The sequence below is a fragment of the Dicentrarchus labrax genome, unplaced genomic scaffold (assembly GCF_905237075.1).
Source record: "Dicentrarchus labrax unplaced genomic scaffold, dlabrax2021, whole genome shotgun sequence".
Classification (NCBI taxonomy): domain Eukaryota; kingdom Metazoa; phylum Chordata; class Actinopteri; family Moronidae; genus Dicentrarchus; species Dicentrarchus labrax.
The window spans coordinates 32379682-32451770 of NW_026136711.1; the positions used below are offsets into that span (position 1 = coordinate 32379682).

Genomic DNA, 72089 nt, shown 5'->3' on the forward strand with positions numbered 1-72089 from the left:
CACTCCACCTGTCAGTGGTCTGTATGTTTGTACCTTCTTGTTAATCTCCGTGTTATTCAGTGTAACTTACAACAAACGAATAAAACAGGAGGAAAGGACGTCTCAATTCTCTAAAAACACATTTCCTCGTTCCTTCTTCTGATTTCCTTGCGTCTCTCCGTGCATCCCTGGTTGGGGGGAGGGGGGGGGACTAAGATGCAAGGACAAGATGCAAGTGAGGGAAACCTGGATGCAATTAAGCGACGTGAGACGCACCCATGAACTGAGCTTCTGTCTTCGTGGTGTTGGACGCCATGTTGTGGCCGGTCTTTCCCACACTGGATCCTGCAGGATGTGATTATGGAGAGAGAAAAGAGTAAAGGATGGAGAAAGTAGACAGAAACGTTAACCCTCTTACAGTAGTAGTATTACTGCATTATCTACATTTTCTCGGCCGTCACCCACTTCTGTGTGAGTTAATGATTAGTGACTGTACACTCTTATCTGTGTTTGATAACAGCAGCAAAGAACAGCTTGCATTAGATCACTTTGGCACACATACACACACATTTCTAGTATCTACTGGGAACATATCAACAAGAGATGCACATTAATAACAGGATACTACAACTACTGGCTTGTATAAATAACCAACACTGTCATCAGTCAAATGCTAGCTGCTGTGTTGAGTTTGTAGCAGGGATCTCTTCCACCACGGAGCCATACTGTAGCTGAGGGTGGAATGGGTAACACCACTGCTCTGCTCTGCCTCCTCAGCCTGCACAAACACCCAGTATGTAGCACTGGGCTGAACTGGGAGAAGAGGCGCGCACACACACACACACACACACACACAACAATGAACACACACATATATTTTTCCTAGAGAAAAAAAGAAACACAAAGAGGAATGAGACACACACAAAAAGAGTGAATGAGTTTGAGCTTAGTTCAAAGTAAAATATGTAAATACACACATAAAAGAAGAGCTGCAGTGATTGATTAGCTGATCGATTATGCAACTATTTTGATAATAAATCAAAGTTCAAGTCCATATTCAAGATTAAAGGTCAAGCATTTGATGGTTCCAGCTTGTGGACGTCCTGTTTTTCCTTGCCTTACATTATATTAGATTTAATATCTTTTCACACTGACGACATGATGAGATGATCACGAAAGGACAGTTTTATAATGTTTTAAGCACCTAACAATGAATTGATTAGTCAGGAAAGGGAATGGCAGATGAATCAGTAATTAAAAATAATAGTTAAAGCCCATTCTAAATTAATTTAATCTGTATTCTCTGTAGAGACAACATTATAAAACATTCAAATCAGGTTTTAAATCCTTTTTTTTAAATCAAAGATTGTAGACCAGGGCAGCACTACAGTTCTTCATTAGAATGCTGTTTTGTTACACATTTTACCTTCATTAAAACATTATAGCTCTTATGATTTGCATATAGCACTTGACCATACTGTGGTTTCCATAAGCTTTAGAATAACCGCGCAGCCCTATAATGGCAGCCTATGTGACAACAGCTCTTACATGTCTGCACGAATAAACAGAAATCTGAAAAAAAAAAAATGAAATAAAATAAAATTGGAGGTTAATGTTTTAAAGTAAAACTGCAAAACACTGAAGAAAAAAAAAAAAAAAGAAGAAGCCTACATCCGCAGGACGCGTGGCACAATCACAGTGGGAGTACAGTAAGATCCAGGCCCGGGTTTGAACCTGCTCCCCTACAGAGACAGATCTCCTCTCATACAGGAACATATAACGCAGTACAAACACACTTTACATAGTTTGCCTTATAAACCGTGTGGAGGTCACATTTTAGCGGCTAACACTTATTGGAACCTGACCTCTGAAGGCTGCACTGTAACGCGAGAGTCCGGCTGACGTCTCACACTGTAAACCTGACAGTTGTTGATTTACAGTCGCTGGGAATAACGCAGCAGACTCAGGAGATGCTGTTTTACGCGCAGACGGGCTGAAAATGAGTCTCAAGTGGCAGAAAATAAAAACATTTTCAGTAAAATATCACTTACAACTGAACAGCTGGACCGCCAGTGCCGCTACATGGAGACGTGGAGGATGGAAAGGTCTGGAAAGAAAGGAAGAGGAAGGTGGTACTGCTGCTTAGCCTCACGTAACGGGTTGCCAGGTTTGCAGTTTGTCTCCTATCGCGCATGTGCAGTGTGCAATGGTGAAACATGCATTCAGGTATTTAAGTTATTCAAGTGAGGGTGCTTGAATACATAAATAATAATAAATAAATAAAATCATGTTTGAAGGTCCGGTGTGTAACATTGAGGAGGATCTAATAGCAGACATGGAATATGATATGCATTGGTTTATACACGGTGTATAATCGCCTTAAAATAAGAATTGTTAGAACCTCAGACCTAAACAATCACCTATTCCTGCCCTCTTGCACTGATTTGACTTTTCGGACTTGGTTTGACAAAGGGATAACTACATTTAAGGACCTTTACAACCTTTTACGTCCTTTTCTGAGCTCTCAAAGAAATGTTACTTCCCACCTATTTCGTTATTTTCAGAGTAGGCATTTTGTTCAAAATCAGAACCCCAAATTCCCTACTCGACCCCCGGAAACTCTGGTTGATTCGTTATTGGCTCTTGTTCCGGAACAAAAGCAGTTCATTTCTAGCGTTTACAGCCTTATCAGTTCAACTACTGACAACTTGGAACCACTCTACCTGATGATTATTGGAAACAAGTCTTGCCGTTTGTTCATTCCTCTTCAATCTGTGCGAGACACAGCCTCTTACAGTGTAAAGTGGTACACAAAGTTCATTACACTAATTTGAGGCTGTCTCGGATTTACCCCAATGTAACCGACTCCTGTGATAGGTGCAGACATTCCCCAGCCGACCATTCCCATATGTTCTGGTTCTGTCCCAGGTGTGCCACATTCTGGTCAGAAATCTTCAAAACTCACAGCATATAACCCTACTATCTCTCCTGAACCTCTCTTGGCTTTGTTTGGTGCCCCTTTGCAGCCTTTTGCCTCTAAAGTCATACAGACTGTTCTCTCCATCTCATAGCAGTTGGGTGAAAGAGGTGTTACTGTCCACTAGACTTGAAAAGGTCAGATTTTCCCTCAATGGCTCCTTAAATTCATTTGAAATAACTTGGAGACCTCTCTTAAATTATATTGAATCTTTGGCAGTGACGACTGACATTTTTATTTCATTTACTTATTTATTTCAGTATTTTCTTTATTTATTTATGTATCTGTTTTGTTTTATGTATATTATACTGTTCACGTCAATATTGGATTTACCTTGAGAGCTGTTGTCTCTCGGTGGGGTGGGATTGTGGGAGGGATAAAAAGGGAAAAAAATGAAAGAATGGAAGTTACATAGAACTGTCATGCTGTTGCCTGTGAATTGTTCCCAATAAAGAAAGTTAATAAATAAAAAAAAAGAAGACTTAGAGCTGTTTTTATCTACAGAGGTAGCGGGTCCTCTTCTACAGAGCCTGCATGTTGAACTGTCTTGCTTCACCAGAACAGACGAACCAAACACAATACGGACTTTTGCTGTTTTTTTTTTGGAAGTTTCACCAGAGGAGAGTGAGGATGAGCGGTGAGGAAGAGGATGACGTTGATGTGAACCTGATATAGAACCAAAGGAAACAGGTAGAGGTATTAGATGGTTCATCTAAGTTGATGATGAGTAAATGAAATGTAAGACACTGAATGAGAGTTGTTAAATGAAATTAAATAAGAAATATATTTCTTTTTGATCGCGGTAATGACGGCCCTGTGTCTTATTACAGCTGTATTACGATGATATTATTAGCATACATTCCAAATAACAATTGAACTAATATTAATTGATCTATTTAAACACTAAGTTATACATTTTACAGATCATACCCCTCTTCTTATTTTTTTATTTTATTTTGTAATATTTCCTTCATTCAGACTTTTTAAAGTAATTAAAAAAACATGACATTTGTTTTTTATCATGTTTAAATAATAATGAATGCAATAGAGGGTTGATAGACTGCAGCAAATACGACAAAGAAAGGAGGGAATTAGAAAATCTACTTTGAAAGAAATTATGGAAAGTACATAATCATGTAATTAATCATTTAAAATAACAGGAATAATAGAGTTTAGTCATTTTGTGTGTTGTTTTTTGGTTTTCCCTGCCAACCTACTGCTCCACACTCCAGACCAGCAGGCACACGCTGGTTTGACAACCCCCATTAAAACCCGACGAAGAGGAAGAGGAAGAAGAAGAAGAAGAAGAAGAAGTTTCCCATCTGAAAACGCGTGTTTCCGTCGGACCTGGCAACCCCACTGCCGGTCAGACTCCACCGCGCAGACTCCAAACTCATGGCGGACGAAGTTGAGCAGGTTGGTGCATCTGCGTTAAATTCTATTGTTATTCTCCAACGCAGCGTGTATATAACTAACCCGAGAGAAGGACTTTAAACCGGTTTATTTAATTACTTGTGTTCGGGGGGGGTTTTTGTGTTTATTGTTTGTGTTTACTCAGTAAACAGCGCGGAGAGGCCTGTCAAACAAGCTAACTAAATTAGCCTGGTGAGCGTGTAATGCTAGTGTAGTGAATGAGAGATTAAATGTGTTGAAACATAAGACAACACGACGCCATCAGTGCTCCTTTGTCTCTGGTTTGTTGTGTCGGTGTTTACAGCTGATGTTCTGGCTGCAGTTTAAGCGGTAACACATCCAGATGTTCAATAAAAGATGCAGTAAAGATAGTATGGAGATCTATGGTGAAGGAAACAGCAGCACCTCATTGATTTACCTCCACTGTGCACACATATTCAGTCTCATGTAGTTATTATAATATGCTCTAAAGCGGTATAGTGTTTTAATAGCAGAGTTTCTTATGTGTAACAGGTCGTTCTCCAACATTAGTAACATTTTCATTATCTGTTCATCTGCTGTTTAATTGTTAAACCAGTCTCATCATTAGTATCATCACAATTTCCCAAATGGACAATTTATTATAAGAAATGATGAAGAAAAGCAGCAAATGTTTAATTTATTGCTTTAAAAGGAAAAAATGTGTGAAATAACTCATTAATTATCAAAATCCTTCCTAATCGTTGCAGCTTTCTAAAACCCTTTCTGACATTTACTGCAGGCTCGCCCACACAGTCTGAGTTGGGTTCGTATAAATCTGATGGATACTGAAGAGAAACCGGAACACAAACACACATTTGGTCCTCTCGTCTCTTTATGTCCCCCCCCCCGTCGCAGACCTGCTGCAGCTTCTCTGACTCCCAGCTGTGGTTGTTGCTGCTGGCTGAATTCACTCTTTGATTACGTAAAAACGCGTTGCTCTTAAATTATGCATCAAACATTTCATCAGCTGTAGGCTGCTGTTTGTGCCTCTCAGTTATTAGAACCATATTGGAGTCACAGAGCAAAGCATCTGTTCTCCTGAAAGCGAGAAAGAATCCAATCACTGTTCCAACAACTGGATTAAAGAAAATATCTTCCCATGCCCCAACTCTATTTTCTATTTATATATACATATATCCTTCCTTGATCAGATTGTACGCTGTGAACCAAAATGATCTGCTGTGTTTGTCTGGAAGGGTACTTTGCATTATTTTCTGTTTTCATGCACAATGATGCATTTTTCTTTTTCTTCCAGAACAAACATGAGATTTCCTGCTACTTGGTTTAGGAAATGCAGACACACGTTGTTAAAACAGATAAAAACAGACGGAGTTGTTTTCATTTTTCCAAAAAAGCATCTGTTAGCGTAACTAAATGAGCTGCAAACATTTAAATTCTGATAAATGTGGCTGGCTTGTGAAAGATTTGATCATTTTCCCGTAGATCTTTAGCGAACGTGTGCTCGGCTGAACTAACCTTACAGACCTTACTCTATGTGTGTCGCAGCAACCAACTACCAACACGGTTGAGGAGCCACTCGATCTGATCAGACTCAGTCTAGATGAGAGGATCTACGTCAAGATGAGGAACGACCGGGAGCTCCGCGGCCGCCTGCATGTAAGCTACACACCCAGTAGAAGTGTGTGTGTGTGTGTGTGTGTGTGTGTGTGTGTGTTTTTAGATTTTAGAGCAGCAGGCCAGAAATGTAGCGCAGTCCTCATGGTGTCCACGGAAGCCCTTTTTAAATATGCAGTCTGGTCATCATTTATTCATACTCTTAGTTGTTTGTTGGTCCTAGGCGTACGATCAGCACCTGAACATGATCCTGGGTGACGTGGAGGAGACGGTGACGACGGTGGAGATTGACGAGGAGACGTATGAAGAACTCTACAAGGTGCGACACAGATTTCTCTCCGTTACAGCCTCGTTTTTTTTCTTACCGAAGCACCGTTGTTGTGGTGGTCTTGGCTCATAAACAAGTCTGGACAAAGAATAATGCTGCTTTACTGTAGTATTTAATTTTAACAGCATCATTCTGCTTCCAAAGTGATACTATAAATGCATATTTTCATACAGTCAAGAACACAGTGTGTCAGAAGTGACGTCCTTCAGCTGCATTATTTAACGCATTATAACATATAACAACAATATAATATATTTACAGTAGCCAGTAACAGGTTTAGATTAGATTTGCTGTCGTGTTGGACAAACAGAAAAGACGATGGTGACAGCCTCACTGTCTGCAGACAGTTTTTTGTTTATCGGCCTTGTGAGTGCACGCAGATGCAGTTTATCTCTTAATGGCAGATAATTAATAATAAAAAAATCACTAAACGTTATCCTTCTGGGGCATTTGCAGAAGAACATCCACTAAAGGTGCTTGTTTTTGCCCCATAACATATTCTAAGTGTCAACAACATTGTGGAAAGGATCCCTACAGATGGACCTTTTTGTCAAAGAGTAAGATTTGTTGTTTAACCAGAAACCTCCGTTATCGGTCTCCTCACAGCCACCAGACTCTGGGGGGGGGGTAGATCATCGTAAAACCGCTGCCTCTTTAATGCCCAACCTCCCTCCTGCTTCTCTTCTGATACATTCACATCTAGCTCGCTGAATTAAGAGTTTATTTTGTTTCGTTTTCCGTTGCGATGTTACGATGATCTGCGAGGTAAAGTCACTGTACCTGTGAGTCTGTGGCTTTGAGGAGAGAGATGGTGGCTGTTTGTCTGGTTAAACAAAAAGGATCTTACTCTTTCACAAAAATCCATCTCCACAGGGTCCTTTCCATAACGTTGTCGGACACTCAGAATCAACGATCTAAGCCCGTCAGTGGCGAAAACAAGCACTTTAATGGACGCTCATCGACGCTCAATTGCCCAGAAGGATTAGGTCACAGCCCGTTTTTGAGGCTGCCAGCTGCCGCGCTCTCGCTCAATACTGGATCAATTTCAAAAGTCGTTGTCCCCATTAGTCACTTAGACACAAAATCATGGGGAAATAGGTACCAAGTTACACTTTGAGATGCTCAAGCATATATATGTTTTAAAAAATTGTAATGTATGAAGCGGGAGAGAAGTAAAACTATTCTTTTGTCTCAGGAAAGTTGTTGGAAAGTACTTCTCTAGAATACTTTGTGAATATTGCTCATGGTGCATTTAACAGTAAAATGTGCATTTTTGTGTCTTTTTTTTTTTAGTCAACCAAGAGGAACATCCCCATGCTGTTTGTCAGAGGAGACGGCGTTGTCCTCGTAGCTCCGCCTCTCAGGGTGGGCTAACCCCGACCACTTCCTGAAGTGAAGTAGGGATTGTCACTGCTGGGAAGTTTCTAATTTTGAGGGGGGAGGGTGGTGCTGTCAGGACAGGCTGAAACCGGGGTTGTGTTCGAACATCTTCAGCCTCCTGGAGTCAGACTCTTTTGTCAACACTGTTCTCTTATGACTCGAAGGTCAGATACTACACACATTCTCAACTTCTTTTTGGGCTGCAAAGATGTAAAACATGTTTTTGAGGACTTTTTTTTCCTCTTAGTTTTGGACTAAGAGAGTCTATTATTTTGTTTTTTATTTGGGTGAATTGTTATTAATTTGATTTGGGGATTGTGGGTGATTTCAGGCCACCATTTGTGTTTCTATTTCTCAGGATATATAATTTGAGTTCATACATTTCCACCACTTTAGTTATTAATCCAGAAAAATGTACTATTTTTAATCTCCTCCAGGGGATTTAGTTACCTCTTTTTCCCAGTCTCTGCCATTAGCAGACCAAATTAGAAATGTCTCATCATGCTTTTAAGAAGCTGAACTGCCTCAGATGTGCGTATATGCCTCATTTGTCGTGTTTAAAAAAGTATTACCAGACAACAAACTTGAGTTGAGGGATTTTATGTGGTTTCTGATTTTGAAATGTCTCAAGTGAAAATTTTTTATGTTGGTTCCAAGCAAACGTCTTGCAGTTACTCCCAACCCATGATCTGTGAATGTTTGGGAAGTTGTTTGAGTTTCTGTTGGACGGTTTTATTTGAATTTCTTTTTATATATATTTTTGTAGTGTTTGTGGCATTTGGAAGTACATCAGAATGTCAGATGTGTGAACATTTGTTTTTCATTTGGTTTTGGTAACTTGAATAAAAAACGTAATTTGAAAAGAAAGAATGTCTTTCAAGTCTTGTGTGAAAGTAGTAGATGTTCTCCATCACTTAAGAAAACACAAGCGTCAGGATTTTCTGACTATCTTCATCATGTGACCATAAACTAAATATCTTTGGGTTCGGGACTATTGGTCAGAGTAGACGAGACATCTGAAGACCTTTTGGCGGTTGTGCAAATACGTTTTATGGACAACATGGTTAATCGATTAGTCCAGAAAATAATATGCAGTTTAATTGATTATGAAAAGAATCAGTTGCAGCCCTAATAACCTTTTCTGATTGTTAGGCTGGTCCTCTGCTAACTGTAAATATATATATATATAGTCTATATAAGGTATCATAATCTGATTTATAAACAGATCCATTTTCTGTAAATGAAAGCAAGTCAAATTTGTTTTATAGTAAAAGTCCTGCAGTCCAAAGTTTATTTAAAGGTCCAGTGTGTAGTTGTAGATCACGACCCCCTCGCCTCACACTCTAAGAGAAGAAATGGTGGCAGTGACGCTCGCCACAGTCCCTATCTAGAGTTTGGTTTGTCCATTCTGGGCTACTGTAGAAATGTGGTTCAACATGGCGGACTCAGTGGAAGAGGACCCACTCCCTCTGTGGATAAAAAGGTCTCATTGTAAGGTAACAAACAGACAATGATTCTTAACTTAAGGTGACTATACACTCCAAAAAATGACTCTAGGTACATTTTTATGTTTGTCCGTTCTGGGCTACTGTAGAAACATGTTGGTTCAACATGGTGGACTCAATGTCAGGCGATCGGTGGCGATTATACAGTAATGAAAGCATACCTATGAATATTATATTCCGTTTCTGATCACACACTTTTACACACCTTTAACTTCAGCTGTCAAATGTACAGCGGAGTCAATTTTCCTCTGAAATATGGTGAAGCACAATTATAAAGCAGATGAAAGGGAGACGGTCAAGTACCTCAAAATTATACTTAAGTGGAGTGGAATAAATTATTATTATATTATTAAATTATTGTATTGTGTTTTGACCACTAGATGGCATTATATAGCTAATAAACCACCAGGACTGAATCTGCATAGGCTGCTGTAAGCCAGATCCCTCACCATAAACCTTTCAGTCACATGTTCTACAAAGAGTATTCAGTTTTCACCTTCATTATTATATTCAATTCATGGAATGTGTGACATGTTCAGTCCAGGATACCGATGACACCAAATAAACAAAGTTTTCCATTCAAAACAATGCAGAATTGTCTGGAATGGAATGGAATGTGACATGACAAATGTTTTTTTCAGGCTTCCTAGAATCCCTTTGTCTCCTGTCATGAACCCTTGGTTAAAAAATATTTTACTATTCAAGATGTTCAAGATGATAACATCATCTTTTGACAGCTGGCAGCAGCGTTGACACAGGATCTTGAAATAAAACCTTTCATTTGCTTTATCATGTGCAGATAAATCACCACTGTGACTGTAAAGGATCAGTTCACCTGCTACAAAGAAACATTTTCTCAGTGGTATCTAGCCCTGATGGTTTTATGTATGTCCAGGTTTTGAAGTATACCTTTCAGATTTCGGTCTCCACTCAAATACAGAGGAAGTGCCATTTGTGGTGTTCACAGTTTTGAAAAGTGACAGTTTAAGAATTCAACATCGACATCTCTTACCACAGTGATTTGCAAATGCATTGAGATTTTTATGTGTCAACACATCTGTTTATGTGAACAGTATATAGATCTGGAAATGTGTGGACAAATCTGAAAATGCATATGTTTTAATAACTGAGAAGTCTAAGTATTTGCACCAGGAGCTCGAAATACAGACAATTCAGGCAGGACTGTCAATTGGCTCTTTTTACAAGTGACTTTTACTGACTGCAATGCGTGCGGCAATTTGTGTCTATGTAGAGATATTTGTCTTTAACAAATCTACAGATTTTTGTACACATTTTCAGATATGTCTATATATTTACAAATCTCATTACACTTGCAGATTACTGCACACATTCACAAATCTCAGTACATATTTCTTCTTTTACACATTTACAAATGTGATTATGCACAGATTGAGATACAGTTACACAGCTCACATTTATAAATAGTTTTGCCATACTCAGTTATCAGTGTTCTGTAACTTCCCATCCTCTGATGTCTAAACAGGAATATAAACCTGTCAGCACATGACTTGGGTGTGTTTCATCCTAGCACAGAGGTGCCTAATGAAAACTTGGGATGCTTAGAAAGAAGTTCTTCCTGTTTTTGATTCCTGTGTTTCCAGAGGCAGCTTTTGTATAAAATAAGCACTAACCTCAAGGAGGATCTTTCTTGGAAATATGAAACGTTTTGTTGATGCCAGCGGTACTTGACTGCACCGCCTGTCTCGCCACATCACCATCATTGCCCATTATCAATGTACAAAGCTACCTCCAAGGGACTATTAGTGTAATGTAACATCAAAAGGACAAGACCTTAATGCACGTTAATGAGGAGCTCAGCATCTTCTTGCCTCTAAATGTTTGTAAATGAGGCCTGTTGTAAATGTTATTCAATCATAGTAATAACAATAAAAAACAACTTTATGTAATACAGCTGCAGTTCTTCTTATTAGCTTTGCTGGAGCTTTCAACCATATCACACTGTCTGATTAATCCCAGGTTCCATTTACTAGCTTTTCCAGAGTTCAATCATGCCACATTCATTAAAGACTATTTATTTTAATTAAATATGAAATATTGAAAATAAAGGAACCTTTTGGGAGTAGAATTATGTCCCCAGAACTCAAAGGCCCAGTCTGTAACTGAGGAGAATCTATTGTCAGAATTGGAATATAATATTCATAGGTGTGTTTTCATTTGTGTATAATCACGTAAAAATAATAGTCATTGTGTTTTCGTTACCTTAGAATGAGCTGTTTTTATCTACGTTGGTCCTCTTCTGGCAGGGTCTGCCATGTTTCTACAGTAGACCAGAATGGACAAACCAAACACTAGCTCTAGATAGGGACTTAGGGATAGGTTTTTCACAAGTTTCACAGCCACTGTAGTTTCTTACAGCCTGTTCTCATTCCCAGGTCGTCAAATACAGACTTGAGTGGTGTTCAGTTAGTTGCAATCTGCAGCTTCACCGCTAGATGCCACTAGATCTGGTAAAACTGGACCATTAATCTAGACTCTGCCTGTGGTGGAAATGTACCAAGTTCCTCCTAAAGTTCCAAGTCCTAGGGAAAAGCTCCTACGATGGAAGCGCAGCTATTTATTTTCACATTTATATCAAAGCTCCACTGTCTTTAAGTCCTCACAGAGCTGCAAGCGTGACTTTAGACTTTTAGTCTTGTAAAAGTGCCAAGAATTGTAAATACATAGCAGCATAGCAGGGTGTGTTTACTGCATTGGGCCTGCAGTGCCTGTTAGTGTTACTGGACAGCACATGTCGCATTGGGGATTATTTTTTCACAGAGGATTTCTTTTCTCAGTCTTTCTGAAAAGCCAAAATATGCCCCCTGGGCTTTTGATCCATGTGATAAGATAAAATGGTTGTTCAATTTGAGCATTTCATGGTTAAGACAGAGATAAAACACTAATCTTACGGTAGCATTCAATAACTACAGCTCACATGATGCTCATGGGATATGTTGTTGAATGCAAACAAAATTGTCCATCAGAGTGGACTGTAAATGTAAAAGAGCTTCGTTCTTTCACTGTCAGATATCACCCGTTTGTGATTTTCGGCACATGCCAGCCGCATTTTGAAGTGCTGACAGACAGCAGTGTCCTCAAACATTATGTCATCCAATTCCTCGAAGCGGTCAACAAATAATACCTTAATGACTTCATACTTGACATGTCTTTACACTTGTGTCAGAGATATTTTTCGACTTCTAATCACTGGAGCTATGGTGTTATGAGGCCACATTGCTCGGCATTCGCATTCAGGCTAACAATGTCTCTGATGTAAGTTATTTAAATCTGCCTCTGTCACTTCTCCTCCAGCACCGAATGTGAACACATCCTCTCGGTCTCCTCATTTGTGGATTAGAGGTAAACTTGTGAGTGACTGGAAGGTTGTTGATCAGAATCCCTAAACATCACTTTCTTTTAACCAAAATTAGCACCTTTAATGTCTTTAATTGTCTTTTTGTTTGTGTTTTTATGCTGAAGTTCCTCTTGTGGGAGAAAAAAAGATCTGATCTGAACTGAAATATAACCAATGAGTGCAGGCTATACACAGGTATATGGAGTATACCCACCTATTATTCAGTCTGCATTGGCTATACCCGTTTCTAAATCCCCTCTGATGATCATCATTTAGTGTTCTGAGAGACATTTTCCGCCCTAGGATGGTGAAGGTATGACACAGTCTGATTTTCAGTGGATGGAGTAAGAAATAAGGAATACTTCACTCAAAATGCATAATTATGCAGTCGTGTCATTATGTGGACCAGTATTTATTGCAAAATTGGCATTTCTTCTGTGGCTAATGCTATTTTCATAATGATTCATACTGCCTGGAGTCTAACAGCAGAAGTTAAGTGACGATGTGCAAATTAACAGCTTCTGTTTGTTGCTTGTTGAATTTGGCCATGTGTTTTGTGAAAGTATGAGTCGTTGAGCATACACCAACTTGTTGTGATTGTTTTTATAGGTTTCTAGGTGGAGTATTTTTAAATGTACCACACTGCTGATGTGACACCTCCTTCATGTTGTTATTAGCCAGCTGTGTGGAGCTGAACAAGAAAGGAGCCAGGACTTTTTTAAATATATTACACAACTGTTTTGTTTGTGTCACTTTTCATGTGAAAGTGCGAGTGCAACACCATGAATGTCCAGGAAACTGAATATGTGCACCTGTATACTCGTATTTAAAGACTATTGTGTCTCCTAACTACTTTTACTACTAACTACTTTTGATTTCTGATGTGGTCCAACAACACGTCGTATGAGCTGGTTCTGACTGACTATATCCCGCCTCTAGCTTGGTCTGCTGTTTGGTGCTCGGCAGGTAGTGTACAGTGGTACAACTTGTTCACCATAACCAGCCAAACAATTAGCTAAAAAGTTCAGAAGAGCCTTAGAGTTGGTGTTAATTCTCAATTTGTCACTATAGCACCTAATCATTTGAGTCACTGTTAATATTAAAGTTACCGGAGATTGATTGCAGCTTCTGCTGACGTGCTGGTTTCACCGTGCTGTTAGACAAGGTGTAAAACTTTCACAGCAAGGTTAAACTTTTTTTTTTAACCCTGGAATTGTTTGTGGACTACCTTTCAGTACGTGACTGTGTACGCACTGTTGATAAGTTCTGAAAATAGGCCCACTATGTAGGTTTGTCACATGGTGAAACATTGTGAACAGGAGCAACTGCAGTAGCACACGTAAGCACACACACTACGCACTAGTGTGCACACGTACACACACTAAATCTGTCATTGAGATAGGCATGTGACCCACATACATAAAAATAAACCAAATCAAGGCTCATGGAACCATGGACCGGTGTGTCCTTGAATGAATAAACCCTCTCTCACACGCGCGCACACACACACACACACACACACACACACACACACACACACACACACACACACACTGTTTCTCCTGTCATGGAGGTGTCAGAAATATCACTGGCCTCCTACTGTCTGCTGCCTATTTCTGTATTTAACACTGAGCAGTGTTACAAAACTAGTGTGTGAGTGTTTAACTTAATACCCGACTGTGATGGGTTTCTGAGGCAGTAGCCAGCTGTGTGCTGATTTTTTGAACTGTACAATTAAAAAATTTGCTAACAATTCCTTTTATATTATATAGATTATGATGATTGTCCATTATGATTAGTATATCAAAACTCTTTGAAAACAACATTGAACTAAATTCCTGGATGTTTCTTTTTGCCGGAAATATGTTAGAACTTTATTGTCAGTTTACACTGAAATTAATTTTGCATCCTTGGAAAGTTGTGTTCAAGAAATTGCCACAGATTTGTAGGTACCATTGGGACTGTAAAGATACATTTATTAATTGGGTGACTGAAACTGAAATTGTAATGTAAGCCTAAACAGTCGCACCTTTCTCCTCTGGTCTTCCTGGAGATGTAACCCGATATCCCTGGATTACGCCCTGACAAGATCAATAAAGCATTTGTTTTCTTACGCCACCGTTGCGAGAGCCTGCTTAAAGCCAACTGCGAGTATGCACAGCATTTAAGCTCCATGTGTTGTTCATGGCAGCTTGCTCTAAAACAAACGGAGGTCAACGGGTGTTAACGAAAGAGTGTAATTATCCAACATGGCTGCACAAACCACCCGGAAGCTGGTTGTTGCTTGTGGCTATTAAAGGTCCAGTGTGTAACCTTGTAAGAATATATTGGCATTGACCTGAATATAGGAATTATTGTGTTTTCATTACTGTACACTGAGCCGTTTTTATCTATACATGTGGTTCTGCCATGTTGAACCACCATGTTTCTACAATGGCTCAGAATGGACGGACCAAACAACGGCTCTAGATAGGACCGCTGTAAATTATTGTCATCGTAGTTTTGCACAAATCTAGCACGTCCAAGTCCAGGAAGCAGACTCTTGACTTTTACACATGCTGCAGCGGTGGTCGTTGTTGTGCCTTCCCGCTCTATCGTCTTCTTCAATATCGACCATACACAAAAAACAAACTGCATATCATACAGCTGAAATTACAAATAGTGTCAAATGTTCTTCTTGCAGATAATTTACAGTTATCTTTATCACTCTCATGACTGATGAAATCAGTGACTAAAATAAAATGCTGGTGTTTTCTGAAGTAAGTAAACATACTCAGATCTCTTACACGCAGTAATTCCTACAGTGCTGGATTTCTATGACACGCTACATGTTTCTGCGATTGAGAATCATGCAATGAATACGAGATACGAGCAGTTTAAGCTAGCGCAGAAAAGAAAACACACTCACTGGAGAATAATCATACTAAACAGAGCAAATCCTGGTCCTCCTTTGACCTTTTGACCTCAGCTGGTGTCCTTTAAACCATATTCCCATAATCCCAAAACAAGCTCTAGATAGTGCCATTCACGTTTTTTGTCAGTGTAGTTTCTCCTTTGCACTTGGAAGGAGAGAGTGAAGGGTTGGAATTGCACTCTGCAACTACACCACTAAACCACTATACCTACACACTGGACCTTGAAACTTGCATAATGTGAGAGTGTTGTTAGCTCAGAATTAGAATTCTGTCTGCTTTGTGTATTTTCTGACCTCCTGGTTACCGTGGGGAGGGAGGGAGCGGAGGTCCTTATCAGATTGTGTTTCTCGCTCATTCCCCTGAGCCTGTCTACATGTTGGACAGTTTATCAGAGTTGAGTTATATATTGTGTGTGTGTGTGTGTGTGTGTGTGTGTGTGTGTGTGTGTATGTATATTGTGTGTGTCTCACATGTTACATAACATCACGTCACGGCTGCTTGGCAGAACACACACGTGATCTCATTGCTAAATCCCTGCTATCCTCTTTCCGTCTGACTGTATACTGTACATTGCACATGTAGCCTTCCTAGTTTGTGGTGTGTCTTTATGTGTGTGTGTGTGTGTGTGATGTATTTGTTATGTGTGCATGCACAAGCACATAGGACAGAAATGCTGTGATGTGGAGGCAGAGTTTATTGCTGTTTAATACGTTCCTACTTTGACCCCAACAGTAGCCGAACTTGTTTTGTAAGTTGCTTATCTAAATGTTAGATGTTTGCTTTTGTTGGTTTGTTTGAACGGGGTCAGGGGAGAAATAAATAAAAAGGGCACCAGCTGCATGCAGTCTGGCACCAGCGGGCATAAAGATGTGATGCATTAATTATGGTTAAAACCCTGGTTAGATTAAAATTGTTTTATTATGTGACTCAGATGAAGTATTTATCTTCATCACATATTCTTGCACACTGGGCCACCATAGAGGGCACTTACTCATGTTATGAACTGCTCTCACTGGGCCACCCTGTATAAATAAAGACTGAAAGAATGAATGGAAAACATAGTGGCACTTTGGAACTGAAGTAATCTATTTCTGCAAGAAAATTTAAATTGTACGTCATCTGCATTGTCTAGTTAGACACCGACACTGGTGCATTTACTGTGGCTGGAGCTTGTGCTGCTATTCAGCAACTGACAATGCCATTGAAGTCTCTTCCAAGCAGAGATAGAGTGCCAACTTTATTCTCGATCAAACACAATTTCAATTGCCTTTCACCACCACGGGGCAACAAAGAAAAGGTAAAGAATTCCTCTTATAGTCTTATAGTTTTAACATAATAAAAGCCTCATCAACACAAACTCTTGGGCATGTGGCATCATACATTCTCTGTGACTAAATTAAATCGAAGCAACTAAATAGTTCTGTATCAACTGGGGGTTCTGATTGGCTGCCTCTTGAAAAAAACAACTACTAATCCTTTCATACTGGCATTCGAGATGGATTAAATTGCATATTCACATCTGAGCGATTACAGGTAAACAACCCACTATAACAGAAAACTTTGTGTTCACCATTTTCCCTGTTTGCATCACCGAGCTACTGAGAACAGTAAACAAATGAGAAAACAGGACTGCATCGTTTCTGCGACAACGTTTCGCCAAACTCCAGTTTAGATCCTAAAAACAAAGCCAGTGTGAAAATTCACACCGTAACCAAGCATTGTCTGGTGTGACAGGGCGATACCAAAGATACATGTTTGTGAAAATTTGTATATAACAATAATAATATTTTCATTATAAATCCCTCTGATAACGATCGGGGAGGTTCAAGAGTGTTGTTGTAACACTAACAGAGATCACAAAATCAGGTTTTGATGGAAGAGATCATCAACTGAATCAATATGCCATAGGGGCACAGTCATGCTTTTGTCTGCATGACTAATTGATACCTTTAAAATGAGTGTGCATGCACAAGCCACAACCACAATGTCTTTGACATTAGTTGCTTTAAAGTGTTTCTTTGTCATGAAAAAAGTTCACAAACCACTGACGTAAATGACAGACTTTTGTATATCAACAGCAGCAGCCTGCTCCTAGTAACCTTTAAATCATATCAGTATCCCCAGAGTAGCTAACATAAGAAGGCACAACATGGGAGTACTGAGTAAAATGTGGCCTTCAGATTAGCTTTAGAAACAACATGCTACCATTATTTCTTCATCTACTATGGTAATCACACCAACACTCCAAACACACTTTGTTATCAGTTTCTTCTTGCCTTTTACTGGCCAGTGAGGTTGGAAACAACCAAGATTTCTGTCTCTGTCTGAGGTCTTATAATCACTCCAGCTGTAAATCAGACAGCAGCATTACAGCAAATTACAGGAACCACTGGGCTGCATATCAACAACTCATTACTGAAACAAACACATGAAACACATGGACACATCATTTGATCTGTAACAATAAAATATCTTACCGGCTTATGATAATTAAAGATGCTTTTCAATTAGGAAGATAACAAAACATATCTACAAATAACATATTGAGGCATACACAGGATTAGATCTGGTTTATCAGTAAACTGAAGACACCAAAAGTGATGGACTCTGATCTGTAGAGGCACTACTACATTCTATACATCTGGTCTTCAAAGAAATACATCCATTAAAGTAAAGATGAAGACAAATGTATTTAAAGAAATCAAATACAAGGTGTTAAACGTGTTTCATGGCGGCTAACTTTGGCCCACGGGCCCACTTCGGACAGCCCTTAGCATGAACTCGGTTGTTAGGCTTTGTGAACATCCACATTGCCAGCTTATTTATTTGGAATTTGACTGCCATTCAACGCCATTGCCATCGTTTTATTATGATAAAAAATATACATGCCCTGTGTCCTTTTTCTCCAACAAGTGACCCATTGTGAGAGTTGAAAATAACAGCCCAGAGGGATCTGTTATACAAGAGAGCAGGACAGATGGCCAGAAAATACCAAGATGCCACAACCGTTTTATGATGCCAACGCAGATCTGCCTGCTGAGCTGAAGAGCAGAGACCCATGCACTCCTGTGCGTGTGTGCGTTTTTATGAATGTGAATTTGAGGTACGACTTTGTCTTAAAATCTGATGAAAATAACACAAAATAAAGTGACGTCTGAGTAATTTGGTAATTTCCTTGCATGCATTTCTTCACTTTTCTCATTCTTGGTCAAGCAATAAAAACACTAAAATTAATCACTGATCAAAAGTGTGTCCAAACTTTGCCAAACCAGTTTGCTTATTGCCAAAACCAAACTGTTACCTAACCTCTTCATGTACAAACACATTAAAAAGGGGTGTGTATTGCCTTTGTCACTTAATTTTCCCATGACGAGGAATGAGGAATATTCCATGAGTAAAAAATTAAATCCTCATGATCACTCTGTAATCTGAGCAGCATTATATGAGACTTATTCAGAACCAAAAAGAGGCTTTTGTAGTGTCTCCAGACATTCATACCTGAGAGCTGCCCAGTGTGACCACAGTCTTCTGCTGCAGCTCCACCGGAGCCACTTCAACTGCTGGAAATAAAAGACATTTGTCTTTCCCTTTCCCCAAACAGATTCCACTTGTGGGCCCCAGGATTTAAACCAACAACCTTTTGGTCTGACTCCAGCTTCTTTAACCTCTTAAGCCACTGCCACTGCCACGGCTCTCTGTTATTGTGCAGTAATGAAAACTTCAGAGGCTAATGAGTCTGAATTCCTCTGAAATTGACTACTGGCGCAGTCAGCAGGATGTAGAGACACAGCAGCCTCATTTTTATACTGTTTACTCCTCAGAGTTTTTAACCAGTCAAATGGAGCTTCTATCTGCTGCTGTTTGTCAAACGTTCTACTATTATCCCTCACAGTGTGAACATATTAAATGATAGCATTTCTTCCCATTCGGATTTAAAACTCCACTCATTTGCTTTTACTTCATATTCATCAAGTTTCACTCATGGGTCTTCACTACACATTCCTTTACATCTCCCCAATCATTTCTGACTTTTGAAAACCCAGTTTTCCTGCAAATGCCATCCATGATATTTTGTGAAGCATTGTAATAATAACATGACAATATCTGTAATCAGGTTGTTTGCAGGTTTTCAATGTGACTGAGAACATGAGTCAGTCCTTCTGTTTTACATGTGCCTGTAGAACGTGACTTCATATGGCCGTGTGAGTGTGTTTATTTTAATGTAATCAGTGAGATGTCCTCCCATTCAGCTGAGGGGCAGCAGTGACTCATGTGGGACAGAGTGTTCTAAAAGTGCCCATGAACTTATTTGTATAAGCAAATGTACTGTGATGTTTAGATGCATGTGTATTTATATGAGAGAACTGTCTGCCTTTCTACCTTTTTCCGATTATTATTTCATTTTAATTCAAACTGCTGCCATTGTCTTCTTGATGGTTGTTTTCAGTCAGAGGAAGCAACCTCGACCTGGTCACAATATGACGCTGTAAGTATCCGTCCAGCATCATTTTTGGACTCATCTGTCATCAAATACAGGTGATGTAGAATAAAGAGCGAGACAGTCCACATATGGAGGTTGTGGGGTGGATGGAGGCTCAAACAAACACAGGCCTTTAACCCAGGAGACTGCTGTTAGTGTCCCATGTGAAAGTAAACACTCTGGATTAATGTTATTTAAATTTATGTCAAGTAAGTTATGTTGTATTTGTGTACTTAAGTTACATCACGTATGTTATGTAACTTACAACCTTAACCTTAAGTAGTTCTTGTGCCTGAACAAACAGTGTAAACCACGCAAGCTTGGATGTTGCATATTTATCGCTGCTAATGTTACCGCAGGTCCAGAAATGGTGCTATTGGAGTGTCGCTGACCAAGCTGCAGTGTTTGACGTGTCGGGAGCGAGAACGTGTTGGTATTCTCTGACACCATTTTATATTCACACTGAGGCCACTTTAGCCATTGCATTGTTATCTTACATTAGGTAAGTTTACAAAGATCATCCTTTGATTTTGAGACATCTTGTTACTTCCTCACAGCAAGAAGGTGCTGGGGATTTTCTATGCGGAGAAGGTTAGGTTGATTGTCGACTCTAAATTTCCTGTAGGTGTGAAAGGTTTTCTGTCTTTATGTTTCAGCCCTTTGATTGACCGGCGACCTGTCCAAGGTGGTGGGTTCCAGCCCACTATGCAATCCTCAAGGGTTACTATGGAGTATGGAGTCTTGTAAAACAAACATTAGCTTGCCTACATTCTGTAATTCTCACCAATGCATTGTGTTTGAGGTTTAACAAATGTGTAAAGTGCACTTCCTTCATCATAAAATGATTTTTATGTTTACCACCAACTGTTTTATGTTTATTTATTTGTTTATTTAGATCCCCATTAGCTACGGTACAACAACAGTAGCTACTCTTTCTGTGATCCACATAATGTATTTACAATACCTGGAATAGTGTGAAACCATTTGCGGGATGTAAACTGCGCTGCCTGCTTGCTTGCGGGCATGCAAAATGCAAACAAAGCGTAAAAACATTGCTCAAAACACGATCTTTCACTAGCGTTAATCAAATAACTTTTGTTGCCTAAACCTTACCAGATCAGAATCAGCATGAAAACTCAATCTCTGGTGTCAGAGTCCTGCACTTTGTATAACCACCAGCCACCCTGACCACCTCCCTATGACTTGCAATGCAAGAATGTACCACTTCTTCACTAGAAACAGCTTTCCCACTAAACATAATCCAGGCAGTTTCCCTTAAACAGAACTGGCAAAACAAATTAGTATTATATGAATCAGATTTCTAGGACACAGGGTTGAACCATAAAGAAATGAATGGTAACCAATGGTTGGACAAATATAATGAAATTCTGAAACTCTACAGCGTGTTTTTCAAAATATAAAAATAGATAAAGAGATAAATAATTGCAAAACTAGTGGCATGTTCTTTTACAGTACTGTTAAACAAGACAAGACTATATAACAAGACCTGAGGATAGACTGATTAGAGCAAATGATTACCTGTGTAGGGACTTTGTCTGTCAGAGCCGATCTGGTCTCTGTTCCTGGGGACTGGCGCTTGGTGTACATTATGGGACTCGTGTCTAGTCAAGCTCACCGTGCTCTAAGTTCTGGCTGGTGGGTGCCGTTTGCTAATCTTTCACAGCTGCTGCTGGTGAAGATACAGCGAGGATGCTTAGATTAGCTGTGGCCCAGTTGTGAGTTTAGAGTTCTTGGCGGCTCCTCAGTGTGAAGAAGAGCCTTCATTTTACTGTGCCCGGAGGTTTATTGGAGCGACTCTTGCTGCACGAGCCTGGGTAAGTTATGTGATTTAAATGGCTCCATTCCTCATTGATCATTGGTCTATTTCAATATCAATTAGTTTTTAAAAGGTTTTTTATTCCAGTAGTTTGAGGCAACAGGGAGTCATTGGGGCTTGTAGTGTGTTCACATCATAATGTACAATAAATATGAGTAGTCAGGTGGGGAAAGCCTTCTAGCAGCAATTACAATTATAAGAGGAATGTCTGATGGCTACAGGGTCTCCCAGTTTGTGGATAGAACTGCAGGAGCGTCAACAAACAGATGCCAAAATGGCTGCAAAGCTGCCAACAAGGAAATTCAACGTAAATAAAATCTGAAATGAATGCAATTTTAATTAAAAAGTAGCTATAAATCCCACACAAACCCACTCGTTTAATCAGGTTAATCTTGTTAACAAACCACTTCAGTTCCTAAGTTTGCTGCAGTAAAAGACTGCAGCTGCACACTGAGTGGTTCAGGTTATTGGAGCTGCAAGTTAATCAGATATCACAATGGTAAAACTGGTTTGTATAGCCCAACATATATGCCTTATCTTTAGTTACATCACACACACCTGGGTCTTCTGTTGGTGTGTGTTTGTGTGGTTTTCAGTCACCTGTGTCTGTAGGGGGGGGGGCAGGCAAAGCGTGAGGCCTTAGAGAAATTAAAATGACAGAAGGTCATTTGGAAGGAGCGGCGAGCACACGCTACAACACGTGAATGCATGAAAACGCTGCCAGACTCTGGTAGGCTGGAGATGCTTTGCAGCCACATCACCTATTTCTTAGCAACCTCATGCTGCGCTATCATGGCGGATCATCAGAGAATGAGTTGTTTACAAAACATGTCAAACAGGGTTTAAGGACGAGAGACGGCTAGAAGAATTGTGGTATAAACACTGAACATCACTTGTTCCTGATGTTGATTGTTTACACATTATTTTATTCAAATGTTTTGGGGTAAAATTTCTTTTTGCATTTGAGATTACATCGTATTTTTCATGCAGGCATTTTTGACTGTTTTAAAATCAACAGCATTTTGAACTCTCGTTGCTTTTTGTGTTTTTTTTTTTTTTTTTCATTTTACATTTTTTAAAGTACCCTGTTTCCAATCTTTGTATCAAGCAAAGCTAAGCTGACTGGGTGCTCCTTCATCTGAGTTTGGTAAGAAAGCAAATAAGTTTATTATGCAAATGTTTAACTTCTCATATGCCTGGCCCTTTTACAACATAAATATGGCGCTGTTAAGCTTGTATTTCAGTCTGAAAACCAAAACTAGTTAGCCTAACTTGCTACTGTTAGCACAGATGCCCACTAGCTGTTACTTTTCATGCATTATTGTTTCAAGAACTGCTGAGTCAAGAGCAGCAACTGCATGCGATGCAGTGAGTTGAGCTGTCCTGTGACCTCAGCCCTCCGTTTGTTACGCCAGGATTCAAATCACGACAAACGTATGGAGTCACAGAGAAGCATAGGCATGCTCAAATCACAGATTGGTGTTACTGTAATTTTTTGATTTTGTCAGTAGGATATACCCCTTACACCAGGTACACAGTAAATATTCCCTTGGATTCTGGACATTCAAACAAGATAAAATAAGATTAGATAAAATAATCCTTTATTATCCCACAACAGGGATTTTCTTTTTTAGTAGTGCAAACAGCAGGGAAATAAAGTACTATAATTTTTTATATATATATATATATATATATATATATATATATATATATATATATTGCAAAGACATAATTAAACATATCAATTGCACAGATTCTCAGTCCCGCTATGTAAACCTGTATGTAGTCTCCAGGGGGAGGTGCTGATTATAGATCCTGACAGCAGCAGGAAGAAAGGACCTGCGGTACCCATAACGTGTAGCAACCTGTCAGTGTGCCCTGCATGGGATGGGACATGTTTTCCATCATGGAAGGATAATTTATTCATTATCCTTCCTTCTCTCACCACCCCCACTCGATCAAGGGGGCATCCAAGGACAAAGCTGGCATTCTTAATCAGCTTGTCCAGCCTCCTCCTGATGGCCGTTGAGATGCTGCTGCCCCAGCAGACCACTCTGTAGAATATTGCTAAGGTCACCACAGAGTCATAAAAGGTCCTCAGTAGGGCCCCCTGTACTTTAAATGACCTGAGTCTCCTCAGCAGACAGAGTGTGCTCTGACCCACAATGATGAGAGCAAAACCGATGAGTTTGATGTCCATATTGAGCAACGGGTTAAAAACAAGGCTAAAAAGCAGCAGAGCAAGACTAGAACACTAAAAAAGTGCTGAAACAGGCTATCATTCACGCAATGCCGGAAATGGGAAAGGAAGCCTGGAAAAGAGTGAGTGATTATGGACACAGCAAGCATCCATGTGAGGTTCATGTTGTGTTAAGTTTTTCTGTCAAAAATGTTGCAGTAATGTGTTTTGCAATTAAAATCTAAAAATACATCCTCTGTGTGTGAGAGTGTCAATTTTGACCTTTACTGTGGGAGCATTTCACTCAAATCTCTTAAGAGCAAAGCGAAAAGTACTGACCCAGAAATGCTAATCCTCTCTGGACAGGGGTTCTAAACCTTTTTTTTTTTGTGCCTTTTTAAAAAAAAAGAGAGAGAGAGAGAGAGAGAGAGAGAGAGAGAGAATATGAAACAGCTTACTGGCTTGTAATGTGGCAGTTACAGTACACACCTGGCACCTGGCGCACCTGATGATTCATCTCTCCTTTTTTTCTCCTGTCGGTTCATATTTCACTCTCCCTGCTATTGCTGTCAAATGAAAACTTTGTATCTCCAAAAAGTCACATCAACCTGGTTTTCACATGACAACAGCAACATGCACTGAAGCAGCAGCACGTGGTGTGGTTAGCATGTCCGAGCTTGTTAATATAAATAGGTCCTGGTTTGTTATGACCACGGCAACAATACTGTACGTGTCTGAAGGAGTTAGTTTCATGCTGTTGGCTTCCCACCGGACCCTTTGTTTGAGACCTAAAGGGTTTTTGTAACAGTCTGTTACAGGACAATGCGTGGGATAATGTCATGTATGCTGTAATTATCAGGGACCAGTGGACAGGAGTTATTTCACCGTGGAAAAATAAAAACATGTTTTCGGGAACTGGTTACTTGTGGTTGGTGCTTGCTGACGCCACCCACATGAGGAGGAGACATTTCAAATTACCAGATGCACAGAGCACAGTGTGTGTGTGTGTGTGTGTGTGTGTGTGTGTGTGTGTGTGTGTGTCAGAGAACAACAATATGCAACCATTTGACAATTAAAATAACAAAAGTAGCATATTATACATCAGAGTTTGGTTTAGTCTTTATATGTTATATGCTTCTGTTGTCTTTGCAACAGTATACTTTGCTGGTGTTTACGGTTGTTTTTGACGTGTGACACTTGAGAATGAGACAGGATATGAACCCCGGTCTCCCTGTTGTCAAATGCTTTGTGCACACATCCACGGAGCACCTCACTTGGTTGTGCGTGGCTCCTGTATTTACAGACCATGCAGTGATTTGACTGATGACAGAACACTTGAGACACAGAGATATTTGCTGACTTACTTCAAACCTAGAGTCATTTGAGCAGATACAAAATCTGCATGTATCCCCCCGTGCCTCCTGACACATTCCTATAAGCTTCAGTCTAACAGCCAGTCATAAATTATTTCACTCAATTATTTGTTTCTTCAAAGCCTTTTGCGGCTGCCTCTGGAAGATGGCAGGATGAAAAACCAATGAAGCTAAATGTTAAAATGTGGCAATCATCAGAATGATATAATCGCCATCTGCTTCTTTTCCACCTGTGGAGGCATCACGGACAGCAGCCTCAGCCTCAGGAGAGAAGACTGACAGGTTTTAATGAGCTGAGGGGGCGGACAGCAGGAATAAACACATACTGTACTTCCTGTCTTGTATATATATGATTTTCTTTTTGTTTTTATTGATTTTATTAGATAGAAGCAGCCAAAGAAAGACTGGAAAGGGTGGAAAGAAAGGGTATGACATGCAGCGAAGGGCAACAGGCTGGAATGGATCCTGGATCCACTATTACACACGCGTGGGCCTAGGCTGAAAGGGTGGCATGCCAGAGTTTGAGCCTGGCCACTGTGGTCAGGACTGAGCCTTGGTACATATGGCGCACGGCCTAACAGGTGAGCTACCAGGGCACCCCTGGATGCAGATCTAATATGCCAATAGATTTAAGAATTAATTTGTCCTTTCTCCTATTGGCCTTTTTAAAAACATTACGTAATGTGTTTTTCTCTGAATTGTGTGTGTTGATTGGTGTCATGATTGCATTTCTGCTGGCGGTTCAACAAATTGCCCATCTGGAATAATAAAGATTACCTTGAACATCAATGGTACTACTAGTTTACAAGTGGGCTTTTACTATGATGCTTTTATTTCTTAGTGAAGGCTGAAGGTTCTCTCCATGGGGAAAAAAGTAGCATTGATCAAACTGTTTAAAATGATACATATTTGCATTCAAAGGCGAAGCATTAAGGAATATGATGTTGTTTAATTGCAGAGGGCTTGTTAAATGAGAAACATTCACATAAACCTCAAATGTAGGCCAGTTATCCAAAATATCTTTTACCAGAGAAGTGTTTGAATTCTACCTGAGGATAAGATTAACAACAAAAGTTCTGCCAAAAGAAATCAGTAAGTGTACACTAAGTGTATCACTACATCAAACAAATCTGTATAACCTCCAAACCTGAGGTTATTATTGAATCATAATCATGGAAAGAAAAACTATGTTTTTCTAAAAGAAAGAAGGGGAAAAAAAGGGGGAGAATAAATTGGTCCTAAACATAATTGTTGCATTCAAATAATTTGCTCATTTTATAGAGTGCTAGCTTTTATCTCTCTCTCCACATGTTCTAGTCTGCAGTCCTTTCGGCTTTGAGGTAAAAATCTAATTTTCCAAAGTTGTTAAAATGAAATTCAGAATATTAAAAATCCAGATGTTTTGTGTTTGTGTAAATGCATCTGAATACTTCCCGGCAGCAAGGAGACCACACAATGTGGGCGCAAAGTGTAACCAAGATAACCCATTAAAGAGAGCGAAGCACGCAAAAATGCTTAATTTTACCAAATAACAAATTCTCTTGCAGACAACAGAGGCTGAAATTTTCATTACTGTTTACTTTGTAAATCTAGCAGTTTATGCACACTACATGCCCTGCAGCTGACAGCAGTCCACATTTGTGCTGCTTGGGATTTAGCAAAAGGATTAGGGACAAAATGCTTCTTAATCGTTTTATTTATAAGCTAGTAATAGTTTATGTGCTAACACCAAATTTGTGTAGAGTTGGAGGTTTGAAGCAGTTCACATATTTGATCAAATAAGAAACTAATTTACCATTTACGGTCTGCCAGCCGTCTCCACAAAGACATAATTCCATGACACTTGCTCTTTTTCTAAATTGACCATAATTGACTCGATTTTGGTCAATTAAGACAAAGGACAGCGGGCAAAAACATGAATGTCATGAGATTTACAGTAAAAGTTGGCCCACCACCGATGTCCAGTTTGCTTAAAAATAATCCAAAAAATAATTAAAGGCAGAAACATCGGCAGAATAAGTTGAGCAGTTCTCTTAATTTTTGGGTTTTGTTTTGTTTTTGAGGCCGATTCCATTTCTCCTCTGCCTTGGTCTCAGTAAATTATGTTTTACTTGGTCAAAAACATATTTATCTTATTTTTTTAAATTTAGTAGTTGAGAATTAGAGCTTCCAGTACTGCTACATGATTGAGGTATATTTTACAGTATGCCTACTTATCTAAAGAATGGCAACTAGTCAAAGGTGTCAGAAAACTAGGTTTATGTAATTATCTTAAAGGGTGAGGACAATGATTAATTGACCAAGTAACCAAGGAGCAGATTATCAAACTATCTTGCTTCCTTTCTTTCTTTTCTTGTGTGCCTTTTGAATAAACTTTTTCCATTTTGCCAGATTGTTCCAGAACAATGTGGACCTTTTACCATGAGATCAATAAACATTTCACCACAGAACCACATTTATGGGTCTTGTCCTGGTCCAGGTGGATAGAGTTAAATGGATTCTTGATGAAATGTTATGTATGTATTATTGTTCCTGAGGGACTCAACCACTCAGCTTCCTGGGCATGGGTATGTTTTCTTCTTAAATTGTCTGATTAACTCTAACCTAAAGTGGTCACAGAAATTTCTGGAGTATTCAGCTGCTGGTTGATGGAACTGTTTTGACTGTGGAGCTCTGTGGCAACTGGCCGCCCAGGGTGTCATTGTGCCGCCATGAGGTCTACGAAAAACAGCCGTTGAGGCTTGGACCACAGTTAACCATGTGGTTCACCACACAGACCCGGAGGAGGAGAGAAGGAGAGAGTAGAGGGGGGGAGTCAGGGAGGGAAATAAGAAGGGACAGAGTGAGTGAAAACTAAGCTCTAAAAATGTTTTTCTTCTCCTTTTTCTTTCCTTTGCTAACTCTTTCTTTTATCCATTACCTCCTCTTTTCCCCCAGGACCTCAAAATCTATATTGGTGCCTTCCCTTTACTGCTGACATAACTTATGATAACATTAATTTATTGGATTCAGGTTAATGTGCACATATTTTTCACTTGTATATGTGAGCTTAAGCGTTATCAGTGATGAAAGATCATAATTAAGGAGGACAGAAAGGGAGTTGGTGAAAGGAAGGAGCACAACAAGAGGCGCTGTCTATATATGCCCGACCGAAACCGAACCGCTGAGGTAGATGTATGGCTACCAGAAACATAGGCAACAGACAGACAGGTGGACGCTTCTCGATGACCCATTTTTCAGAGTGACGCACTGAATTCGTGCAAGCAAAATCAGCTGATCATCCTGGGCAAATACGGGACAAAATTTGCAAACACCTGATTTGGCTGAGGTACACAGCTACGCCTTGTCTTCCAGAGTTTAGAATCAGCATAAATCTCATTTGCGTTCCACTTTTATATTAAACAAATAAACGGCAATGGTTTTGCAAGAAATGTGTTCTTGCACTGCCAGGCAAGAGAAGAACCTCACCTTGCACACAAGAACATTCTCAACATATCTTACTGGCTGCAACATGTAAATGTTATTTATTTTTGTCTTGGAAAATGTCAGGCAGCACGCGTTAGCCAACCACAAACTGCCCTTTAATAAGGGCCCATGTCACTAAAACTCCTTGACAATGACTATATGAAATTGGGTTAAAGTTAGGGACTAGTGTGTAGGATTTAGTGGGCTCTAGCGGTGAAACTGCAGATTGCAACCAGCTGAAACCCCCTGACTCAACCAAGTATGAGGGTGAAACAACAGCTATCTAGAGCTTGTGTTTTCCAATGGGGGCTACTGAAGCCATTGCAGAAAGTGCCTTAAGATCCAGTTATGCCAGGACCTTTTTGAACATGCACGTTCTTACACAAAATGTCCCTTAAAGCAACACCCTGTAAGATTTGCCGCCCCCAGTTTCAGATTGCACAACAACTGTCGTAAATACTATACTTACATTGCTTATGATGAAAAACTAGTGAGTCGACAACTTTGCAAGCCAGCTAATATTAGTCCAACAGCAAGAAAGCCAGCTCGCCATCTGCTTGGCAGATTTCACGAAGCTCTTACCAACGACGAAAAGCCAGTCCCAGATTTACTCTTGTCCAATGGGCCTCTTGCTCAGTCACTCTCTCCTTTTCTTGTCTTAGCTTCCCCTCAACATATTCTTCAGTCTTTTTCGCCTCTGCCATTTGCTACGTCCATAGAAACTGCTGAGCCCGGTTACATTGCCCACTCGCCCGGCTCTGGTTCTGGCATGACATCAACGTCCCTTTCCCTGTCTAAAGACCAGCATTACCATGGTGCTGAGCACCCAGTCCTTGGCTAAGCTAACTAGTTAACAGCAGTTACATTTACATAATAAATATACATAATGTGGATTTAAATGATGAGCCAGTGTAGCAGAGGAAGGTGAACAACCAGTCTAGTGGTCTAAGCATGTGAACTACTGACCTTGTACCTATGTTTGTGTCTAAGTCAACAACAGATTTCTAATTTAAGGCCTTTTCCTTGCACCATACAAAAAAGTTGATAACATGGGAATTGAACCTGGATCATCAGAGCTAAAAGTAAACACATCCACCTGTCTCTGTCTGCAGTTCTTCTCCATCATGAACCTTTTTTACTACTTTAACAGCCGGCTGCTGGGGCACAGTCCAGACTTTGAACACAGAGAGGAGTGTGTCTGTTTTTGTGACACCTCAGTGTTATGTTTACTGTCCATCCATCTCCATTAACTGCCTCTGTGTTCCCCTGCTGGCTGTCGCTTAGGTTCTCCATTAGCTTTAACAAGAAGTTGAGCTGGTGTAAAAGATATAGTGGGGGAATGTAAAAGCAATGAAAATTCCCACCGTGACCCCTTGGGGGCTTTGTATAAAACTAAACGTGGAGAAGCAACATTGAGTTTTTATGTACCAGGTATCTGGAACAAACTGCCAGAGAACGTGAAGTCTGCTCCAACACTTTTAAGAAAGAATTAAACTACAGGACTATTGATCTATATATTGCCAACCATAGTGGGTTTCGTTTCTCCCATTTTATCTGTTTTATTCTATTTTAGCTTATTTTCAACCTTCATTTTAAACTCTATTTGTGTGTTTTTATATAACCATGTTTTTCTTTTCTCAGTGCATTCCATATGTTTTAAAAAAAAACACTTAGAAATCCCCTGGTGTTGAAAGATGCTATGCTAATATACTTTCCCTGAACACCCTGACAGAGCAGAGACATGCTGTGTAGCTATGCTGCAGAAAGTGGTACTGTCTGGTATTTATGCTGGAGATAATGAATGCATGAAAGTGTAGTCTTCAGTTGTTCAGGGTTGTGTTGCCCAAATAATTACCTCAACTCCCATCTGACTTACAATGCCTGCATTTCATGAATAAAATTGATTAGACTTTTTGTGGGATTTCTGTTTCTGTTGCCTTCAGTGTCGTCTTTAACCAACAATATGCAATTTGTGCTGGACATCACAAACTCATTTACACGAGAGTGAGAAGCAAACAACAAATGTGTAACAAAATATTTAAAGAAATGCCGGGAAAGTTAATAAGCCGTGGAATTTTCTGTTATGTAATAGAAGCCATAATGAGCTCTCTGCCGCCTCAGGCATTTGTTTACTTGAAATTCTGGCAGGAGCCATATTTTCATGCAGAATTGATCCAGCTACAGCACGTACAATTAGCACAGACTGATGGTTGGCTTGGGTTTAAAGTCCCAGTCATTCTTTAAAAGCCCAATAAAACTTTGACCACTTGTACTTCTATTTTCTATATATACAATATTAATACATTACACAATACAATACACTGCATTTATATATTTATGTACACATGCAAAGGCTTACTTTTTTTCTCATCTTATTACAAATACATTTTTTGTAATAGCAACAGAGTGACAACAAGCTTTTTTCAAGAGTCAGGGTGCTGCTGTTGTGCACGTTGGCTTACATATTTGCTTTACCTGTTATGTTTTGCTCCAAGTACAGGGAGTGATTAGATTTGTGTACTGCACAATACATGTTGTGACTTGGCAGTTCAACCCTTTTTGCAAAAAACTGTGCTTGCCAGTTATGCAAATACATTTTGGAGATTATGTTTTCTATCAAAATGAGGATGAAAGACTTAATGTTAACTGATGTTTTCCACCAAAATATCCAATCTTGCAATGTAATTACTACAGCATTATTAAACTTTTTTATGGTTATGTTGAGGCACTGGCAGTACTTTTAGTTATTAATGAATACAGAAAGGTGCATCTGTATCTGAAAGTTTCCGCATTGTTATGTTAGGAAATGTAACTGCAGCAGCATTACATTTTTCTGTGCTGTTGAATGTGTTTTAGGAGACAGTTTTATGTGTTCATTTCTCAACAGATTTCTAGGAAAATGTTGGCAGCATGACAGCGGTCTGAGCTCTGAGTGCTTTCACTGCAAGTTTAGATGAGTTGGCTTTAATTGATATATAACAAATTAAAGTTCTGTAAACACCATGAGTTGCAACACATGGTGGATAAAGCCTAGAAGAAAAGAGCAGGTGCTGAGTTTTGCATATTGTCAGATTCAGTTAAGGTTTGAACAACTCTATAAGTCATGGTTAGGAATCTTTTTGTCGATGCCGGATTCCTGCAACCCCCCAAAAACTGGCTACCCAACAGCAGCTTGCATGTGAAAAAGGAATTTGGATGAGTGTGTGGATTTTGGTTTGGAACAGATAGAAAACCAATCAAAATACAGTAAACAGGAAATCAATAGATCAGACATGTTTTTATCTTCAGACAGCAATAAAAGTCCACTGTGAGAAATAAACCTGAAATGTGAGCATTGGGGTTTGGAAGATGCAGATGTTTTTGTACTACTAATATGACCACAAACACCAGGACAAACAAACTGTTGACTAAAAGATGGTTTGGGTTGAGTCCTGCGCTGGCACACAAACAGGGGCGTATCAAATACTGTTCATAACAAGTTGCATTTATCCTTAAGGGGTTTTGTTTATTAGGAGCAGTAATAGGAGTAAAAGTGGGATAATCATATTGTCAGTGTAGCTGTGATTTATTTCCTCAGCAGCAGAGAGCAGATGACAATATGTCAAACTGAATTTTAAGTGGTCTGGAAGTACAGTTGGTTGGTATTTGTCCGGCTTGTCATTTTTCTTATGTTTATATATCAGCACTGTGTTGCAAACAGCAGCAGCTTGATTTAATTTAATTTGATCTGAGGATGCTAATGTGACTTTCGGTCTGGACTGAGTTACGAGGCTGGCTGGTATTTTAGTCTATCTTTAGCAGTCCTGACTGTAAGCAGCTCCGCACGCTTGTGGCAGCTTTGGCTTCCCTCGGGGAGGATTTCTTATTTTCTGTCTTTGGTTCCAGTATAATGGTGCTGACAAAGTGTTTAGGTTGGGGTCTGTAATTGGCTTTATGCACGAGACTGCACTCTAACCACCGTATTTACTGCTTTCTAGGCTGCATAACTGAAATCCTCACTGAACAAACAAGCGAAGGTCAGTTAGTACACACACTGTAAAAATTAAAAAAAATTAAAAAATACAACTCAAAGTTTCGGGGCAGCAATTCAATACATTTTTGTTTGTCCTACTTAAGACTTTTACTTCTGTTGATACTGTGTACCTGTTCTTTAAACTTTAAAATCCTACCTCCTGAACAGGGCCCCACTTACCATGGGTTGACCTTTTGAGCTCACATTAGACTACAGAGTTTTAAGTGAGGTCAAAAACTGTACCAGTGCTCTGCTCCACACATGCTTGCATATGTAAATACATCATTGTACCACAGGTGATCATCATTTATTAACCATAATAGACTAAATAGAAAATGTTTCATTTACTAATTCATAATAATTCAAAAGAAAAACATTCTTTCAAATTGTGAAAACATACCTGACAACATAAAAATGTCTCTAAGATTTAACTTACTCCAACTTAAAATAACTCAGATCTGTACCTTATGCCCACCACTTGGACTTTCTCTAGTTGGCAGCATCAAAGTAACTTTAAATAGTCTACAGCAACAATTAAGATAATACTTGAAAACCTAAATCAGTGGCATGTCTGATGAACTGCCCCACCTAATCATCATTTGCAGTTTTGCTAGCAGCCACATTCAGGCTAGAATCAGTGTTGACAGGTCTGACACTTATGGCTTAAGTGGCTTAATGGCTTATTATAGAGAGCTAGAGAGCAAGTTCTGTACCAGAAATGGTACAGAAATTGACTGGTTCATCTAATTAAGTTAATTAAATAAGATCAATTGGTTCAATTATGTTGAATTATGGGATTTTACTAAAGTAAACATGGATTGAACTTGAAGAAAGAAAGAAAGAACTTGTTGTTTGGCTGTATTTGGCAGTATCAGCACTGCACTTGACAGCACACCTTTATGGTATAGCTAGTAGACTCTTCTTTATTTCTTTCTGTTTTTTTTTTAAAAAGTTATTATTATTTTTTTTTATTACTTTATTTGACAGAGACAGCTGAAGACCGACAGGAAAGGTGGGTAGAGAGAGGGGATGACACGCAGCAAAGGGCTGTAGGTCGGCTTCGAACCCAGGCCGCTGCACTATATGGGTCTCCAGCTCTACCGACTGAGCTAACCAGGCGCCCTGTTCTTTCTTCTGTAACTCATAACCCCCTTTGGTGTGATGATCCTTTTCCCCCTCAACAGTTTGTCTGAGTGAACTCTCTCTCTCTCTGTGGTTGTGTATCCCCCCCCCCCCAAACACACACAGACTGATGTGTGGTCTGATTACAGGTGACCTACATCCCTCCTCTGTGAATCAGGGTGTTGATGTACGGCTCAGTGTTCTTCACTGTCACTCTGCTCTTGTTCGTCCGTCTTTCTCCAGTTCTTCCCTTTTTCTTTCTTTCTCTTGTTTCATAAGCGAAAGGTTACAAACAACTCCTGTTTCTTTGATCATTCAAAATTAATAAAAAAGAAAAACAAAAGAATCAAATCAAAACTCTTTTCTAACCATATCATAGTCTTGAAAATATATTTGAATGTGGGTCCTTACAATTACAACAACAGAACAACATAAACTTAACATTTTGATCATCTACTAATCATTTCAGTAATTTATCAAGCAAAAATGAGTGAAACATTCTCTGATTTACTGCATATTTTTGTCTAATATAATAGTTAACTAAACAACAATTAATCAATTCATTGAAAAAAAAGCCTTTCTTCCTTTTCACGCAGTGATAACACATTTACAAGCTACACTTACATAACATCAAATCCAGGAAACAAACAGGAAAACACAAGCATTATTAAAGAGATAATGTGATTTTAATAACTTCTTGCTTTAAGAATACAGCTTTTTAGCAGTCAAGCACGACAAAGCTTCTCACCGGCACTTGAACAAGCCAGCCTACTGGCCTTTTATTCAAATCAATCCACACCTTCACCTGCAGTCTGCCACTGAGAAAACTGCTGAAATAAAGTTCTCAACGAAAATGAGTTGTTATAGCAAGTGTACTGTGGCTATAAATCAGTTTTCATATGGCACAAAGAAGCACACATATGCACTCACCAGTCTCACACAAATGAGTCTCCTTTCCTCTGACTGTTTTTCTTGTGTGCACACACACGCACACACACACACACACACACACACGACAGCCAGTAAAACGTGGCTTCCCTGCAGAGCTCTATGTGGATCTAACCTCTTCATCCCGTCTCCTATAATATTTAAACAAATAATTTAATACGATCTAATATCTGGTTCACAGCAGGGAGAGGGCAGAGGAACGCAGAAAGACAGAAGTTCAGGGATAATACATACAGAAGATTCTACAGAAGGTATTAGATCCTGGGAGGAGGCAGAACATTTGATTCTTCCTTTCAAAGCCGTTTTCTACACAGTTTTTCACTTGATATTTAGATTTATATTGAATCCAGTTGTACATTGCATATTTTAGTTTCTTGCGGTTGAGATGTTTTCATAAGTGAATTGTTTGTACAGTCGCTCAGCTCCACAAAGAAAACCTATTGAGCCACTGTGCTTTTTTTAAATGCTCAGTTCACTCATATTACAAAAAAAAACACATTTCTTCAGGCACTATAGGCTATATATGTATAAAAGGCCTGGACTGGCAATAGGGGCACCCGGAGAATTTCTGGTGGCCTTGCCAGCTGATTGGCCTGGGGTGTTGCAAATGCAAAAAATGGGGTCAATCAAAGCAAAGTCAACACAGGGCAGCTACAGTCACTCATAAGTGTAGACTGTAAGCTTCCAACCATATGGTCCTTGCCTGTCATCGCACATGATTGGTCAAATGAACATACACATCAACACATCAGTAAGTCAGGTTGTGAAGTGCGCATGGCCGAGTGGTGTGTAGAAAATATGTACCGTTACCGTCTCTATTTGATGACCTTGTAATGAGAACGGGCTGTGAAGTGTGTAGGACATACTACGGTGGCGAAAGGCCCTATCTACAGCCATCATCTCGCTCTTGTCTTGTAGCTGTCTAGATGGAGTTTGTTGCTTGAGTGCAGCCTTTACCTGAGTTACCTGAATGAACTGGATTCTGCAGAGTATCCATTTTCCTCATCTGTTGATCTTTTGCATGAATGACATTAATAAATTACTCTTACTTGCTTTTTGACCTTGGCGTGGTGAGTGTGCGGCTTCCCACCGATGTCTGTCTCGCATAAGCCCTGCTCGCAGTGAAACACTTGGCTCCTGCATACACACACAGCACAGTGACAGACACACAGATGGAGCAGAGAATTCACGACTGAGGACTGTGCACGAAGTAAATCACCTGTACAGCTGTACTTGTCATTTAACAGCTGACTAGTATTTGAAGACGTCTACACTGTCAGGTCCGGAAGAATTGCATCTTCGGTACCTTCAGTACTGTAGCCTTGCTTAGGGAACTAGGGATTCTTGTGACATCCCTAGTTCTGGCACGTCTTACCTGCTTTTTTTGACCACTGGGGGGCAGTGTAACAAGCTAAAAACATCTGATGGGCATGTCACAGTCGCCTGTTGGGAAAAGGGTTGATGAGCGTGCTGAAGATGAACCAAAACCATAAAGTATCGGGCAGTAGAAAACAAAACAATGTAAAATGCCAGAATGCCAAAAAGCGAACTGCAAAGTAGGGTCACTATGAGTGACAGCTTTCACATTACGTCACTTGACCCACTGTTTATATAAAAATATTTATTTGTGCAGCTTTGAGATAGTGTTATTGGTAGAGGATTAGCTTTAGGCAGTATATAAGTAGTGGACAGAGCTTTCGGGTCTGTGAAGTGAAGCCAGTGTAGAAGTGTCTCAAACCTGCATTCTTTGTATTGGCCAGCAGGGGCAGCTAGTTTGAAATCTTCTTCCGGTACAGCATGATGTCCCATTTAGAGTAAAATAGATGATAAAGCAGGGTATGCTTTGGGGCGTGGCTACCTAGTGATTGTCATTCTGAGTCTGTCCAACACAACACACAAAATCTGATCAAACAGTGAAACTAGGCAGTGCTGATCAAATATGAATCAAGATTCTGTTACGGCATTACACTGTTTATCTGCAATGCTAGAACGTGAGTGAGTTTCCTGCTCTGGACGAGTCGAAACCAAGTGCAGCCAATGAGCTGTTGTTCATTGAGCTGTGGCGGAATTATTACCATCAAGAGGTTACATCTCAAGTACAAGAGTTATCATCTGTTGTGTTTACTGCCACTGTGGAGAAATAAATCCCTGTTTACACATGAGAACGTCTCCTCTGTTCTTTGCTGGAGAGGCTGTCTGTACTGTAGGGCTTGGCATCATTCATCAGCTGGGCTCGAACCAAGAGGACTCTCAACCAGAGAACTAAACAGTTTTTGTTGGAACTTTCGAACAAAGAAAAAGTCCCTAGAAAAACAGTTCATAGTGAGGTTTATAGACAAACCAGAGTAACAGCGACATTATGTCTGAAAAATGTGTTGTTTTTGAATCTTTTAAAGGTAACCTATCAACACTTTAATGAAATCCAAATTTTTGACCATTTTATTAGGATGACAGTGAAAATCACAGATAGATACCTCAAACCCTCAGCACGTAAAACCAACATTATTTGCATGTCTAGACACCACTAGAGGGTAGAAGATACATGTTTTGTAATTTGGGTGAATTATAAAAAAAACTCCCCAAAAAACCTGTTACTTAATGCTGCTTAATCAGACAGGACCAGGGAGTTTTCTGAATGGGTGATTGAATGTTTCAAAGTCTGCACTGGTATCAGTGAGTTGTTGTGCTGTATACATTTACCTGATGTCTCCTTTCACCTCAGTTGTCAGTAGACCAGGCCTGCAGGTGTAACTTAACACTCGACTGGATGGTGGCATTCACTGCTCTCCTCTCTTTTCTTATTCATGTAGTTACACTGTGGCGACGGATCACTTTCTTCAGCACGCTCTCCTCTCCTGTCCTGTGCCGCCCCGTCAGCTTCTGGTAAAGGATAGCAGGTAACTGAAGACCTTGGCTGACAAAATGACAACAGTGTAACAGACTGGAGTTCTGTTTGTAAAAAAAAAATGCTGAATAATGACCTTCAGATTACAAACTTTTGCTTCAACTGGAATGAGCACATTTTGTGACAAACTGTCATTTAGAGTTATAGAGAGGAATATGTTGCTGATGGTGCATCTCCAGTTTGGAGCACAAAGTTGGTTGAGCTTGTGTTTTAGATTATACAGGTTTGTGCTGCAGTTACAATCAATTCAGGGTCATATTTAGCTCTGACTTGTTTTAGACGTATTGGTTTCATGACAACTCCCTTACAAGCTACATCCAAAACAACATGTTTAAAGGTTAAGGCTGTAATTTTCCCTCATAAAACACACTTGAAACCGGTCAGAAAAAAATTAAAAAACACACCAAAACAGTCTTTGTTAGTCTTTCCAGCAGTCACCAACACTACTTTGGTCGAAATAAACCATTAATTGACCTAGTTAGGTGTGAAAATATTCACAAAATGGGCAGCAATGGAGGCAACATAGCTAATCCTTGGGGACAAATGCACCCATCAAAGTAAGTCCCCTAAGAGTGCTAAGATCGCTATTGTTCGTCATTGGACTCTATTGACAAAAACGGTAATTCATTCAAACTGGACAGAAACAAAATAAAACTTACCACTTGTTTGTCTTTCCACTGTTCCTCTGGTTTAGTCGAAATATATCCTTCACAGATGAGAAAAACAGCTGTTTCAGTGGCTCAGGCTAGTATTTAGAGCCGTCTGCCTCGCCAACCAAGAAAACACAGTTGAACTGGTAGCATAAAACTATATGATTGTTACAGTATCTGGGATCACCCCATGTCTCTGTTTTAACATTGAGGATATAATTTAGAGAAAAAAATTAAATAGGAATACAGAATAGGGAAAAATACTTCCAGAACCAGCTGCCCCTCAACAACTCTGTGGGGAACTCAGTGTGAGTGGTTGGTTGGATTTACAGCCCACTGAATAGTTTGATCCCAAATTACTATTTTCTTCCTTTTTGCATGATAGAATGAGGACGAATGCAGGTATGAAAAATGACCTTCAAACCTGCTCACGATGAACTCTTTTCTAGTGGTGCTTCGGATACGACTGTGAATTTATCTTTGAGGTCAAGTTGTTCTGCTGGGTTTGGTAGCAGGTTGAGTTGCTGCCACTTTACAGCCATTGTGTTATCGCAGCTGAAGAGAGCTTCTAAAGCACCAGGGAAACCAATTATTTCCAAAGTGTCAAATTATTACCAGGGAGTCAGGCATACGGCATGCCATTTAAAATGTGACTTATAGATGTGTTGTACTGTTACATTTAAGTAATTTATTGGAAGAGTCTCTCTGTTTCACATGCTTGTTATCTAATTTCATTAACCTCTTGACTTGCAGTATCAAATAACTGAATAAGCTCTTGAAGGCTCAGGCCCTTGCACACTGCTCTTCTCTCCTCTGGTTGACGGAGGTTTCATATAGCAAACGAAACTCTTGAGATGTTCAGCTGTTTATATAAGATTGTGTACTTGATTCGTCTACTATTTAGTCTGAGGAGTAGAAGCCCTGCAGCATTTGTCAACAATCTCTTTCCCACATGTATTAGTAGCCTGGTGCTATTCATCGACACTTTGTTTCACTGCTTCAGGGTACCACTGTATATAAACTGAAACCAATTGTGCCACTGAGGAATTGGTGCCTTTGAGGCCTCATTGTACTGTGTTTTATTTTCAAAACTCAATTAGATTTAACATTTAGGCCATGACTTTTACTTTTACTACTTATTTCTCCTCAACAGTAAAGTATGCTAGACTGCAGTGTGTCTTTGCTTCATTAGTTTTAAAGGAGCAGTAAAGAACTGGCCTTGTAGGTTTATGGTTTTTCAATATCTTTTTTTTTTTTTTGCTGCATAGGGCAACACAGCCATACAGTACCCTCAGTGAGAGAGAATAAGTGCAAGCTTGTGTCACCTGATTCCTAATTGATGGTGTTACATAAGAGGGGGCTTTTCCATGTGATCGCAATACCCTGCCCCATTTCTACAGCAGTTACATCGATATGGTCTGACCATGCCAGACAATGATCAATTATGATGCCAAGAACTTTAGTTACTTGCCGTACTGGGGCTAAAATGCTGACTTTAAAATGTTGAATGTCACATGTATATTAATATGCAAACTGTATGAGCCGTGTGCATTACATGTGACTACAGTACAAAAGCACCAGAGGCTATAAAAACTCATACAGCTCAGGTTGATTCCACCTGCTCCCCTCTATAGCTGCGGCTCTATTGCTGTTGAACCAGAAACAGACCCAGTGCTCAGGAGACAGTTTCCACACAGCGTAAATAAAGTGTTCAACAACAAGATCAACAAGATCCACACAAACTCTCTTGTTTTTTCCTGGTATGCTGTATTTGGACATATTTATGGATGCCTGGTTGCAAAGCAGTTCATAGCCATACTCGTGTGGGGTGTGACTGATATATTTATGACACTTATGTAAAGCTCTGAAGCAGGCATCTGGAAATGTGTATTGTCAAGTGAGCTGGCTTTGGCATTTGAGGATATGTCCTTGTTACATTGAGAAATAAATGCATAAGTTTAGCAGGCTCTGTGAAAAAAACAACAACTGGGAACACGGTGAGCTGCCACTGAGCATATAGGGTTTCCACCCATCCCGTATAATATGAGATATTGAAAAATAAAAACCCTTACTGAATAAATACGGGACTTGATTTGTCCTGTATTTTCATGCATAGCCTACTAATGCTGTGGTTCTCAACAAAACTACCCCCTGGCCAGTGCAAAAACTTTTTTATTAGTTAATAACATGCCTACATAAAGAGGAACAATACAGTGCTGCACCAGCTGTGTCTGATTTATTAAAAAAACACAAAATGACACAACTTTTTGTCATTGAATATAAAATGTGGTCTATCTAACTTTTATTATACTTAGATTAATTATTTTATGAATTATGCATGACTGAAATTTAAAATAAAATTAAATAAAATTTAGAAGTCACTGCAGTACTCCTGAGTACCCCTAGAGGTATGCGTACCAACATTTGTGAAACGCTGCTCTAATTTTGATATGCTTGGAACGACATGATAAATAATAAAACCAGAGTGTCGCAAGGCATAGCAGAGAGGTATTACATCAGAACGGACACCTAGACAGGCAAGTTGTCTATCACTCAACACCATAGTTGCCCTGGTTACAGAGATTGAGACAAGTATTTTTTTTTTTAAAAATAGGCGAATACTTTCAGCTCAAGTCTGCTCGCGCATAGAAAGGCTGTCCAAATATATATCAGTCCTGTCAGTGGGAAAGAAAACACATAGAGTATCTTTTGTCTACCATGGTGTACTGTCCGACCTGAGGCCACATTAACCAGGGGACTACCATCTCAGAGGTACGCAGAGAGTTATTTTGACAGACCAAACATGATTTTATGTTTTAATACTTAATATAATAGATGCAACTGTGCTTTACTCCTATTGACTCTTTATTTAGCAGATGACCTTAAAATGAATGTATAAAAAGCTAGAAAATGCTATTTAACTATTTACTATAACTAATGCTAATTAACATTTCTGTAGTAAGAGACATAATACTCTTATCCTGAATAATAACAGAAATATACTTTACGAATAATGTAAATGTGGCATTTGTTGTTGTGAGCTTGATTTTGCATTATAACCTATAGACACCACAGCTTGACAGAAAGATTAAACCATATACTGCAGAGCAAAAGGTCTGGCGTTCCAAACATGCTTGGATGGCTTAGCTTTTGCATGTGTATTGTTCCCTGGTGCTTAGTGAGAGCAATTTTGCTATCAGGAACTAGTGCGGGACATCACAGGTTCACATTATACCTGTTCTCATTGTCCTCAAAGTGTCTATCAGGCAGAATGAGAGAGAATGTGAAAGATAGAAAGAAAGAGAAAAATACAGAGAGCAGGGGCGAAATGAGAGAAAAAACTGATAGTAAAACATAAAAAATGAGGATGATAGAGATACAGTAGTAAAGGGCACCGTATACTTAATAAGAAAAAACTCTGACGAAGAAATTGAGTGAGCTGCTTTCGACAATTCATTAACTTTCCGAAACCAGCAGGTGAAAGGGAGAAAGTACAACACGTTCTCATCCCGGGTTGTCAAATACCGACGCTGCTTTGTAACGCCCCTTGGTGTCTTGTACAGATGCACAAGATACCTTTTAGTGTCTGTGTGAAATGCCTTTTAAAACATGTGGTTAATGTTGTTTTTAAATTTAGAATATATACATATATAAGTCACTTGGCGTAAGTCATGTATGCAATCGCTCTTTATTCTACATACAATCTTAAATTTAAGGACACAATCCGTTATCCAATTGCATATCAATATCCAATGTTATAAATCCCAAACTGATTGACAGGTCCTTTAACTCTTTATATTTATATTTCCAAAACAGCTGCATATTTTCAGTTATGATCAGTTGAGAATTTGAAGAAATTGTCTAAAGGTCAAATAAGTATGTAAATATTCCACAAACAAACAAACAAACAAAAAGATTGGTGCCACACACACACACACACATACATACTTCAGTCCTTCCCACTCTCTGCAGGAAGCTGTCTCACCCCCCAGCTGTGACCAGCAGAGATCAGTTACGCTAGTGTGTGTGTGTGTGTGTGTGTGTGTGTGTGTGTGTGTGTGTGTGTTTGTGTGTGTGTACACAATCTTTCTCAAATCTGCTCAAGTCATCCTTTTTCATCTCCATGATGATTTATAGTCACATACAAACAGACTAACATTTCTGCATGTACACAAACGATATAAATTATGTCAGGTTAACTGAGTTTCTAGTTGAATCTGCAAGCTCTTTACTCTATACTTCAAGTATGTAAAGTAGTGAGTCAGAATGATGTATATTATAATATTGGATTAATAATTATTGATGTATAAAGTGTACATTACTTTTAATGTTGCTGGATGGAGCTAATTTTAATTTTAGCTTGAGAAATTCTCCCTTTATCTTATCTATCAATAATATAATATAATACATTATAATTTATTTGTTGCTCATATTTTGTAATATTAATCTGAATTTACAAGCTATGATGAATGATCAAATAAATGTAAAAAGTACAGTATTTCCCTGAAATGTAAAAAAAAATGGCAGAAAATGGAAATACTCAAGAAAGTAGAGATACCTCAAAGTACAGTACTTCGCTAAATTTACTTACACCTTTACATCAGTCACATGACAATGTGGCTGCAAGGCAGAGCTAAAAGTTATGAGTGGAGATGAATGGACAGAGCAGGAGATTAGATTTCTGAATGGATATGGGAACCTGGTTTGTCTCCAAGATCAATATTTGGACTGAAGTGAGAGTGTTACGGTTCATTTTCTTTTTCTTCACAGTTCACACACCCACCCAGTTACATCAGGATTTCAACAGCCAGATGCATGGAACCTTTTTAGAGGTTTTCAAACTTTTGGTTCAGTTCCCTTGATCAAGACAAAAGAGAAACAAATATCTCGTATTGGTAGCCAGCAACAGTAGGCCTGTTTTGGCTCATGGCCAAAAGATGTCACTATACAATAAGACAAGCTGCGGTCATCTATAGCATTTACTACCCTCATTCATTTTATATTTATATGACATCTTAATAATTGATTTAAAATACTTACTATACTACTTCCACAACAATGATACCACACCTCGTATAATATAATGTTAAATTATTTGTTTTACAATAGTGCAAAAATCTAAAACCACAGATGTATTAATCCATGGGCACAGATTATGAATGGAAGACGAAAGCATGGCTTATAAACTGCACACACAGATTTGTAAACCGAGAGTACAGATTTACACGTCTCTCTTCCATGGAGTCCATGGGGGCTCTGTAGAATTGCCCCCCTGGAATGACATTTGACCTGATGAATTTGATTCTTGTGTTCTGATGCACAGTATGGGCATTTTTGAGACAGAAAGACAATTTTGGCCTCAGCGGGAATGAATCACACAAGGACAAGAATTTATCTCCAGCTGTTCCGAGTCAATGTGACATACTGCGCGTGTCAAAACATGACACATCAACTGAGTCAAACAGGAAGTAGTAGCTCCAGTGAATACGATTTAGGGGATGGATTGGCAGAATAATATAATATAATATTTATAGGTATGTTTTCAGTAGTGAATACCCACCTGAACATAAGAATTGTGTTTTCGTTACCTTCCAATGAGCCGTTTTTATCTACATAGGGAGCGGGTCCTCTTCTGTGGAGTCAGCCATATTGAACTGCCATGTCTCTACAGTAGCACAGAACATACAAACCAAATGCTGGCTCTACATTGGGACATTGCACTTTTTGCAGGTTTTGTTTTGAGAAACCGTAGTTTCTCCTACATGCTTGGAACGAGCGGGGCGAGGGGTATTCAGTTGCTGCACCCCCAAAAAAGCAGTCAGCCAACATGAAACAGATTATCATATGAATAGAGTATATACATTTTGTGTCTAGTCTCAGACGTCATTACTTCCTGCAAACGTAAGCCCCACAAATTAACATTTGCTACAGTACAGAGCGTGACTCCAGCTGTGAGGTCAAATTACTTCATTTGTATTGCAAATAGCCACACACATGCAGTAGGTAGATGCATCAGCCTGATAAGAGGAGAACCTTGCACCGTGACAACACCCATAAATCAGTCATGCAGAGAGGCAATAACATATCCTCTAGCAATGTATGCCTGTGATGACTGAATCTGACTGTCAACCTCTGATGCCAACAAGCAGCACAGGAATGTTGTAATATACTTAGACTCAGAAAACTGATGGCGGTAGCTTCAAAGCTAACTGACATTTTGCCAGTTATGCAAACACCAACAGAACTAAACCAGTACTTCCACTCATGATATGCATGATAGCACAATTGTTTCGGTTAAGTACAAAATGTGATCTTCTGCATCTCAGTGGGGAATAAACAATTATGATCCCAATTGCGTGACAGTGTGGACACAAAAACTCCAGAGTGGCAACTAACTGATACGGTGAACAATGGACAAATAAAAAAATTATATGGCCTTCTGCCAGAAAGAATTTCTACCAAAAAACCATTCACAAACACTGGACTTTCACCACTGTCAGTGTCCCATGTGAAACCAAAAGTCAATGTTGACCTATTATTCTGCAGTACCTGATTTTCTAAAGGCTTTCTGGTAGAAAGGCTTTATGGCAGACTCTCAATAAATGTACACACTTCACCTTAACATTTGCCTTTAGGATGAATGGACAACTATAAATGAAAAACAATGTAAACTGTCATCTATCCGACTTGGACTTTTCCTCACGTCTTCACACAGAAAAATAGTTGGAGAAGGATACCTTTCCAGCTAGAGGTGCTCTGTGCTCAGCTTTCACAACATCTGTGTTCCCTCTGGCTGCGTGTCTGATGAATGAATCTTTAAGGAAAACTTTTGTTATATTTCAAAACAATGGGACAAAGACGGTGTTTAGGGAATAACCCGAATAGTGATACAGTAATATGGTGAAAAGGCACATTGTAAGGGCTTCAATATACATAAGACATAAATGGTGAAATCCAAAATGAAAACAACATGAACCAAGGCTGTGCTAAAGGTGAAACAAACAAATCAAAGATCATTGAGGGTAACACTCAGATGACTGTGGCCCATAGACTTCAAATGAGGCAACAATCATCTTAGCTTTAAAAAGTGTTTTGGAACTGGGGCCCATTTGGTTTCTGTTATTGCTCTTTGATAAATGTGACCTGACAAGTTGGAATTATTTCCAAGTCCCCTGGATTGAATTCAACTTGGTGTCATAATACAAAGAAACACTGCCCACACCAGTCAGTGATAATACAGAGTTTAATATTCTCTATATGTTCAAGAGTGTGAAACAATGCAATCCAAAGTAACTGCAGATCCACAACTTTTCTATTCTCCATCTCATTAAGTCCATGTATATTTGAATATTAAATCCTCTAACTTTTTTGCCTTCATTGGCTCCCTTCTCTCTTTCTGAGCATAATATAAAGAACCAGAGGAAAAACCAGAAACATGCATAAGCTTGCATGCAAATTACAACTAATGACATGGAAAGTCCCTGATGTATAGATTTGGTAAAATAAAAGATTTATCTGTCATATCCTGCAGATTTCGGTCTCAATTATGGGCCAGATGACACGAAAAGAAAGATTTTAACACAAAATCTTAACACAAAAAGTCCAAACTGAGAGGTCAGCTTTAGTTAATTCCTCTTGCATTGCAGCAAGAGCCTGAGGGCATTAGGTTGGACACCCTGTCAGGTTTTGGATGAAAGGTTACTCTGTTGTTGGTCTCCAAGATTTAGATTAATGGTCTCTCTCGGAGGGGTCTGCCCTAATTATTTTGCCTCAGCAAGAGCCAGACCAATTCCTTTGGGTTTTCAAAGCAGAAAAATACAACAGCTTTTGTGGGAATGTAAAATTCCTTCTACATCCACTGAAAATCTGTCTCTCAATAAATATGGTTTCTGAAATTAGACGTGCAGCACTTATTTGAATTCATATTCACAAGGTTCAAGAATTGAACTGACCTGAAAGAAACTACTACTGCATTACTCATTTATTCAAAAGTTTAAAACAAACCATGTTTTCCTGACAAGAATCATCTTATGAACAATGACTGCATTGTCTGCGACAACAGTGGCATCTGTTGTTTAATAGATAACATATTTTACAAACAATCGCAACACAAGGTCCATTTACAAGCTTTTTCAGGAACTTTCAAAAGCACCAAACAGTCTTCTTTAATGGACGAGGTTTGCTCTGTTGTTATGAAGGTGTAGTTTGATAAAACAGTCCAGACTGAATCCAGATGTTTCTTAACTTTTAAACCAACAGAAAACAGGAGTCCAAAACGTCCTGTTCCCCACCAACTGTCAACATTGATTTCTTTAAATAATCAGCAGGATTTTTGCATAACCTTAACCGAGTTGTAGATGTCTTAAAGGGGAGCTGCACCAATTTCACTCATCAAAGTCTGTTTACAGATATTTAGGGGAGTACTGCATATGTGGAAAAACTCTAGAGTCTCTAGAGGGAAAAAAAGGTGGAGATGCAGACATTACTCCTGCACTCTCATTGATTGATCTATTGCTTCTGAGAAGACTTTTCACCAGGTTTTGGAAACTGGCTGCTGGGACTGTCTCCCATTCCACCACAAGAGCCTTTTTGAGGTCAACCACTGATCTTGTTTGATGTTCCAGTTCATCCCAGCAGGTGTTGAATGAGGTTGAGGTCAGGGGTCAGCCTAGATGCTGCTAGCATCAGTTATATCAGAACTGGAGAATTTTTTATTGAAAAAGAGCAACACTGAAGTCTTGTCTCCATGGAAAAGATGTCTTCAGTAAAAGTATGACTACTACATTATATGGTTTGTTGATCTGAGCTGATTGGTTAAAGTTAGCCTGTGATAGAAAGTGTTTAGTAAGTGTCTGGCCTTTTCCAAACAGTTTCCAATTAGGACTTCCCAGATGATTATGTGTAACAAACTGTTAATTAAGATTTCCCTTAACTGGAAGGAGCCGAGTGCAAACCATAAAAACAGCCCCAAGACCAAAAGTATGCCAAAATATGGAGACAGAGGTGTTTACATACGATACTTTTGTGTTTTTAGGTATCACGACTTGAATCCCAACCACTCAGATACCTCTCTGATTGGTCTGCCTTTCACCAGCAAGTCTCTCATTGGATGCTTTCCAGAATAAAATCTCTTAGTGAAAACTGAGCTCTTGCGATAGAGGCTCACTTTACGTGGCTAGTAAATAATGCAGATATGCAAAAATCAGATCTCGTTTGTTGTCCCAGTAAGCCATTGTGTTTGCTCCTAGATGCAGCACCTTGTAGGCAAACCACAGATGAGAGCGGTGTGAAGGTTTCGATCTTCATTACTACCACAGAATGTAGCTGAGGGCTATGGCAGCACACAGGGACACACAGTTCTGTACCAGCTTGGCAGCCTGCTAACATGATCTGGCTTCAGTGGGTGTTGAATTATACTGCAGTTATATGTGTGTGTGTGGGTGAGACTGTGTGAAAGAAACAGAGAGAGGGAGAGATGGAGAGTGTGATAAGGAAAAGAGAGGAGAAAGAGAGAGAAGAGAGAAAAAGACAGAGATAGATGGGTGGTGGGGTATCAGTTGTTTCTGAGTGAGCCAACTGGCTGTCATGATGCCTTCTAAAATTCCATTCAGAGACTGTCGTATCACACACACACACACACACACACACACACACACACACACACACGCACAGAGAGAAGTAAAAAGGTTTTATTATCCTCTGCTGCTGGTCAGATGGTTCAGTCAGTTATCTTGTTATTGGCTCTGAGCCGCAGCTCCTCTGTATCATATGTTTATTGTGTACAAATAAGCCATTGTAATATAATTTATATTTAACAGTCTTGGATTGTTTGACTTACAAACAAACAGAAAAATCATGTCTTGTTTTTCATCCTGAAGTTATTCTTGCAGCTCTGTGATACAGAATTTGTTCACTCAATTCCAACACATTATTTCCATAACCTGTTCTTGGTCAATAGGATTCATGTATATTTTACTGCCAAATTTAATTCATGTATTATTCTGTCCTATTAAATTCTTTGGGATTACACACACTGCACACATTTGCAGTATGTTTACTATATTACACTCAGATTAGACAGAAAGAATGACTGCATTGGGTCATTTCAGCAAATGCCCCAAAACGACATATGTTTACGTTAAAGTAACAGAGAGCTCTAGTGGCCTTACAAATTATGACTGGAGTAAAGGAGGAAGTCAGGTGGTGTTGTAAAGCCTCAAAAGTCCACATAGGGAGGCGGTGGTTGGATGGTTGTCATTTTAAGTTTCCTTACAACAACCTCTACAGCTTAGGAGGTTTCGATTAAGTGGGCTGAAACCAGGGTAGATCTATAATACTGCTGAAAGGAAAGAAAAAAACGATCAGTCAAAGTATTTACTAAGGAGCAATTGAGGAATGGGGCAAACAGTAACTCACCTAGTAGAGCACCTGCCCCATGCAGGCTGAGTCCTTAACACAGCAGCCTGGGTTTGATTCCAAACTGTGGGCCCTTTGCTGCATGTCGTCTCCACATACAGTTTTGGGAAATTTGCTTTCTTGTTGAGAATGAAAGATTGTTACCACTCTAATATTTGTACAATAAATGGTAAATGGACCTGTACTTGTATAGCCCCTTTCTAGTCTTCTGACCTTAAAGTGCTTTTACTTTACATTACAGGGCAATATTTGCCCTTTCACACAAATTTATAGCAAAGTCCATCAAACAGAAACTAACTCATTCACACACTGGTGACACAGCACCGGTGTGTCACCGTAAGGTAAAGTCTAAAGTTCACTGCTAATGATAATGATAACACCCCATAAAATGGTGCCTTGTCATTTTATACACTTTAGGTTTTGTAAGGATTAAACAAACAAGATGTGTGTTAATTGGTGAACTTTAGACAGAGCGAGGCTAGTGTTTCCAGGCTTTGTGTTAAGCTAATTGGCTGCTGATAGTTTCATATTTACAGTACAGATATGAGAGTGATATCAATCTTGTGATCTAACTCTTGGCAAGAAAGCACATTTCCCAAAATGAGTAACTTTTCCTTTGACCCCTGGGCCACCAGTGCCCCAGTTATGTTTATACAGGCATATTTTTTCATCTCTCATTTTGAGCCACATAATCAGTCTTGCCAGTACCAAAACTCATAATAAATAGAAAAAGGAAAAGAGGTTGATTGTTGGAGGTAGAGTAGGGTGGGTATTATTAGATTTTCCAGGTTTCCACAGGTCATGAAACTTGACTCCAGCGTTCATAATCAGTGTTGTTGCTGGACACAGTCGGGCTGCTGAAGATCTGAAGCATGTCGGTGGAGGGCGTGAGGTCTGCTGATCCTCCCGCCTGCTGCTGCAAATCTTTTGTGGAACGCTGTGATGACAGACAGCAGCATGTGTTCAGCCGACTGACAGAGTAGAAATCTAAAAGCTGGACAAATTTTTCATTTATGTTATGTCATGTAAATAAATGTACACTTTGAACAGATAAAAGAAGATCTTAATATTGCTGCAGATGGAGACCGATAGTTTGCAAACACTGTTTTCTCAGCTGCAGCACTGTTGTTGCCACTGTTGTTGGACTTATAATACACTTATTACCCTAATCTAATAACCATAATCCCTTATTCTGGTAGAGTAATAAGTTATGTGTTATTTATCTAATTACTCCAAGGACAGACCTATTTATGTCTAAGGCCAAACCAACCAGTGATGCCAGAGCTGTTCTGTAGGGCAGCAACTGTGCCACAGTTTGAGGTTCACCTTCCTCTAATAAAAATGTACACTCATGTACTGTGGTACAGCAGGTGATGGGAGAGAATATTTTTTACAATCTCAAATTGGTTCATAATCTCTAAACATAGGTTTTATGTGTCTATGAGCTGTCATTCAACCAAAGAGTGGTTGACTTTCCCTTCCCATTTTTTAAAAATCTTGCAATGATTCCCTTAGTCCCTCCCTCCCTCCCTAAATCTTCTTTCTGCCATTTTGCACCCATATTCAGCCATGAGGAAAAATCTGTTGAAGAAACAAAGACACCAGCTTCTTCACACAGAGTAGCAAGAAACAAACCAGAATGCAATACAGTTACAAGACCGGTTCAGACCCTTTAATTTTTATCCATCCACCTAAACTGTAACATACAGCTGAGTGGAACAGATTCCTGCGACTTCTGAGATAAATGAGACATGAAACAGAAAAGAGGGAAAGAGTTCACCAAATAATTATGAAAATTACTATAATCTTGTTGTGTTTGATGATAGTATTTGAGTGAAGTATAACCATAATGTGATATTCTCTGATAGTATGTCCTTATGTAATCATAATCATTTTTAACATGTTTAACGCCTAAGGGCATACGTCTATGCCACAAGGCTCATTGCACAGCTGATGTCTGGCCCTCTGAGCTCAACAAAAACTTCTCAAACAGGTACTTTCTGTTTCAGCTCAATGCTCCCACACCACAGCTTCACTTCATCTATATTACATTTATTTTATCTTTTTTATGGCTTAACTGTCCCATATGGGGAATTCCATAGACATGCAAACAGCTATGAAAAACAACAATAAGCTAGTCTCTCTAATATAGAAATCTTGATCAGGTCACCTGAGAAACACTGCTACATGGTTTACAGTGGAGGTAATGGGATCATATGATTTCAGAGTAATTACAGTAATGATCCTCATCTATTAGCAGCACAGGAAATAAAGGAACATGATGCGAAAATGATCCAAAGCAACATTAAATGCATTGTCACAGTAAGTGACACACATGCATGGTTCTGAGTATTGATGATGAACACGATTGAGCTGCTCGTGACACAGTATTGTTTGCATTATGGCCCACAATCCTTTACAAATAAGCATAACTAACAACTCTGGATCCTCTTCACCACTTGAAGAAATTGTAACCAGCATGAATTCAAGGTGAACACAGCCACTGTTGTGTTCGAAGGACAAAATGTACTGTCAACTTTTAAGCCCACAGAGGGTGAGCATTTTAAAGCCTTAACCCTTTAATTGCAATGAAAGTCTGACAAATCTGCTGGCACACTTGAAACTGTGGATTTTGTGTAATTTTTGTCTTATAGAAATCAAAACAGCTTGAAGCGCATTGCAGACCCCTTATTGGGATCCCCGAAATCAACTTAAATGATAATAATACGATACTCAAATGCCATGTTCAGCATGGTGAAATGCGGCGAATGCTTAGTAAGCATTCCTTTAGAGGTCAAGTATTACTGTTAAATGTTTTAACCCACCACCAGGCCCCACAGTGGGTATCAGGCTGTGCAGTTACAAATCTACTGAGCCTTCGAACAGGTGACAACATTCTCTGCCCCTGACCTAACATACCTTTTAACTGCCTTTGAATCCTACCCTCACCCAAACACAGATGAGATCAGAGCAGATGTAGACTGCTCTATAACTCATGTCTGTAGACTGTATGTCTAAATGGTACTGCTTGCATAGGCCAAAAAGTCTATAACTCTTGAAGATGTCCACTGCATTTGTCTAAATTAGACTGCTAAAGGCTCACATTACAGTAGCTTTAACTTCTCAATGCATTTTTTCAAAGAATGAGGAGTAGGTTTTGTCCCTAATCTTACATTACATCGATCACTTCAGAGCCAGTATGGACAAATGGAATGATTACAACCAATAACTCAACATCCACATGTGCATGTATTAGAGCACTGTTGTGTGTCCTTGGACCCCACAGAGGGAACTGTAAAAACAACTTTTGTCAAAAGCTTTTACCAGCCCTCAAACATCCGATTGTTTTCTCTGAAACATGAGTCATTCCTAATCATTTAACCAATAGAAACCTTAACATGGTTCATGTTATCTGTCGTCGTCTGACTGTTGCTATGCAGATTGGCAGGAAGGGGTCTGATTCATGACCCTAAAAGGTCATGCGGGTCTGTAGTCACAATGGCTGGAATGCGTCTCCTACCACCAAAGTGATGACAGCTTAAACACACGCCCCCCTTTGACGTCAGCAACACCTGACAAATGTGTGAGTGTGTGAGAGAGAAACATGCACCTTAACTACTAGATTATCTGCTTGAGTAACTCTCCATGAAAGTCAGATTCAGACTGATTTCACTTGTTTGGATGTGTCATTTGAGAATAATTGCTCAATCGAGGATTAAGAAAGAAATAATAACAATGACTGATTGGTGCTTGATGGGCGTTTTAGCTTGTTGCACCTTGGCTCCAGCAGTGTTTCCTTTAGTCAGTGAACCCAAATCCGAGTTTGAAAGCATTCCTTAAAAGGCTGTGGAATAACAAATACTACACCCTTGTCTTTCACCAAGGTAAACGTGCTGCTTATTATGTTGGAAATATAAATCTGTGGGTGTTTGGTCGATGTCTTTTGAAAAATAATCTCCAACGTCTATCCATTTCAGAGACATGAGAACATTAAAAAAGCCTCTACATCATAGCAGATATTGAATAATATGTGTAAAGAGGTGGCATGTGCTTCTGTTAGTGTCACTCTTGTGTATTTCTGTGAGTTGTGTGTGTGTGTGTGTGTGTGTGTGACAGCTACTGAGGGTGGTATGATCGAGCCTAAAAAACATATCGTACATTAGCAGAGGGTGTGTGCCAGATAAGCTAAACATATAGTGCCTGGCGTGTGTGTATATGTATGTGCGTGGTAGTGTCCTTAGAAATGTGGTGTTATTACTGCTGAAGTGAGACACAAGGTTACTGTTCACATGATAAGGAAGATTGTTTGTGTGTGCAAGTAGAGTACGTATGTGTGATTTCTATTGGCTATACTTATAAACTATGAAAACAAGTCAGATATTGTCTCTCCCTCTTGTTTTTACTTTTGAAAATGATTTCCGTCTGTAAACGTCTCTTTCTTAACCTATTGAGCTTGACTTTACAGGAGCCAGCAGGTTTATCAGAAAGGTATTCATTTACCCTCTATTGAGCCATAAATAGATTAGACCAAAATGACTGTTTACTCTTTAGTTGGCAGTTGTTTTCAAGATAACTTGACCCAAACACCATGGGTTTGACCTTTGTGCTTCTTTGGCTGTTTGGTATGTTGGGAATGCCAAATTTGTGAGCTCTTGCTGGTTGTATGTTTTGATTGAGCCACCAGGTCCCACTTGCAGTGCAATCTGCTCGGCTGCGTTATTGCACAAAACAGAAACATGTCCTTATCTTACCATTATCATATTTCCTGTTAGTTCTTCTTCTTTCAGAACAGCCATTTGTCTGAAGGACAGTTTTAAAAGGAAATCATGTTCACACCATTCACAGTTCACCATTTTATTATTCAGTGTTATTACTGTGTGTGTGTGAGAGAGAGAGAGAGAACAAGATTATATTAGATCCCATCAGCTGCTGTATTAGATATCAGAGTTCTTGACTCCAGTCAGCTGTTTTAATAAACAGTTTCATCATTTAACATGCACACAATAATGTAATTACTGCAACAACTGTTAGTGACAAGAGCTGCATTAGGCTGGAGACATGCTGGAGTAGCACAAACAGGAGAGCGGCAGACACCTCACAGCCTTGTTGACATCAAGTGTGTGTTAATCGTTAACTGATAAGTTTTAAACTCCCTTATCCATTATCTAGAACTGCCCATCCTTCACAGGGTTGCGGGGGGCTGGAGCTTATCCCAGCTGGGCCCTCGTAGTGAGGGAGTAGCAGAGCGTAGTGGATGAACTGTGGTGCATGGCTGGATCATGTCCTGGAGGAGAGGACATCTTTAGCTGACGGATAACCCAATAGTATTCGTGTCGGTTTGGTTTAAAACATATCCAAACACGTTGCACACCTGTTTTTATGAATGGGTGAATCATGGTTTCCTGTAAACTTACTTCTTGTTATTGGTTATCATGTCCTCATCAGGGTTGTTTCTGAGGTTGTTTCTGGTTTCCTAATACAGTCTACTGAGAAATAATTTGACTGTTAAATCACCATAGATACCAAGTAAGCAAAACAACAGTAGCATTATACCTTTCCTAAAACACTATTTACAAAATACCATTACTTTTACAAAAGTTACAAGAGAAATATAAACGACCATAAATACAAGATATGATGTGATATACTATTGTCACAGTCTGGTGGAAACCTTGTATACCCATGTAAAAAAAACTGTTTTTACAATAATAGAACAAAATTGTCAAAGTTGGTTTTCATTTTCATTGGTTAAATATCTGTAAAACCCACAGACAGACATAAAGAGTGACCAATAGCATTGATTTATGGCAAAAAAATTGAGATAGGAGGTTTTGATGATAATATAATGCAATATAACTTTTTAAAAACTTTTCGGAATATTCTCTAGCAAATATAATGTATTGCGTCAACAGGTAAAAACAAGTTTAATATCCATTTTTCAATACAAGGCAACACTTCAACCTCGTTTTACAATCTTTAATCCAAATATTAATGACGCTCTAAATAATTATGAATATTAAGGTCTTCCTTCCAGGAGCACAGCATACAATTCTGGATGCTGTTATCTAGAAGCAGACATCAGTTTATTCTCAACTGTGAAACACATTGCAAAGTCTTCTTCAAAATGTTAATATTCAGTGATTATCTTTCTGGCATTCACAAATTATGATGTTTAAATTTAAATGTGCGTGTGATGAATTAGTGATATGGGCGTTATAAAGATCTGTGAATCTGTGCTTTATGGCAGTTGGAACTGGTTGTTCCAGTTTCAACTGCTGGTGCAACACAATCAGTACATTTCCACTTACTCTTAGCCTTTCTTTACATTGCAAGGTCTCTCTAGTGGTAGAGCTGGCAGAAGTCACACTATGCAAATCAAGGCTTAGGAATCACTTCTGCGTCCTTTTAAGGCAAACCGGGAGTGGAAATCAGGCTCATGCACATCAGTACCACAGTGATTTATGAAACAGAACCATGTGTATGAACAACTTTATAAACCTGGCAGAAAGAATGCATATTTCTGTTCTTGTGCGTATACACACTGAAAGTAGAAGTAGGACTTGAGAGTCTCTGTGCCGCGACACTGTCAACAAGAGACACGGCGATAGAACAATCTGTTAAAACTGTCTTTGTGTGCATGTGGATACAGTATGTACATATTTGAGTATTATGTAACCCTTCGTATTAGCCCTTCAGCTTAGTGTACCTCTTCATGACAAACAGACAGGCACACATATATACAGTAAACTGATAATCTCAGCGTGATAATAACACAAAGTAGGCACTATGTCAGCAAGGGAGGTGCTGTTTGTTTAGCAGTGAGAACTCATAGAGAAATTAACAGTTTTGTTGAGTTTGCAAAATGAGTCATCCTCCAACTGTAAATGGTCCCGACTACAATAAAGTGAGAGTCAAACTTGTGTAAACGAAATGTAATTAACGAGATGACTTAAGAAAGATTCATGTATTGCAGAGCAATAACATACTATACCATGGGTAATATAACTCTAAAAAAGTGAATTCAGTGATTTGCAAACATCATAAATGTGCTGTCTAAAAGCAAGGACAGTAATAGCTTGTTAAAACCGCATTTTTAAAAAAACATTTATATAAGCATGTGTGCGCTTGTGTGTGTGTGTGTGTGTGTGTGTGTGTGTGTGTGTGTGTGTTTATATTTTGAACATTGTAAAATGTAAGAATTTTGTTGACTGAATCATATATTCTATATACGAGTCACATCTCTAATGGACAGGCAGGACTGAACAGGACAATCACTATAGGGGGTGTGGCCTTGTGGCTACTGACTGACCTTGTGAATACAGCTGCCTGTAGTCAGAGCTAACTGAGCTAACCAGCCTCGAGCAGCTGCTGTCAGGCTTTCTGTGTCCCTGCTGGAAACACAGAGAGTTTGCTGGAGCATTGACAGTCACTAAAAGCACATTTACAACCATTTCTAAAGGTTTCTGTGTGCATGATGCTGGTTAGCATGCATGCAGCTGGTCTGACAAAGCAGTTCAATGAGGAAAAAATGTGCTTCACCACAAGATAATTTGTGACATATCACTGAAATATACATTTGGTCCTGATAAACTGTTGTCATTAAAACTAAAAACACCACAAAATGTTGATGTTGACATAGCTGCCATTATTTCAAAAAGGTCTGACAGTTATAGTGACACTTGGGGGGATTAAGGTCTTTATTACCCACCTGTTTTTACAACCATTTGGTGGACTTCACAATTGCATGCTGTTAAACTCAAGCTTCTAAATGCTGACCTTGATGTCAACTCATCCCCTCAACCTTTGGAGATGATAATGGTGATTGGCTGTTAGTACTCCAGTTTCCTCAAGTTTCACAACACCAAGGCAAAGAGGGTGGGGAAGACTTTTAGGGCTTTGACCCTGAACACCTAGGCTGGGATCACCTTTTCTCTTCTGTATGGGAGATCATTGTGGGTGTGTTTCAGTGATTTTACCTTAAGTGTGGTTCGACCATGTTCGAACAATGCCTTCTAACTCAATTGAAATTGCAGGATTGATTGGCAAGATCTTAAACAAACAAAAGGTTACCAATTTCCATCCAGTTAGAGTTTAGTTTACAAGCTTTGCTAATAATTAAGCAGCAAGAACCTAAAGGAAATCTGAACAAATCCTCCAAGGTCCAGACCAAAGAGAGCAAGCTACTAGGTGTCAACATATTGTTTCACCAGGCCAATCCAACCAGTGTCATTATATTCACCTAATCCACTTGAGACTAAGACAGCTTTAGTTTTACTACACATTTGCATGGGCATGATGGCTGCCGCGCATATCCTGACTTTTTTCTGAAGATTTTGTACATCCTCAGGAATTCGTCAAGGCGTCTGCAACGTGAACATGTGTTAAAAAGCGAGTATCTCCAACTTAACCCTCTCTGTACCGTAAAATAACTTGTTAAAAAACTGCCATAATATTAATATAGTATAATAACACTCTGTTAAGGTCATGCATGTGCACGAGATACTAATAAAACAGGGGTCAAAAACTCAACAGGGTACCAGTACATGACTGTCATAAGGTTGTCTGGCCTCTCTTGAGCTATGAAGAACTATGTAACTGAGCAAAACACACACCCACAAATAGAACACTGCTGCAAAATACTGGAGCTGCATCATAGCTGTGACTGTGCCAGAAATCTGAATTAGTCATTTGAAGTTTGCTGTGCACAACGCCTAAGGTTCAATGAGCAACGCGTTTCTTTTAACCCGTTGTTCCACAGTAAACAAGCCGCAGAGCTTGTGGCCCTCCAAGCGTGTTAATTCAAGTTATGATGTAGCATGAAAGGTCAATATATTATGTAATATGTATGTGTTTGAATGCGTGTGTGCTGTTTTTCACTTTTGCTCAGAGCACACGTGGACAGCTCACGGTGCTCTGCTCCTCTGTCCCTAATTTTGCAATTTCTCTGATTGTCCTCTTTTCATCCACTTGACATGCTCAAAAACATTTTCCATCTTCTGTTCCTCACATGATTAAAACAACAAGACTCCCACACCCCTGGTCAGCAGATCAGTTGTATTTCCTTATTTGACTTCTTGTTTTATTTTAATTTCAGCTCCCTGCTTTTGTTCTCTAATTCCATATAGTGTTGCCTTTCTGTCTCCTGTGTGAAAATACTTACGTGGTTGTAAAGAAAGGGGCTTTAACTTAGTGGCTGTGTGGTTGTGTGTGCAGCTGTTAAAGTTCTTCGAGGTCAAGTTAACATTGTTTTCGTCTCTTATAGCATTTTTGTTTATTACTCTGTCCTCAGCAGCTGTGAAACACACACAATATCCTCAATGTGCCGACCAACGATGCATTCTGGATAAAATAAATTAAAAACAACCTTGAGAAAGCTGCAACGCAGTCATAGATGTTTGATCCCATCAAAATCAGTAAAATAGTAAAACAATGACCACCTCTGTGCAAAAACAGTACAACGGCAATACCATAAAGCATTGGCATGGTGATTTGGTCACTAGCATGATGATTCCATTGTATACCAGGTATACCATTGTACTGTACAATCATTGTGCCCAAACTAACATGCCACTGTATTTTTTACAGGAATACCTCAGAACTTCAGATGAGATGAGTTTGACTGCGACGGATTTTGTCCTCATTACTGAGATTCTGTTGCATCTCCTTTCTCACTTCAGCCTCCTCACAAGCCAATTTTGAATTTCTGTTTGTGAAAAATAAATTGCCTGAGGCATGGAAACAAAAGGCAAAAAAGCACATACTCTTCTGGATGATTAGTTAGCTTCTGCAAAAACGAACTTCCACTTCCACTTTTGGCAGACTCAGTTTATTTGTTACCTGTAAGTAGCTTTGGGTATAATCTAAAGTTGTGTCAACAATAGTCATACTGGGCTTTGATGCATGACCGCTGGTCCCAGTTAGACAGCAACAAATCTAGCACAAATTTTCAGAAAATCCGACTCATGGCAGCACAACTTTTGTTTGAAAACTGTGACACATTGCTAAACTGCAACTGAAGTATATACTGTCTGTATATGTATCTACATTTATTTAGTATTTAAGTATTTATCTCACAACCTATTTTGGAATCAAAATGTTTAAGCTGCAGTAAGAGTATGATGATGCAGTGTCATTCGTTATCCATGATATTACTATGACCTTTTGACTTTTCACTCATTACTACATGTTATTCATATAGATACACTGATTTAGAGTGGTAACTACAGACTGACATGTTTAATTAGGAGATTTCCATTTTCTTGTTAAGGTTATGACACTGCTAATAACAGTCCAATCAGGAGAGACTTCACTTTGAATGAACACATATATTTAATTGACGTGTGCACAATAAAGATGAGAAATAGAAAAGTCTTTGGCGATTAGACGCCATTGTGACATCATCGTATTCGAAGGGGCTGATGAAGCCGTGATTAGTATAGGAAACCCCGTGATGGAGTCTAGACACTGGTGATGTTGAAGGAATGCAGAGAATGCTGACGATCTGGTTGTGATGGGCTCATCCTGGACACTGGATATAATGAACTGGAGGTGAACGGGGTGGAGGAGGGTCGCAACGATTTTGTACTGAAATGACAGCTGAAAGCAGCACAGAGGTTTAGACTTTAGAGCATTTAGAGTTTCTGATGGTGAGACATAAAATGTTTAATTTTAAGTTAAGTTTACCACAGTTTGATATATAAGTATATATATAAGTATTGTATAAGATGAATATATACCTCACTTACCAATTACACCTTTCAGTTATTGTGACTGTGCTCCTCCTCAACCTTGATTATACTAATTCCTTTATTGATCATGATAACTAAACAACTAACTATACCTTTAAGTATTTAAGTGTCTTATTCTAAACTAGAATGGTAACTAAAAACCTGCAGCATGTTCCTTTGTAGGGGGGAATTCTTCCATAATATTGAGAGTTGCTAGTTCTCAGAAGAATTACGAACCCAGTGTGATGAATCAAATTCCTTTACTCATGCAGCATGGAGAGAAGACCACAGCATAGACGTTCTCCCCCTACTTCAAGAATGCTCTCCCTTATATACCTTTCAGTACATCATTGAAGCAGAAACACATCTTTTATCCTATTTACATTACTAATGTAAATTACACATGAAGGGTTGAGGTCTCCAACACAAATGGTCCTTTGATCTGACCGTGTGACTGTGACCAAATGCTTACCAGTCACCCCCTACCATAACACCACAAACCCCCTAACCAAACTGTATACATTTACTACCCCTCCTAAAACATTTATCTACCACACCCTCATAACTGATGCTATGCAGCAGATGTTATCAGACTTGATTCCTTGCAGGAATAGATCATATTTACCTGGATCCATGCCAAAATAATGATATATGCGTCAACCAACACTTGGATTCTAGTTTGACAAATGAAGTCCTGATATGTGATGTCTTGATGTTTGAGCTTCATGTTCGAAGCCAGAAAAGCATCACATTTCTAAACTTGTGTTCAGCATTGCTTCATAGGCCTATGTGTATCCATGAGATTTTTCAGACCCAACATCACACCATTGCTGGTTGTCAACATCACCTGACCAAACCTCAGTGACTTTTGCTTTAAATTGTACCCAGGATTTTGCAAAGCTGACTAGTGCTGCTCTATGCTTCTTTGAAAGAATCGTATAGGTCCCATGCAGAGTGATCTTTGTTTAAATCTTTATCTATACTGATGTTGGTAAAACATACAGTTCTGCATGATATGGCTGTCTCACCTCTCTGTCTGTGACAGAGGACAATATGAGGTTACCAGATGCTTATCTTACTGTCATACTGTAATATTTACATTACAGTCAGTAATCAGATAAGCTGCCAGACGGATTCAGATCTGCTGATTCCTAAAATAGGCTCAAATCGCACGGAAAACACAGCGTGTACAAATGTGTGAATTTCAGCGCAAGCTTAGCTGCCAGGTTTGATCCCCACTGAGACAACCAGAATGAACACAGTTGTATAATGCGGAGTGAACAAGGCCAGCCTCATTGTCTCTTACCTCATTTCTGATGTTTTTTTTCCCAAATTTTTTTTATTAATGCAGGCTAGAAAATTCTTTAAATGGCAAAATATTATAAAGTATTCCCAAGATCATAAAATGCTCCTGTACATTGACTGAAACAAATACAAAATAAACTTAAAGTAACGTTTCTTGATAATGTTTATGTCAGATCAACAGTTAAAAAGTTGCTTAAGATGCCTTGAAATTTCATTTGTAAAACATTAATTTGCCAGTCACAGACATACATGCTCTCTCCCATGTAGAAAAATGAAAACAGTTATACCAGTGAATTGAATTTGAATACTGGCAAGTTATTTAGCTTTGTGTCAGATTGAATTATTAAATAAGGCCAAAATCCAGACATTCAGACCAAGAAGATATTTTTTTAACATCCAGACAATCTGCATATAATCTATTGGAAGTAAACACACATCATCTCTCCTTTTTACATTTTGTAGTCCAGAGACGTCTCATCTCTTCACTTATGATGCAGCATGTTGGACAGAGAACCAAAGGTTGTGAATGTTGCAATAAAAAAGCTCACCTCTGCCTCATCAGTCACATGCTATCTGTGGGGGTCAGGTTGCTCTATATGAGGAGGTATGGGCTATAAACTTGCAACAGCAGCACCCGCATGCTTTAGAAAGCTGTTATCTGCACCTTTAGCATTAAAAACAATATAAATTGAATCACTGACAACGATAACTGAAACAATCACTGACATCTTAAGGACTCACCAAGCTGCTCAAAAAATGTTCCCAAAAAGTGCTCCCAATCTATCCCAGCACCTCTGCTGTGACATTTAGTATTTCATGCATTCCAATTAGTTTCCAATTAGTGCTGCAAACATCAGCATTTGCAGATTTAACATTCATTGGGACAGGATTAACATTCCAGTGGGAGGTGGGCAATTAAATGTATGAGGAAAATCTTGTGACCGTTGTTGCACACAGGGCTCAAACTGCATGCTCAGTAGAAGACACTGCTTATTGTGCCAAAAAAACACCCAGAGATTTTAAAACACATAATCTTTGTCAGGATGGGACTTTGTCAGTTTCCTCAAGTTATAAAAAAATGTTCTTTGTTTGTAATTTTGCTTGTGTAAGAAGAACTAATAAGTACATGTGAAAAGGATTTGTTGTGCAGAAGTGCAGACAAAATTAAATTGATCCTATTCTGTCTGAGTGACGGATTTCATCATTGGTTCACGTAATCTTTGAATCAGGCAACAATCTCAGCAACCACAAACAAAGTAGGACACACTATTAATAATATATGTGCTTATTTTTCAGGGAGCATTTTATTTTACTCAGTGTTAAAACTGTATTCCTCATAAATACAATTTGATGCTTACCAAACTACTCATTGCCCCCCCCTTCTATCTTTCTGGAATTTATCATTATCCATCTGAGTTGTTCAAAATGGGATCAGAGGTACTTGAAGAGCTGTGGCAGACAGCTGCAGAGGATTTGGCAGCACTGCAAACATCCCTCGACGCTCAGTCTTAAAATACACTTATTTTCAGATTGATTTTGAATTTCTATAAGTTTAGATATATCTGGTAATAAGTGACCCCCCCCCCACACACACACACACACTTCACCTTTAGGTCTCAGAAGTTCAGAAAATAAATTAACATCGGGACAAATAAAAGAAAAATCTCACTCTCTCCCATTTCTGAAACTTTGAGAAAATACAATGACTAAAAGTTTCTACAGAATCCCAGATCAACATCATCCATTGTCATGAGTTTGTTTCTCAGTGAGTGTGAATATAGCTTCAGCACACTTTCCGTGACAGCAGCAGTGAGGGCAGCTTTCTAGCATTGCTCAGAGGAATGCGTGGATGGAAAATAATGCAGTGCTAGAACTGAATCCGAGACACGACAGCATTCTTGGTTAGATTTGTCTCCAGCACCACGCAGAGAGCATCTCAAGCATCCAGCACACAGTGGGGAGTGACAGGTGGGGTGGAGGGGGGCAGATTTATGGTCAGGGCCCAGCTTTCCCCCTGCCAACACCTCCCACCAACATCTCTGATTGTAACCAGATATGATTTGCAACAACAGTAGAGGTTAAAATGAGCTTGCAACATTCGTGTTGATCAAACATCCTTTTTCTTTGCAAAACCAAGAGCAAATCATAATCATATAGTGTGAATAGGACTTTTTTTTTGTAATGTCAACATCGACTGTAAATGTCTCCTCTTACTCCAGATCTACACATATCTCAACTGTCCTTCCAGTGTGGTCTAGTGGGGTTACAATGGCATAGAACACGTTTTTTTAGAAGACATGGTAGCTGATTACACCCCCCAAGTTTTCCGTATTTCTAGTGACAAACACCGACATCCTCTGGCACAGTAATACTTCCTTATCTTTTTGACCCGTTCAGTTTTTTTAAAATGCATCCTGCGAACACCCATTACAGGTTGTAGCATACATGTCCATGCTGTACATTTTAATCAAATACTGTTTCCTTTTGATATTTTTAAAGACCAGAGGAGTCCCAGCTTGCTTAGCCTGTTTCTCGTTAGCTCTCCTGATACAGTAGTTGACCAACTAGGCCTACGAGTGGTCCCTATGTTTCGAAGCCTCTAGCATAGCATATTCTGTGAGGACATACAACCTGTCATAGAGGACAATGTGAGGTGACGGTCTTTCAGTCACACTGTAATACATTACAGTGACAAATCAGATATATTAGAATGTTGTTTCATATGCAAATCCTATATTGAAGTGAGCAAACATTAAGGTAGACCGCTGTTCACTACCTGCTTCCTCAAAGTAGATTTCATCTGACATGACGACAGTCTTTGCCAAGTTACTATTTATACCCAGACCATCTATTTCTAACCAAATCGTTCTAGTGGCCTGACCAAACCTAAACCATAGTGGTGTCAGATCAGAAATGTCGTATGTAACCACTTTAAAAGGCAATGGTAAACTATGTAATCCTTCCAACAGTGGCATTACATCCAAAAATGTTTAGATATGATTTTATGGAGTGCATTTACTGTTCAACTGTATGGCTGCAATAACAAACGATAACATGCAGTCTTATGGAGAAATGAGCCGACTTCTCACTTGATTTCTTAGCTCACTAAACAGTTCCCTAACCCTATAACGCCAAACGTATCATATGTGATACATGAGTTTTTGAGCCCTCCACATGAGCAGTGTGACAATTTTTTCCCTGAAAAACCCGATGTATACAATTATATACATGCAGTGAATGGATAATCCACCAGGGGGCAGTAATCTGCTCACTAGAGGGCTTTCCGGCCATGCTACAAGACTGCCATTAACCAGGAAGTGGACACATGTGGTTTCTTCCAGACTTCCCTGCCAGTTGTTTTTGTTGGATTTGTTGGATTTGTTGGATTTGTTTGTGTATTTTTTGTTCAAGAAAAAAAGTAATCTTTGAGCATTGTGACCCGCTGTATGAAATATGATACAAATTAAAACTCCTATATGGAAATTGATATTTGAAAAAAAGATGTTTGTTTGTTCAGAAGGACCAATAAAGGCTCCACTTTCAAAGAACTGGAATTTTCTGTCAATTATTTAATGGTTTGGGCTTTACAGGGCTAAAGTGTTTATGGTCTCAATCTCTAGTTTTAAGTCTTCTGTTCTGTTTAGTAAATTATGGTCCCATTTAAAGTAAAATAGACAATAAAGCAGGGTATGCTTTTGGGCGTGGTTACCTAGTGACTGACAGGTAATTCTCAGTGATTCCATCCAGCTCAGCTCAGCTCAGCGCACCAAACTCAGATCAAACTGTCAAACTAGGCAGTGCTGATCAAATATGGATCCAGTTTCTGTTCCTGTGTCGACTATTTCCCACCTAAAATCAATTCAAAGAACATGTTTAACTGTAATACAAGACTGTGCGTGACCAGGTGAGCCACATTGTTTCCTGCTACTGACAAGTCAAAATTGCGCAGCCAATGAGAGCAGTTCAACTCACAGCCCGCTGGCTCCGTCCAACCGTCATGGCGACGACCATAACGCCAAACTCTAGACTTCAATACCGTACTCAACAAACCAATGGATGATGTCACCATAGGCTCAAACTTGGCAGGGACGCTCAAGCCTGCTTCAAATAAAGGCCAGGTACCCTCTGCAGTTGAGGTCAGGTTATCAAGCCAATAACCATGACACTGAATAATAGAAAATAATAGGTTAGCTTTAAAGGTTCCTCATACCAACTCTGACCATGGGATGATTGGTGTTATATACATCTCACTACTGCAAAACGAACTGAAGAAACATTCATTCCTATGAGGAACTTTTAAGTTCAACTTGCTGAAATTTTTAATAATACTACGTGGGATGACTGCTTTGTGTAACTTGTTGTGATGTTTTCTCAAGTCTCTCTTGTAATGAAGCTCTTGATCTCATTGAGACTTCCTGGATGAATATATATATATATATATATATATATACTACATATTCTTAATTCACTGATTTTAATAATAATAATAATAATAATAAAGGAGTCTAAACAACCTTAATAAGGTGGTTTGTTTTGTTTTGGTCTGTCTTTTTCCACTTCAGCCCAGTTCTCTGTCTTTCCTGCATAACAGAACTGTTGTACGACCTTGACAGAAGTGACAAAACATCATTAGTCACACTTTTGTTTTCTTCATTTGTGTCTAGTCATGACTGCTAGTCTCAGCAATGAGAAAAAAACATGTCTGCAGCCTTTCCTGGAACTTTACTCCCCCATTAAACTTATATCCTTATATTCACTCCCTTCTTTCAACACTTTCATCCAACCACACCCAGCTGATCCAGATAACACTCTCCCTATTTCCCTCCTTCCTCCTTTCTTTCCTTTCCTTCCTGTCTCCTCCCTCCTCATCTGGCTCCCAAACTCCCCTCTTTTTCCCCCTTTCTTGCTTTCAAACCTTTTTTTACATCTCTACTACCATCACCCCTCTCTGTCCTTCCTACTTTCTTCTCTTCCCTTTGTCTCTCCTTTTCTGAGTCAGCTGCATTTCTAGATTTGCATAAGCCATTACAAAATAAGGGGGAAAACAAGCAGGTTATGACATTTTAAAATAAAACTTACTTAACTACTTTTCTTTCCCAGAGGGCCCACAGTTGTGAAATTTTAACATCTATTTAAAATTGTCTGGGACATATTCCTAGCAGAATATAGACAAACACAGATACCCCATCATCCCGACTCAGAATTATATATATATATATATATATATATATATATATATATATATATACACACACACAACTGAACTGAACATTAATACTGTATGACGTACCCACATTCCAAGTTCAAACAATATGGCTGTCTGCCACTGATTCCCAAGCTATCTCTTTTGGACTAAGTTCAACCAACGTCCAAGTTAGTATTTGACCTGCAGTATTTTTTCCCCGTCATTCTAAAGGTATTTAGTGATAGAAAACTAATAATTAAAAAAGTATAATACACATGGTTTAGTGGGATTTGTTTCGGTGTTGCAAAAGTGCAACTCACACAAAAGGCCCATTCACTGAGTTATGAGTAAACAAAACTTAAATGAGTAAATCTAAATCTATAAAACAGCTATTTACATATCAGAATTCCAGTGACAAAGAGAACAAGTGTACTGATTGAGACAGTGAACAGTGATAGCAATGAAAAAAAACATGCACAGGATGACCAGGATCAGGACGTTTCGACTGAAAGTGAGAGCGAGAACCAGGCAGAAACAGAAATCAGTGACAGTGAGGATGTGCCTGGTATAACACAGCACAGGCAGAATGCAGAAAGACAGTTCATAAACCCCGAAACAACCTTTACAGATGCTGATTTTGCGGCTACCTCCAACCGTATACTACAAACCCCATTGCAGTACTTCCAGAGATTTGTGTCCTCAGAGATGCTTGAGAATTTGATGGCAAAGAGCAATGAATACAGTCTCCAGAAACATGGGACAGTTGCTGACATATCTGTTAAAGAGCTAGAACAAATTATAAGCATGCACTTGCAAATGGGTATAGTACAAATGCCTGGTGTCAGGGTTTACTGGAAAGCTGACTCACTCTAGGGCCCTGTAGCTTGTGTAACGCCTCATAATCGTTTCTACTTGCTTTTATCCATCTTCTTTGTCAACAACCTCACTGCTTCAGATGAACAGAAGGACAAACTAAGCCACGGTTGGAAGCATTCAAAGAGAAATGCCTGCAGATAGTGCCAGAGGAGCTTAACTCTATGGATGAAATTATGATTCCTTTTAAGGGGAAGTTAAGTTGAATCAGACAATACATGCATGGAAAACCCCATCCCTAGGGATTCAAAGTTTCGACAAAAACAGGAATCTCTGGCTTACTCTGCGACACGTACTCCTGAAACTTCCATCAATACTTGCACTTTTTTTGGGCCGGTATGCATATGCCATGTATCTGACCTCAGAGTTATGCTTCTCTCCACTTTTGATGGTCCACATATAGTTGACAGGGATAAATTCACCAAGTCATATACTGAAGTGAGCAGACCATTAATTGTGATCGATTTATCAATTCACTTGATTCCTTTACAGCCAATTTCACATTTGGTCCTCACTCTGGTATTTGTCCATTTTTTGACACACCATCATTCTTGCAGTGGTCAATGCTTGGCTGCAGAACCCTGCAGATCCCTGAAAACGAAGGCATACCTGGCAACCTCTCCAGCCAAATCTTGAGCCTGAAGAGAGACAGACCATCCATGGATGTGGCAAGAGCACAAAGCCCCAGTGTGAAAAAGATGGCCCACAATGCTCCTGATGTTGGCAGGGATAATGTGGGGCACTTGCAGATGAAAGCTGAAAAAAAAGGCTGCTGCAGGCACTGCGAGGATGGTCAAGATCAAGTGTGATTGAGATTGTGATTGGGATGTGTTTGTGTGTCACTGCTTCCTTCGGTTTCACACAAGGAGAGATCAACAGTCAGTTGAAGTAAGAAACATCAAGATAATGAAACTTTTTCATGTGAAGAACCAGAATAGATGCACAATAAATATGTACGTATCGTCCCTGTAAACATTTGAATGAAAGTCTACACTTTAACAACTAACTTTCAGAAATTCTTATCTGAATTAGCTTATTTAGTCTGCAGAAGTAGCACAAAAGCTCAGGCTGTAGAGTTCATGTGAAAACACCTCAACATACCCACAGTATTACAAATCTTAATGCAATAAACATTATAGTTTAATCATTTATAGCACCAAACATCATTCTTATCAGATGACTGAACTATAAGCAGTTTATGAGATTTCCCATGCAGCCTTCTTTGCCCTACTGTCCTCACTGTAAAGCTGCAGGCGCACAAACATCCAGAGCCTCAACCTCTATACTGTAAGGGCTCTTGTGTACAGCTGCCTCTTTCTGCCTATTCCTTATCTATCTATAACTAAAGGCGATGCTCCAGGATGTGACTCAGTCTCTATTAATGGGACAGTGGGAAAGAGAGCAGAGCTGTCTGGATGACTTAAGAGTTTACAGTTACAGTTACAGTTAGATATACTGGTCATGCTGGCTGCCATCCACTGGAGCAGGAAAACTTCCATACATACTCACTGAGCGCTCAAAGCAAACTCAAACTGAATGACTGATCGAAAGGAATGATGTCGACTCTCATGAATAATAATCTCCCTGTCTGAGTTTCTGGGTTTGATTAAACTTAAAACAAAGTTCCTTTGGGCTTCATTCCATGTTCTCTATATGGCTGTTTTTGCTTAGTTTTCTATTGTTTTATTTTCATGCTTAGATGGACATATTGAAATTTTCAAGATAAGTGATGCTTCTCAGAAATACCATTATTTATTCCAGTTGAGCAATACATGTTTGAGGACAATTTAATTGAAAGAGATCTGTATCTGTATGTATTTGTATGTATAGAGGAGAGTTTCATGCTTTATTGGATATAAGAATGACTGCACTGTCACACAATTATTTGTAAGGCGTTATTACTATTTTAATCCAGTTGTGATGAATAATGAACTTTGTGAGTTTTTTACAAACAATTGGATTGATACTGAAGAAAAAGTCAGAATTTGAACTTGGAGAGTCTGTGCATCAAAAGATGGTTCTTTATGATACTGTATGCCTTAAGTGTTAGTTAGTTAAAGGGACCAGTACATTTGTGTTTTATCTCCTACTAATCTAGTTGAAGATAACACTTTTATGTTTTTTACTAAATCAGTTTTCAAAAGATTTTGATATAGGGCACCTCTGCAAGTCGAGTCACAATTAAGTTGCACACACTTGAGACTCGTCCACAAAAGACTTAACTTGGACTCGAGATTTGGGACTCATTTTTTTGGTACATAAACATTAAGGAAATGTAATTCCCCTTATTATGATCTGGTGTGTGTGGCCACAGATGACTGTAAGCTGCAACAATACCATGGTGAGCACACGTGCAGCCACTGTGCCTTTTGGCATAACCTCTCGCTATCATTACTTCAAACAAGGTTGAAACAAAACAATCGCTAAATGCAATAATGCTGGATCAACCACATCAAACTTCATGGGTGAGTCACCTGGACAATAAGTTAACATGTTTATTCAAGCATCAGCTGTCTACTGTAAGCTTGCTACTAGTTTTGTAGCTCAGGTATCGTTCATTTGATTAGACTGACGTTCAATTAATAATTTAAAAAAGTTTGTTTGCAACACTTGCATGCTAGCTTTGCTATGACTATAAATGTTCCACTGTGACCATCTGCTGCTTGACGTTAAGCCGAGAGAAAGAACACAATAATTGTTAACGTTGGCATGCTTTGAATTCCTTAGCTATAGCTATGCTGTGCTCTAAGCAGACCAGGGGGCATGCAGCAAATGACAGAATGTGCATTACAACCAAGAGACTCGAGACTTGACTTGGACTTGCCCCTGTAAGAAACTCACTTTGACTTGAGCTCAAAGACTTGAGACTGGTGATTCTTTTTCTTTTTTTAATTATTTTTTTCGATTGTTGAATTTTCAAATTGATTGTTTTAACTAGCGCTTAGTCTGTTAGCTTGATCCTAACACACAATGGGAATTGCCAGTAATGGAGCGAAGCCTGCAAGCTAGTTCAGGCAGTCGACTCAAGCTGCGCTGTACACACATGACATGCCTCACTCCATAATCACTAACCAAGCGCACCCTTTAAATCTGGCGGTCTATTTAAACTGCACAATTTCCCAGCTCTCCCTGCTGCTCTGTGGCTTCACTACTGACCAGCTACAGCAACCTCTAAGGGACAAACATTCCCAGTGGGTTGAAAAATACAGCCACCACTAGGTGGAGACACTGACACCCTCTCCTAGTGCAAGCCACTACTGTGACTACCGAGACGCTCGACTTACATCCAACCACCGGGCTTAAGAGTGATCTCCATGGTGCTGTTGAGGGAGGGAAAAAACATTAGCAGCCAAGGTTGCTCAGGATTCAAATAAGAAAGTTTCCAGTCACAAGCTTGCTTCATGACTAATTAGACTATATCTTATGTACGCTTCAATGAACATGATGATGCTATTATTTATAGTAAGTTACATTCTTTGTATTCAAATAATTGACTACACATTTTGGAAGGATGACTTTTACAACTATGATCACAGACACAAAGCAAAGCCTTCTAATGACAGCAGGATAAACAACAAACATCAACATTGTGCTATGCCTCTAATCCCATCTGTGTGTCAGCATTATCCAGGCTGTCAGCCTAGAGACCTTGTCTGTCAGGAGTAGGATTCAGACTCTCCCTGGGCTCTGAAGATGCCTTGTTTCCATGCCAACCATCTGTTAACTCATATCCTTCAGCTTGCCCTCACACTCCACCTTTCTGAAAAATCACATCTGATCTCATGGAGATGTCGCTCTCAAAGAGTCTCCGAGGGTTGCCATGTAGCACATGTGTGACGTTGTTGAAGCTAAATTCAGTTCACAACATCTTGCCATGGTTTGTGTTAGTGAAAATAACAGCTGACTTATTGGCTCCAGTTAAAACGGCTTTCTTGCTCAGTGAGAAAGTCATCTGATTTTGGATGAGGCAAAAACCAAACATTCAAATCATGGAGCAATACATGTACACTAAAACAACTCCTGAGAAGGTAAATCAGCATTGTCAGCTGTCATGTCTTGAAAACAACCCCTTGCCTGGCCAATATAGTCATGTAGTGATATACAAGCTTATAAATTGACCGGAGGTGGCCATAAAAATAGCACAGGTTGTATACTCCTGTTTCCATATTAACAGCAACCGCAGACAGTAATGTACAGAAATAGTCTACTTAGCCAGATGAATGCAGCCATTAGAAAGTGATTAAACATTAGCTGGATTCTTAATTTATTGATTTCTATTTTGAACTATTGGAATTTCTACACATTGAGCACTTGACATTGCAATAAGGGGCAATCTTTAGGTAGCAGTAAGCACAGGACAAGCAGATACACAAACAGCCTCAGTAACAAAAACTATGCAGAACCAAGCACAGCATCAGCAGCAGTTAGTCATCAGCCTAAGGAAACAGCTGGCAAATTTGGCATTTAGCCTGTAAATGTAGATAAACATGTAGAACTAGAACTGAAGCCAAGCCAAAAAACGGCCCTGATGCTGAAGATGAAGCAATCAGAAAAACACTGACTGTCTATTTAAGTATTCATGGCTAAAGGAGACCAGTATCACAAATGTTGTACCTATCTTGCAAAAGAAATCAACATCAGTGCCTTGTCAGGAAAGTCTCCATGTTCCAAATTTTGTTCCCATTTAATGCTGATTAGTTGTGTATGGCTGAAACCATTGGCAGTAACACAATAAACACTATTTAATTTTTGGACAAGCCAACACACGATGAAAATAAGAAATCCTTTACTTACTACTTACTCGAGCGCTGGAGTTCTACAGATATGATGGAAGAAATCCTCTCAAGGCCTGTCATTTTCATAGAGACTGATCAAGTTGTCAAGATAACATTTCATGCTGGAGTGATGTCAAAAAAAGTTGGGAGGCTGATCAAGTATATCCAAACCAAAATGCCTCACATCAAGACTGTCAGAGTCAGAGAAAAATACATTTTCAGTATCAACCAGCTGAAATTATTCACAAGAACACCAGCTCTGCCTTGCGTGCTCCTTCAAAGTTCATGCAGATCTTTGCTGAGGTGGTGATGAAGAGTTCACTTGTCACCTCAATGCCTGTGGTCCTTAAATCAGTTGATGAGAGATA

The 72089-nt window shown here is 39.3% G+C and overlaps 1 protein-coding gene and 1 long non-coding RNA gene across 2 annotated transcripts; both read left to right on the forward strand.

The window, feature by feature from the left end:
- The first annotated feature begins 4258 nt into the window (after nt 1-4258).
- lsm3 (LSM3 homolog, U6 small nuclear RNA and mRNA degradation associated) lies at nt 4259-8543 on the forward strand. The gene is made up of 4 exons (XM_051415734.1): nt 4259-4372; nt 5897-6007; nt 6189-6284; nt 7587-8543. Exons 1-4 carry the CDS (start codon nt 4352-4354, stop codon nt 7665-7667), a joined length of 309 nt encoding a protein of 102 aa, XP_051271694.1. The 5' UTR covers nt 4259-4351; the 3' UTR covers nt 7668-8543.
- A 10870-nt stretch (nt 8544-19413) lies between these two features.
- Nucleotides 19414-20806, forward strand: LOC127371974 (uncharacterized). The gene is made up of 2 exons (XR_007886487.1): nt 19414-19955; nt 20309-20806. It is a non-coding gene; the product is annotated as an uncharacterized LOC127371974 (long non-coding RNA).
- Nucleotides 20807-72089: the final 51283 nt, after the last annotated feature.

What these genes read in the sequence shown, in the direction of transcription:
- lsm3 (XM_051415734.1), top strand. Translation starts at nt 4,352, where the DNA reads ATGGCGGACGAAGTTGAGCAG. An exon ending in TGGCGGACGAAGTTGAGCAG is followed by an intron (nt 4,373 to 5,896) that starts GTTGGTGCATCT and finishes TGTGTGTCGCAG; the next exon opens with CAACCAACTACCAACACGGT. An exon ending in CGTATGAAGAACTCTACAAG is followed by an intron (nt 6,285 to 7,586) that starts GTGCGACACAGA and finishes TTTTTTTTTTAG; the next exon opens with TCAACCAAGAGGAACATCCC.